At 38.4% G+C, this 72089-nt stretch overlaps 1 protein-coding gene across 1 annotated transcript; it reads left to right on the top strand.

Moving 5' to 3' along the window:
- The first annotated feature begins 31236 nt into the window (after nt 1-31236).
- On the top strand, nt 31237-69019 carry SLC28A3 (solute carrier family 28 member 3). Its single transcript, XM_083884133.1, has 18 exons — nt 31237-31329; nt 38865-38969; nt 42117-42193; nt 44439-44530; nt 46483-46672; nt 48591-48735; nt 50664-50777; nt 52269-52346; nt 56510-56590; nt 57582-57662; nt 58549-58674; nt 58993-59123; nt 59874-60042; nt 61659-61856; nt 64449-64530; nt 65341-65439; nt 67186-67309; nt 68789-69019. The coding sequence occupies exons 1-18, from the start codon at nt 31273-31275 to the stop codon at nt 68886-68888; spliced, it is 2049 nt and encodes a 682-aa protein (XP_083740259.1). The 5' UTR covers nt 31237-31272; the 3' UTR covers nt 68889-69019.
- The last annotated feature ends 3070 nt before the right edge of the window (nt 69020-72089 follow it).

Genomic DNA, 72089 nt, shown 5'->3' with positions numbered 1-72089 from the left:
TAAGCTGTGTATACATCTCTACACAGAATAGAAGCAAAGGAACAACAGGATTAAAAAAAAAAAAAAAAAAAAAAAAAAAAGAAGAAGAATAGGATAAAAGCAAAGGAAGAGGGTTCTGGTTTTGAGTGTATTCTGTGGAGTACAAGAATAAAATTAGCTGGCCTCAGCTGTTTCAATCTAACTTATTTCCATATGGCAAAATAATGCATTGCAGAAATTTCATGATTTCTTTGCCTGACTCATCTCTGTATTTACCCAAAAAGCAATTTCCTATTCAAATGGAAGAATTGTTGAACCAATCTTTCATTGGTTAGGAACAATAACAAACCTTGTCCCTTAGTTTTCCTCCAAGCAAAAAAGACCCCCAAAAACTCACCAACCAAAACCACAAAAAATCAAACTTATGAGGAAATTACAGCTCTGTAATTTTCACACTAATGCAATAGAGGCCCTCATCACCACTCTGTCTAGCTGAGGTTTATAGGCTACTGTTACAAATTTAAAGAAAAACACAGAGAAGACCTTCTTTGGGAGCAGCCATTTAGTGAACAGTCAGTTTTAAAACTAGGTAAATACTCTTTTTTCCCTTCAGCTATAAGAAAAAAAAGCTTTTATTTTCCAATTTTTTGATCTTGAGAGCTAGAAGAGTCGGAGACATTAGGCATACATAGTTCATTCTCTTCTCATTCACACTGGGGTAGTGCAATATTAATAGCAGACAGGCTCTCTGTGCCTGAATACTAACTCCTACTTGTTACAGAAGTGTATAGATTAGGCCCCTAGCTGGTGCAAATCACAGGCTCTATTGGAGATGCATCAATCTGCAGTCATAAAGAATCAAACCATTCTGTTTTCTACGTGGTAAAATTACAAGCCAGTCAAATCCATTTGTTTTCCCATTAACCACATTGGAGAGATATTCTTCCCATGCTTGAGAAATTGACGGGAGTTATTGTGTGGTTTAACCCTAGCTGGAAACTAAACCCCATGCAGCTGCTCGAATCCCTCCAGTCCCTCGGGTGAGAGAGACAAAAGGCAAATATCCCAAGTTAAGACAAAAACAATTTACTGGAAACAGCAATGAGATAAGAAAACACACAGTGACAGCAACAATACTAATAACTATAGTGTATAAAAGAGGGTGAGTATATGAAAAATGCTCACTGAGTCCAACCTGATGTGATGTGACTGCTGTCAGAGCCATCCCACTGCTCCATTAGCTGCTTGTTCCCTAGGAAAAGGAACATGGCAATGACATTCCTGCCTGGCACCTATTCTTTTACAGCTGACACCACAACCCACTTCTTCCCAAAAGCCAGAATCTCCTACTTCTTCCCTAGCAAGGACATGAGGTGATACAGAGTAACAATCCAGACATGCCAACCCAGCACCAGGCATCCGCCCCCTCTCAGCTACTGTGGAAAATTAACTCTGCCCTTGGCTGATACTATGACTCCTATCCAAATCATAAATACTTTTATAATGTGAGAGAATATATTTTACCTTCCATGCATTAGATGTTACTTTGATGTTTTTTGCAAATTAATGTAAGAGAAATTAATATCTGTTTTCAATAATATTCAGTGGGGTTTTTTCCACTGCTATCTAATTGCCTCTTTGTGATGACGTGTTGAATATATGCGGAATGCTTTACAAATTAAGACTGTGCCAAGATAATTATTCACTTAAAACACTAAGATTCTATGTTTTCTTTAAAATGTTTTACTATCCTACCATTTTCCCTATTGATTCAAAAGTAGTAAAAATTAACCAGAGTATGGCTTTGATTTCTAATGTGGTCATTAAGGAAATGCTTTGTTAAAGAGCTTGCATTATGTATTTGAAAGATGAATTAAATCATAATTAATGTACACCTGCAGTACCAGATTAATTCCAAACTCAGAAATCCTCTTATTCTTCCCTCAGATACAAGGACATTTCAGGATCAGTGAGCTGAATGACCAGCATTTGTGCATTAGTAAGTTACCCTTCAACTAATGAAACTGGGCACAGATAAAATTTCAAGAAAAACAGTGCCATGTTGCATGAAACATATCTGCAAACATAATAGCCTTTCACTAACCCCTAGATTTTCATTCATTCCAATCTAAGCATAAGCTTGTATGTTTTCACTAGGTGCAATTCCAGAATATCTTAATATTCAAAGTCCATCTCCTGCTGACCTTTGCCTGTCAGAAGCAATACCATATTCAGGCTATCTTAAAAATCTTCTGAAATCAAAGTACAAAATCTTTGCCAGAGAAGAGGGGAATAAACTGTTTAGCCAGCACCTTATCCTTGCAGAAAATTTGGAGCACTGATGAGCTTCTTTTCTCATTCAATCAAAGTGCATTTAGTTCCCTACCTGATTTGAAGTTCTATGCTGTTTTAAATTAATCTTCTGGTTATGGTGATTGCAGCTAAATCTTTTCTGAATGGATATAACAAGGATGCCACAGATTAAAGTTGCTTTTAAGGAGATACTCAGTATCTCTGATGCTGGGAAAGAGTAAAGACATCAAAATCATTATTTAATTATTTTTCAAATTAACTCTCCCCCTTTCCACTCTATTCTATGATTTACAGTCCTAAGGGATGGGAAGAGAGATCAAGACTTTGTTCTGCAAGTCCAAGAAAGACCATAGGATTGCAAAGTCTAAGTATCTTTACAGCTCAGTTCCATTGGCTGGAAAAGCCTAAGCCATGGTGTTGCAGAAGCTTCCTACATTCCACTCTTCTTGTAAAGACAATCACCACTTCTCAGACAAGCAGCAATAAAATCACTAGAAATTACAGGTCAGTGTAATCAAAGAAATGATACTGAGTTGTGAACTGTAAAGATTCCACAGTGGAAACCATTTCAACTGCTTCAATCCACCCCACTCAAATACTGGACCCTTCGCCTAGTACAGTTTCAAAATACTGTTTTCCCTTGGCTTATTGAAGTATCTTGAAATTAGGTAAGGCGCATTACTTTATTACAAGTGTTTTATCTAGAAGTCTGTGCTCTCCCTGTTTAATGAAGGTATAACAGAATTTTTTACTTTTAAAAGTAAAACATTTAGGATATTTTTGCCCTCATTCATTGAAGCTGTCATTACAAATACAACCATTTCAATGGCATAATAGTTAACATATTGAAATTAAGAATTAAGGCTTCAGTGAGATCTACATGCCAAATCTAGAAACATTTTCTTTCTAAAAAAACAGAAGGAGATTTTTACACAGATGTTCAGTAATGAAGGAAAATGACAACAGCTGGAAGGTTTTGTATAAACATAGGCTAAATTTCTAGCTCTTTCTTCTTTCATTTAATTCAGTTCTCATAAGTCACACAGCAAGGTGTCACCAAGTTTTCAATTCTTTTTACATATAGGCATTTTTACAGTTTGAAATGTTGTGTTCCAGGTATTCTAAGAAGACAGCTACACCTATCCATATTTCATATTAACCTCCTAAATGGAGACGGTTTTGTCATATGTGATTTCTAAAGCATTACATTACGATCTTGCTTTACAGATTACAGGCTATTCATATCCTGTTAGCATTCTCAGATCAAATTAAACTGATATTATGGAATGTAAAGTGATATATCTGCAAAGACACAAGTATAATTTATCTGTACCTTGTGATGATAGACAATTGGGATTTCTATGCAAGCAGAGGCTTGATATTTCTCTCACACAAGTTCTATACTACTAAAATTTCTCCATTTTTAGTAGTTTTTCCTAGTGTTCATTTACAGAAGTAACATGACAGTGAGGGATGTTTTCCCTCTTCAATACATAAGAAAATGGAATACTGTTTCCAAGATGGCAGTATTAAAACAGTCAATTGAGAAATGCCTGAAATTATATCCATAATATCCATTATATTAAAGAGTGCTTGTTCCTATTATGTGATTGTTCATACCTCTTTCACTTTTGAGCTTTTGAACTTCTACAACTGGGGAAAATGAGGGGTAGGAAAATTCACAAAAAAAAATTAAAATCTGAAAATATTTTGCCTCTTTTGGAAAATTTGCCTCATCCTAAATCCAGCATTATTGTCATCCATAGATATATGGTGATAAAAGTTCATTGATGTTGGATTCCTTCAGGAACTTACATGGATTTTGTCAGCTTCACATAAATCCATAAAATATATTGATGCCTCGTATTTATTGATGCCAAGTGACAGCTCTACAGCTATAAGTGGAGTTCAGCACCAGAGATCTTCACAACCCATCATTTCTCATTATAATTACTCTCCCATTTTAGACAGAACAGGCTGGTGCTGGTTTCTTATTAAGCAACTAATTCTCCATGTTTTGTGTTCCACATGGTAAGCATTTGGTCCTCTGTGCTATGGAAGTAATATATAGTCCTTGGTTTGAACTAGTGTGCTTCAAATCTTTTCAGAGGTCCTAAGTAAGTGAAGTGGACCTACCAGTGTTTTGTTGGTTTCTTTGTTTGTTTTAGCACCTAGTTGACTAAGTCCAACTAATAACAGCTAATGAGAACAAACTCAGGACTTTATATGCTTCTGTAAGACTTCAATAGATACCAACATTTCCATTAACTCCCAAGATATACGATCATATAATATACTATGATTGAATATAGAAACCAGAATTTTAAAATTCATTAAGAATATTTTTGAGAATTTCTTTACTCTCATGTTGGCACCCAATTCGTGAGCATGCTTTAGAGGTGGAAGTGTATATGGTGAGCAACAAGCAACGTGATACCTAAAAAATTAATCAGAATTCATCCTACATGGTATCAATAAATTTCATGGATTTGAAAGGAGGCAGACACAAGCCATGTAAGTTCCTGAAGGAATCCAGCATCATCAAAATTTTATCACAACTGAGATATGATCCAGGGGTTAAATAGTCAATTATATGCTTGCAATAGCCCACTGAGCAATTTTCCAGTCAGATATCCAGTCACCATTGCTGAAGCTTGGTGAAATTCGCACCATGTCCACAGAATGCAAAATGACTGCAAGAAATCTCTACATCAAGATGAAAAAAACAGACCATCCGATGAGGATTGCCCTTAGTTTTCTCTGCAAAATCATGTCTTATTTATGTTATCCAAACTTGCAGGTGAATTATTTCTTTGCTTGATGCAAACTCGATATAAACAGTTGGTTTACGAATTAGTGAATGGGACCCTTTGGGAACCTGCCCTTGGGGGTAAAGATGACAAGCAGATAAACAGAGCTGACATCTGTTCAGAACCTTTAAGGACTTTTTCCTTAGAGCAAAAAAAGCACCCTTTCCCATAAGAAAGAAATGCACATGCAGTGGAATCACTGGCATGTGTGCTGAGAGTAATACAGGGATGGTGCCTGGGTGTATACAGATTGGATCACATAAGCACAACTGGAGCTGGATTTGGCAGTGGATATGAAAAGTATTTGGAAGGGCTTCTACAAGTACATTGGCCTGAAAAGGATGATCAAATAAAATATACCTTCCCTAAAAGATAAGACAGGAGAGATGGTGACAACTGACATGAAGGCGGTGCAGGGGACAATTTCTCCTCCATCAGCTACTGGGAGCTTGGAGATTGCCCATGAATGCTCTGTCTAACCCCTAGGGGAGCCAGGCCAGGCATGTAGGGGACTTTACTGCTCCAGTTCTAACACCAGCTCAATGCAGAGGGAAAAAACACTCGCTGTAAATTCAGATGTTTCATATTCAAAAACATTTTTCCCCAGTTTTCAATAGTAATCTCCTTTCTCCCATATCTCAAGCCCCCAAGTCTTTAGACAGAGACTGGGGGGGGTGGGATGAAGTCCTTCCCATTGCTGCAGATCAGACTAAAATCTGAAGTTTTTCAATAACGATGCTTATAAGGAAGACAGAGAGAGGATTTTTACTAAGGCCTGCCTGTAAAGGCAGGACAAGAAGAAATGGCTTTAAGACAGAGGAGGTAGGTTTAGATTAGATATAAGGAAGAAATTTTTTTTAAGATGAGTGTGGTGAGACACTGGAACAGGTTGCCCAGTGTAGTTGTGGATATCTCATCCCTGGAAGAGTTGTAGGTCAAGCTGTATGAGGCTTTGAACAACATGGTTTAGAGAAATATGTTGAGGCTGGACAACATGATCTTTAAAGGTCCCTTCCAACCCAAACCATTCTATGATTCTACATTACTATGAACTATGTAAGCATTACTATCCTTATAGCAACCTTGCATTTTGTACATAGTTAATATGGTACATAGGAACAGTCAATATCCCATTTAGGATGATTATGAAATTATTAGGGGAGGCAAATGAAAAATTAGTTCCCTTGCAGCACAGTTGGTCATTCTGTTGGTCAGCAATGAGGTTGTGTTCTTATGTATTCTCCCAGCTCTTAAACCAGGATTACATATTTTGCTGAAGGGCCTAGAACACCTTAGTTGACTGGTTCGTAAGGATCTTCCGAGCTGATCTCCCAGCCAGCCCTGCTCTTCAGATACCATATAAATGAGTTATTTGGTCCAGATTTCAGACAGAGACGTGTCCTTGGCTTGGAGAAAAGGAGCAGACTCACACTTGGTGGTAATCAGGAAGGTTTATTCAGGCTGATGGCCCCAGTGTCAGAGCAAGTGAGCTGTTCTAGCTCTTACCTGCCCTTAAGTACAGGGGCATTCCCTTTGGAAATGAGGGGGAGTGACTTAGGTACAGGGGGCATTGGTATGGTCATTTTGGGGCAAAAGGGGAGTGGGATACCTGAAGCCTTGGCTGAGTCACCAGCTTCTGCCAGAGCAATTAAGCACTAGGGTGTGTCAATGGATAAGACACAGTGGGCTGGGAGAGGGCTATTGAGGGTGTAAGGAGAGGTATTTGGGAAAAGGGGGTTGATAGGGATGAACTATTACAGAAACTTAATAACAAAAACCATACAGAACTTTGGAAAACTCAAAATGCACTGTAACAGGTTCCCTCCTTCTTTCCCATTCCAGATACCTGCTTAATAGTTTTGTTCCAAGTCTACTCCATGTGATTTTCCAGCACAAGAAACTATGCAGCAAATCAGAGCAAGGAACAAATCTGGTAGAAAAATAGCCTCTTATTTAAATAGATGTGTTTGTTTGTTTGTTTGTTTGTTTGTTTGTTTGTTTGTTTGCCGCACAGCCAGACACAACAAAAAAGGTGGTTATATTTGGCCAGAGAAACACTGAAGTATGCAACATGTCAGTAAGTTCTCAAAAAACTGCTGCAGGCCTTTCAATGGGAGCCTGCATTCTTTGCTGGAAATCCTGACGTTATTACCACAGAAAGCAAAACACTTGATGTAATATTCACACATACTATAAAGGAAGTGCATAATTACTGTGTATTTCTTATCTGTTATGAGTGGAAGCAATCAAAGAGAGCCTGTATTATATAGACCTACATAAAGAAAGGGACAGTTTAGAACATCCGTTATGATTTGCATTAGTATCTTGTGCTCTGCTCAACTATTTCCTAGCTGCCTTCACTGCCATGGGTAACATATATCTTAAAGTCATATTTACAGCAGAACTGGTGTAGTCTCTACTACTCACACAACACCAAGCATTAACAGTGAAAATGCATCTTCATTCCATCTTCTTAGCTACTGATTTACAGAATCATAGGATCATATAGCTTGGAAAAAACCTCTAAGATTATAATCGAACTGTTGTAGTTCTGCCAAATCCACCACTAAACCGTGTCCCTGAGTGCCACATCTACACATATTTTAAATACCTGCAGAAATAGTGTCCCTGGGCAACCTGTTCAAAAACTCAGCTCTTCCCTTGAAGAAATATTTCCTAATATCCAATCTAAACCTCCCCTGGCACATGGCAAGAGATCATTTCCTCTTGTCCTAACTCATCAAAGATTTTACTTGTCCAAAACATGAACAGCTGCTTTCTCCAGAAGAATGCTGCCAAAGGTGTCCTGGTTCTAACCAGGACATGGTTAATTTTTGCAGTAACAAGGAGGGAGGTTATTCTATACTACATCATATCATTGTCAGGGGTGGGGAGAAAAGACACTCTTCTGGGGAGAAGGAATTCCTTCTAGTCTGGAAAACATGGTGGAGGAAGCCATCTGGTAATAGGTTACTATTTCAGGCTTTCTCTGTGAATACTTTCTTTTCTTATGCATTTTGGCATGAATATTGTTGATGTTACTGTTCGTTCTCTTATCCCATTGCTGTTTCCAGTAAATTGCTCTAATCTCAACCCATGATCCCTGCCTTTGGTGCCTTCAGCTGGAGGGGTGGGTGGGAAGGGGAAGCAGTTTTAGCAGGAATACTAAATTGGAGAATACTATTCCCATGACAAGAGGCTTTAATAAAGTTCAGGCAGACAACATCCACAACCTTTTACACATCCACTGAGCTGTCACTTGCCATAAAAGGCAATGAGGTTGGTCAAGCAAGACCTGCCTTTCACAAACCCCTGCTGACTGGGCCTGATTTCCTCATTGGCCTGCATGTGCTATGTGATGGCACTAAGGATGATCAGCTCTGTGACCTTCCCTGGGATGGCTACAGGCCTACAGTTCCCTGGGTTCTCATTCTGCCACTTCTGATAGATGGATGTCACATTTGCTAACTTCCAGTCACCTGAGACCTTCCTCCCTAGCCAGGGCTTCTAGTAAATGATTGAAAGTGGCTTGGTGAGCTCTTCTGATGCCTTCCTTTGCACCCTTGGGTGGATCCCATCTGGCCTCTTAGACCTGTGTGCATCTAAGTAAAGCAGCAGGTCACTGACAATGTCCTCCTGGATTATGGGGAATTCATTCTGCTCCTTGTTTCTATCTTCCATCTCAGAGGGCTGTGTACTCTGAGGTTAACTGATCTGACTATTGAACTCTGATACAAAGAAGACATGAAGACCCCAGTGTTTTCCTCATTCTTTGCTGCAATATTTCCCCCAGTGTCCTATAAAGGACTTAGATTCTCCTTGGTCCTCCTTCCATTCTAATGTGTTTGTAAAAACATCTTTTGTAATCTCTTACAAAAGTAGCCAAATTAATTTCTAGCTGGGCTTTTAACTTCTAACTTGCTTCCTGCGTAACCTAGCAATATCCTTGTGGTTTTCCTGAGTTCCCTGCCCCTTCTTCCAAAGCTAGTAAATCCTCTCTTTCCCCCTGAGTTCCTATGAAAGGTTTCTATATTTTAAACCAGTTTTCTTCTCCACCATCTCGTCTTTCAGCACATGGGGACAAGTGTGCCCTTGTGCCTGTAAGATTTTCTTTTTGAAGAATGTCCAGTCTTCCTGGAACCCTTTGTAATTAAGGACTGCCTCCCAAGGGATTCTTTCAAACACCATCCTGGACAGTGTGCCCTCCGGAAGTCCAAGGCAGTGGCTTTTCTGACCTCTCTCCTGTGGTGGTGTGTTATTGAGTTTTCTGAAGTTCTGTATGGTTTTTGTTACATTTTATATTTGTTTTAGGAATGGTTTATTCCTGGCACCCCTTCCCCTTACCCTCTCATGGTCTCCTCTGTGAGAGACACTGTCAATCACCTTGTTAGATCTGGAAGATTTGGGCCGAAAGCCCTAGGATTCAGTCTGGGTGAGGGGACAACACCTTTTTCTTTTGTTCTGTTAAGTTCCCTGTTCTGGGTCACACCCTCTCTCGCTTGCTATTGGTTTTGGGTTCCCCATTCTGAAGGACTGCCCACCCAGGTAAAAAGGGGGAGACCCAAAGCCAAGAGCTCATCTTCTGCCACGAGATCCAGCCGAACACCAATAAAGCCTGGTAACTCTGGAAGCAAGAGTCCGCTCTCTTTATTCCACGCCTGCTAGCACGCTCCTGCCAGAAATCCAGACCTGCCTAAAACTCCATCATATCACCACAGGGCAAAAGCTGGCCAGTGGGCAGCCGTGAAAGCCATGATACTCTCCTTTTCTGAGAATCAAAAACTATCATTTTGGGTTGCTGGCCTAAGCTGGCCACAGCATCAATCACCAGTCTAGTAACAACAGCAAGTGTAGTGGAGCACCTTACCTGGCTAGCTCCCTCACAAGCTGCATCAGAAAGATATCTTCCACACGCTCCAGGCACCTCCTAGACCACTTCCTCTCTGATCTGTAGTTTCTGTTTCTGACAGCCATCTGGTGAGCTGAAGTCCCTCACAAAGAACAAAGGCCAGCAACTGCAAGACTCCCACATGGTTACAGAATATTTCATCTACTTCTTCATTCTGGTTGCATGGTCTCTAACAGTCTCCACTAGGATATCTGCTTTGTTGTCCTTCCCCCTGATCCTTACCCATAAACATTAGACCTTACTGTTACTATCATTAAGCTCTAGAACATCAAAGCACTCCCAGACAAACAGGGCTACCCTACCAGTTCTCAGTCATTGTCTATCCCTTCTGAAACATTACTGCAGCACTTCAGTCGTGCAAGTTATACTACCCTGTTTCCATGATGGCAACTATGTCAGTGATTTCCAGCTCCTCCTGTTTGTTGTCAGTGCTGTGTCCATTGGTGTAGATGTGCTTCAGTTCAGCTACCAGTTCTGTCACTTTGGAGGAGGGAGAAGCCCTAACTGCTGTGTGAATGTAAAATTAAATCTATGCCATCTTCATCTGATCTTTTTATATCAGCTACTAGGGTACAGCAAAAGAGCACCACAGGAAAAGGCAAAAAAAATTATTTTTCTTAACATTTTATATTTTCATTTTTTCTGGCAGAGCAAAGTTTCTGACACAGTCAGGATTCTCTCAGACACCAGTGATTTGCATGAATCTAGAAATTCAGTCAGTTTCTCAGTTTGGTTAGAAGAATATGATGCTGTGCTCTCCAAGCTTGCAAGTGTTTTTACTTGGATGTTTTATGTTCTGCTCTCTTGAGCCTCCATAAATAAGACTCTAGAAGCCCATTTACTTCATTTGAGACATTTTAACAGAATATTGAACAAAGCATTATCTCCTCACAGAGAACTGCTACATAATATATTTATGGATTTAAAAACTAATACATGCTCTGATTGTATGGACTTATGGGCTTGAGAAAGAAAGACTTAATGGATGTAATTTATAGTAAGTATGTGAGATTGATACCCTTATTTATTGATGGCAATAATCTATTAATATTTGAAATACAGTTCTATTCCTATTATTTATATATAGTTTAGAATATAATTCTCTTTTTTTCTGTGATGATTTATCAGTAACTTCTCCATATTTCTACTAATTACATTTTTACAATAATATATTTTAAGGCTATACCGTATTTGTCTCCCACTTTGAAATACATGGCAACCATTCATTCAAATTCAGAACTTTAATACAGGGTTTTAAATGTTTTTTAAAAGAACAGAGCAGGTATAGGTATGGAAGACTCCAATTCAAAAAAACCAAATAAATATCAAGCAAGGAATCAAAAGATTTTAATGTCAGACTCTTCATGGGGGATGAGTAAAAGAGTATAGTATACATTGTAGCTGCAAATATGTCTTTGGGACAAGATACCTGTACTATTTTTTTCGTCTTGCTCAACTCAAAGTGCATAATACTAATATAAAATCAGAACTCCTTGTTGGGTTATCTGTCTTACAGATTTGCTTAAGCAGGATTTATAACCAGAATCTGGAGTGAATGCATCACATCTGAATTTCCATTCAGATGTGAAAATGAGGCTAGGAAAGGTATATAACTCTCCTGTTTGACCTGAAATTTTGTAAGACATTATCTGTTGTTTCTAAACTTGACCAGGATTGTCTAACTTCTACAAAAGCATACAAGAAAGAATTCTTTGATAAGTCCTGTCCAGTTGAATGTTGCAAGTACATTTCTTACACAGAGACTCTGACCAAAGTTTGTTCACTGCTTTCTCTCAAAATTCAGCCAAAAGAGGCCACCTCATTTTTCGTAATAAGCCAGCAAATAAAGCACTCATATATACAGCAAAGAATCAGTTTATAAGCCTCCTCTGATGGGATTCAAGCCATAAAAACACCCAACCAACTCTGTTATACAGCATCAGAAAAGATAAAGAGAAAACTAGTAATATGAACTGGCATCCCTTTCTCCTACCAGCTTGAACAGTAAGCTACCTCTCTTTGGTCCCAGAAATTTTATACTTTCTACCCAATCATAGGAGGGCACAGGAGAAAATAACTTGTTGAAGACAAACAAAAAGTTGGAGAGCACAGGTTGAATGACTGTACCAGGTAACCTGTCTACACAGAGAAGTGCCTTAAATCAAGGACTGAGGGTGGTCTAATATATTAAGATAGCCTCAACCAAGTCCTCAGCCCTTCTCCAAAAGGATAAAATTTCACCACATCTCTGCTTTTAGGTATTTCCTATTGAGTTGTTCAGGTTACAGATTTTCTGGAGCTCTGCTCTGAAATACAGTGCCATTACATCCTATAAAATGAGATGGGCCTACAGGTCTAGGGTTTATATTTTGGTCCTGCACCACAACTTTGACTTCCAGATGTTAATATTCATTGATTTGAATTCTGAATTTTAAGTGGTATCAGGTCAGCTCTTCATAGTACTCTCACAGAAAATGCCAGAAGAGCACTAAACAGTTCATCCTTCAAGAACAATCTGATGTCCTTTTAACTACAATTACAGTAGTTACCTCCTTTTTTCATACTGATTCAGCGTTTAGCTCACTTGCAATTTGTCTTTAATGAGGTGATAAGTCTTTCAATTAAAGACAAAAACTGCAGAGAGACCTTTGCTTTGCACAGATGTGCTACTTTAAGGTTTCTTTTTCCACGCCCCAGCTGCTAGCAACTACTTTCTTGCTGGAGGTTGCCACCCTTGCAGGGCAGTGTGTGTGAATGATTCTTACTTAGCTGCCAGCAAACCAGCTCCATTAATTTTAACATTTCATGCAATAGTTTGAATTAACTTAGTTTCTTTTGCTGGATCTGAATTAGGAAGTATTCCAAGACCAGTTTAACAAGATACAATAGTGGGAGGTGGAAATTTCAAACCATCCAAGAAAGATACCCAGAGGGAGCAAAAAATAACATCTTCAGCTGATGCTGCTGCACTCAAAAGGGAACATCTGTCCATAAAATAAAATGCAGTTTCAGAGTCAGTAATACTGGAGCTTTAAACTACTGAATTAACAGATATTATGAATTTGATTTGAATCAGGTGTAGATACATAATTGCATTTTTATCAAATTAACCATAACAAACAATCCCATATCCAGTAGAAAGTTATGGCGAATTATGTTTGTTCCGAAATAAAATTTGCCAGCAATACTACAAACAAAATACATTAAAACCACTTTGGGAGGGGAAAGTAAACTTATAGTACTTTAGTATGTTTTATCATAGTAGTGCAGCTTTTTGGATCCATATATAAGTACTGCAAATCAAAATGACATCTCACAAAACCACAGTTTGAGAAAAGCTTGTTCCAGCCTGTTTTGGTTTGGGTTTTTTGGTTTGGTATTTTTGTGTTTTTTCTTACTTATTTTAAGAAGATTCATGCTTCCTAAGTGTTATAAATGCAATGGCAAATATTGGATTAATAAAGAAACAATTTATTAATAACACGATATCGATCACCAACAAAAAAGAGAAAACCACAAAATAGGAAATTAGCAGTACCACGCCGGGTGGATAGGGGTCTGCACGCCAGGGTACAGGACGCCCAAATCCACGCCGTGCAGCTCTCAGTCCACCGTTTTATAGGATTTTTCTGCCCTGAGGCAGTCCAGGTGTCCAGGGTGGGCCAAATAGTCCAAATTTCTTTTTGATGGCCTTCCCGGATCTTGTCAAGTCCCATTGTTCCATTCCGTCTTTTCTTATGCCAATTGTACCAGTCAGTCTTATGTTGATTTCAGTGTGCACATCGTGCCAGGGCGTTGATGAAATCTGCATCATCGTCAAGAAGGAATTCTTCTTGCATTGGAAAGGGTGCGATTCTTATCGGGGCTGGCTAGCGTCTTTGTTCAGTCTGATGGTCCTTGTCCTGTTTCACAACTGGAGCCGTGCAGGCTGGGGATACAGATTGCTACCTACTAGACTTTACATTTTATTAACATCATTCTTATTATACATTAGATTATTATTTTATACACGAATTTTTACACCAAATTTATCACACTAGGTTTTGAGGAGTTGCCCTTACATGGAAGCAAAGGAAATTTCACAAAACAAAATGGGGAGAGATGATCTCTGTGTGTCAATGAAGCTATGAAATCCATAGGAAAGATTAGGGTACCATTTGTAGGAAATTCCTACTAATTGTAGGAAAACTTGCAACAACCTTTTTCATACAAAACATTGCCTTGTTTCTTAGGTAAGCCCATGGCAATTAAACACAGTGAGATCACTGGGACCAGAGTCACAAAGATCAGAGTTAAAAGAATTTCATAACAGGGTAAAGGGCACATTGCTTTGATTTTTATATTCTTTTGACTCAATATTTTAAAAGCTTTCTCCTGAAGTTCAAGCCAAGAGCAAATGCCATTGTTGATGTCTTTATGAGTTTTGTTGTTGATTGCTTACAAGAGTTTCATTGTGATTGGGCACTGTTTCAAGAATTTGTTTTTGAAATTACATTATGAAGACCAAACATATCAACACTTTTATTATCAAAAATTATAATGCTGTATGTGGCAGATGACTGTAGGGAATGATAAAAATGAAATTTAAAATGTTTATCCTGTAATGTAACAGTGAAAAGCCACCTCCGTGGCGCCTTACCCCTCAGACCACCTTAAAAACAAAAAGAACCCGTTCCCTTCAAAGACGCCCGGCACCGCGCCCCCCCCACCCCAGGTCGGAGACGGAGCGGGAGGAACCAGCGGAGCCACCTGCTCTGCCACCGACAGAGCGAGAGAGGAAAAAGCCGGCCGCACCCCCGGTTCGGCGCAGAGAAAAGCCCCGTCCGCCTGCAGCCGTGGAGAAGCCCCTCCCCAGCCCCCAGCCGTTCCCCGTGCCGGAGCCGAGAAGAGCCCCGGCCGCCCCAGCCTGCGGAGCGGCCCGCCCGCAGTCAGCCGCCGCTGCCAGATGGCGTGTCCCCGAGCCTGCCAGACCGCCGAACGTTGCTGCTGCTGTGAAGCAGCGTAAGACCCCGAGACGCCATGGCTGCGACAGAACTACCACACGGCCGCAAGAGCCCCCGATTTCCGCCCGCCCCGGCTGATCCCGCATGCAAATAAAAAACTCCAAGTGCATCTCGGGATGAAGTTTAACACCAAAAAACCCTTATAAAATAAAAACCAAGTAAAATTAAAACGGATAAGAACTAATGCTAAGCCGTGTGGACCCTGAAGAATCAAAAAAGCTAATTTCTCCGGTTTTGCTTACTAGCTGTAAGTTAAAAAGACCAAACCAGAGGTGAGACCACAGGAGAAAACAAAGAACTCTCAGAACCCTGGGGTTGCTCCCAGCGAGGGCAGGTTCTCCAGCTCTGTTGAATTACCTGCAGCAGAGCTGATAAGGCCCTCCTCCTCCACGGCGACCACGGGCAGCCAAAAACCCCTCGGGCAAATATTGAAAGAGCTGATCAATAAAGGCGTTTTAAGGAGATTAATATTTTCTCCGCCCATTTTTATTCATAACAGGGAAGACTTAGATTTACCTTAAATATTGCTTAACTGTTATCATTAAAATATGCAGCTGAGGGTGAGTCGAAATCAAGCAATCAAGCTAATTGCTCTTGATATAGAATGGAAACAAAACCCAGATTAGAATTTGAATGATCACTGTAAAGTTAGAAAAAAAGTCTAGGATGAACATCCCTTGAACTACATGTGGTTTAAAATCCTGGTCAAGTTTCAGATCAATATTTTATCTCAACATTTAGAAGAGACATTTAGACCATTTCAACAAGATTGCAGCTCCTTTAACATCCAAGATTAAGAGAATCTATAAAACTAAATTAACCAGATTACTAAGGGTGCCTTTAGACAAGTGATGTCTGTATATGGAGAAAATCCCTGCCCTTGCCTTTTGTACAGATGTGCTGATGAACAGGTGAGGGGGTGGTTGCAAGCACACAACTCTTCTCTGTTCATCCAAACCAGTTTTTAATTGATAAGGGAGATAAAGCTTTTGGCTTTCTGCTTTCTGGCTGCTGGTTTAGGTCCTTTGTGCAAACTCTAAAGCTAAAAAAAACCCAAAACCAAAACCCAATACTAGAACCCAACACACATAACCCCCAAAACTCAGAACAGAAAACAGCATCACCACCACCACCACCACCACCAATTAAAAAAACCCCACAAAATCATGAAAAACAAAAAAAAAAAAAAAACAAACCACAAAACAAACAAACAAACAAACAAACAAAAACCAAACCAACAAACAAAAAAAACACTCACAAAAATTTGCAACCCAAAGCCAACCCCCTACAATTTCAAATCTGTAGATTGTTTTTTGTTTGTCAAACTGGGAAAGCAAAGATCAGTCCTAGTTCAGGATTGATACTTGCACTGCAGAAATTCTAGCCTTTATTCTCTAAATTGTTTCTGTTTTGGTTGGTTTGTTTGTTTTTTGTTCTATTGTTTGGGCGGTGTGTGTTCAATTATTTATTTCTATTATTATTTCTATATTTCCTAGAAGCACTAAAGAGAATTTGGGTTCGAGTAAATTAAGCTATCCAAGATGTTAAAAAACTTGCAGCCGTTTTTTATGAGTGGGTTTTGCGCTTTTACTTTAAATTACTGGGACCTGCATATAGTGGGACATCTTCTCAAATGAAGTCATTATCATCTGTGTACTCAAGTAAATAATGAGACAGACCCTCCAAACATCCCTTTTACCATAAAATTGCTATGGACTTTTTGTGTTTGGGTAAAGGAGAAAGCTACATACTCTGGATGTCCATCTGCTGGTACCTGACTAATTCTTTATTCACTAGAGCAATTACTTCTTTTTTCCAGTGACCAGCTTTGTATTTTCTGTGATTTGGAATCTTTAGAGGGTGGGAGGATCAGAGCTGAGGGGAGAGGTCTTGTTTTACTAGAAAGTGGAGAAGCTGACTAAATTGAAAAAAAAGACTGTAATTCACAAAAATATTCCTGTCACTCACAGCAAATACATTGCACAGCTATCTCAGTTTTTACAGCTCACTCTTGGAATGCATCAGTACCTTGGAATGCATATCTCAGGACCTGTAAAAACACAAGCAACCCAGGGCAACAGGGGTTTGGCTATACAGACTCACTTGGGAAGACAGCAAGAAAAGATTACATGAGATACCAGGGTATAAATATATAATGGGTCTTAATAAATTATGTGTGTTTGTCTCACAATGGCCATTGTCATTACAGTTCCAGTATGAAGCAATAATGCACTCTCCAGAAGTGGTGCCTTAGGAGACAACAGCAATCACTGTTTCTGTATTGTCCTTCCAGTAGCCCCAATATTGACCTGTCTATGGAAAAGAGTTGGCTAGGAGTGTCCATGGGAAATGGCTTTTCATATATTTTTTAAAACTGTACTCTGTGAAAACTGAAATATTACATGAACAGAGTTCAACAAAACAGGCATGGCTGTATCCTCTCTGGACTCTACCAGCTAGCTCAGGGAAAGTACTGGAACGACCATGGACTGCAGTTGCTGAATGGTATCATACTCCTACTAGCTATCCAGAGCTGGAGAGAGCCTCAACTGTAGGTTTCAGAACAGCTAGCTTCTCCCTAGGAGACTCATAGCCAAGTCATTAAGTTCAGAATGTGTATTCCCAAAGGCAATAGTAAAAGACCTCTACAACTATATCCTAAATAAATAATTTTAATCACTGCTAACTAAAGGTCGCAAAATTCTTCATCCCACTGAAAATGCTAGAAAATTGATTTACTTTTTTTCAAACAGAAGAGAATATTTTTTGAAATTTCCATGGATGGGAATTTCAGTTGCCAAAGTGTTCTGAGCAAGATTACTCAGTGCATTGCTGCCTTCCTAAATCCAGTAATTGCTAGTCATTCCTTTGGGAAATGGAAAACGGGACAAAGCTTTCCTCTCTTTCCAAACACATGCATGTGCGCACGCACACACATATCTTAATATCTCCTGGAGCCATAGTGATTTCAGCAAATGTTTTCAATGGGCGCCATAACTTTTGAATTCTGATTAGTTCAACTCCTAGCTCCCAGCAGTACTGCTTCACTTAGCATAAATTATTAATTTATTACCAAGAATTTCAAGGGGATGGGGAATAATCCAGCTTGATAAAAACAACAACTACCAGAAGGACACTGAACTTCCCATGTAGTAAGAGGAGAAAATTTCTGTTCATTGCTTTTTAAATGAAAACGTATGGAAAGATGACCTAACTGGACATGAAAATCCCCCAGCCTCATCAGTAGAATTATTACTAAGTGGATCAGGTTTGTAAAAGCAAGCAATACTAAATACATACTGCTTTATATCAACTAAAGTCCTCTCTTAGCACTCGAGGGAGACTGAGTTGTTTTCTAGTGTGATTTTTTTTTTAATCCTGATGTAATTTTTTACAACAAAAATCTGGAGTTTTGACCATTGTGAAGAAAGCCATAATATACCATGAATTTACTGCATACTATAAAAACTATCATATGAGACCAACAGATTCTCCCCTGTGAAACAAGCAGGAAAAGAAGAACTGAAACTGGGAGAAGGGGGATCTTAAAATGTATTTTGGTTCTACTTAATAGCAAAAAGCTGACTGCATTAAGGAAAGAAAATATCTACCTAGAACCTTTAATTTCTCAATTTTACTGGAGCATCAGAATGTAGCTTTTACTAGTGGCACCACTTTAATTTGCTCTTCACATAAACAGAAAAAAAACCCCAACAAAACAAACAAACAAACAAAAAAACCCCCACCAAAACCAGACAAAACCAAAACAAAACTGAAACACAAGCATTTACACAAATTTTATTTGATAATAAGGTAGGTTCGATACAAATTTCAGAACACAGAACGGGAATTAGGTATTGGTACATATGTACTAAAGTGGTTTGTGCATTCCTGTTCACCGTAGTCATTGTATTGAGCTGGGGTGCACTTGCAAACTCCTCCCCGGAGGTTTCTTGACACCTCTCTACCTCTGCCTTTTCTGTGCAGCATTATCAGGGGATTGGTTTGGTCATCTGTACAGACTAGCCACTCTCAGATAATCCTTCCAAAAGTACCACTAGTGGTGAATCAGCAGGAATCCGTGTAGGAAGCTGCTCATTACACCTGTTCTCACCTACTCACCTGTTCAGACATATCCTACCAGCACCTTCAAGTTGACAAGTACTCCAGCCACTGCAGAAGAATTGTAGTCCCCTGAAGACAATAATTATTGGAGGCTAATGCTATTATAACAATCCTACCTTCACTTTTAATCAATAGAAACCAGATCAATGTTATTAGCTGCACTGTGATAGATTTCAAATCTGTTCACGTAACTTTTTGTCCTGAGATCGAACAAACAGGATCAGTGAGAGCTCCCAAGGCAGAAAGTCAACTAGGAAAATGAAATAGTTAAAGGAAAATAGTTTTTGACAAATGTGGAATTAGGACTGAAGAGATCAAATAATATTTATTGTCCTTCCACTCCTCTTCTGCGACTCCCTTCCGCCCTGCATCCCCTTCCCAAAATGCCTACAGCTCTCTCGAGACCGCATTAAACAGAGCTAATGGAGCCACCGGTGGAAGAACCCAGAGCAAATACTGCCATCAAGTGTCCAAGAGACCTGTTTGCAGGGCACACTCTCCCGTCTACATCTGCGCATGGAGATGAGCGTGTTAACACACGGCAGCCATTGGTGGTGGATGCTTACATATAATTCTCTCTGGTACAACGTCAAACGGTTAACACATCTAAATGTACAGGTCAATGCATACCCATCCTCCTGGGGACAACAGAGATGCATTAGAGTCTAAAAAGTGTAGCCAGGGTGGGAAATAATTCTTCCCATGTCTGGGCTTCTGTAGCTGTAGAGCCTGTTCCTTTTCCTGGAATGACTCGAAACTGGGTTTATATGTTTTCTCTTGGCTCAGAACTTAGGTGTGCTGACAAGAGCTTCAGGAGAAAGCACACTTAAACATGTGGGATCACTGCTGGCACCCTCATGAACTGCCATTAATGTGGGTGTCTCCGTCAATGCACTGGCCACGGTGCAACAACACCCTGCTACATCCAGAAGGATCTCCCAGCCCACCGGGCACACCAAGGGCAGTGCCTACCCAAAGGCAAGAACCAGCTCCTGGGCCTTATCCCTTCTTTCCTCCTATTGGGAGGCAGCACCACACTGCCTGCCTGGCCCTCTGACTCACTGGCAACAAACTCTTTCCCTCTTTATCTTTTGATCTTATTGCTCAGTTTCCGCAAAATCTAACTGAATGTATGTAGTTTTTGATAATTTGCGATTTCCAGTGAAAAAGAGAAACCCTAGCTGAGTTTTATACTTATTAATTTTGTGAGATGGGTGATTCATAAAAATGGCAGGGAACAGATGACTTCTCATAAAAAATATTTATTTTGAATTTTTCACTGTTTATTATTTTAAACAGGTAATGTACAAAGAGTCCTTTGAAGTAAAATAATAAAAAAAGGAAAAGTGTGTCCTCTGAACATGTTAATTTTCACTGTGTAACTTACTATATGAACAATGTAAATAAAAGTTTTCAGTGAATTGGGTTCAAACAACAACAATTAGTACAAAAAAGCAGGAACAGGAAAGTTTTCTGGTTAAACTGTCTTCAGAGATGCTTGGAGGACACTGATGGTGAACACAAATTGTGCAGCTTCTTTAATCTTAGGAAGTACCAGGGCAGATTGTAGGAACCTGAAAGGCAGAGAAAGAGATTAAAGAAATGGTGAAATCAAAGGATTAGGAAAGCCAACTGAATTTATGAAGAACTTAAAATAAATAAAGCTGTAGATTAAAGCAGAAACATGACTATATGGAACAACCAAGGTAAAAACATAGAAGAGATTAAATAGAATACATAGCTTGAATATTACATATGCCATAAAGGTGAAGACTAAAAGCCTGAATGTGACATCAGAAAATAATCTGTTAATCAATGTCTCTAAATGGAATTCAAGACTCTTAACATGAATATAATTTTATAGGCAGCAGTGGGTTAATAATTCTTGTGTATAGGTTATCAGCATGATAGTAATTAGTACTACTGGCCATAGCTGAGCTTTGGGATCCTTATATTGACAAAGAGAAAATACTTATTTAAGAAGGCTAGATATAAACAAGATAGGAGTTATATAATGTAAGTCTTGAAAAGAGGAAGATTACAGTTAATCCAAGTAGTACAGACACCACAGCACAACAGAATGTGGGATTTCAGTGTCACCAGAGGATGTGGGCAGGGAGTTTGGCTTTTCCTGTGTCTCCACAGAGCATCTGGGACCAAGGATGACCTCTCCATCTGGGAGCTCTCACAAGCAGCAGGGGAATCTAGCACTGTCTTTCAAGTCAAACTTTGACTCTTGGCAAGAAAACCAATATGAATGTGCAATAAAGAATGCATCTATCAGCATGCATGGACCAGATACTTTTTTTCTGTTATTTTGTCAGGAAATAGGGTATACGTATGAATAATCACGTACGAGAAATAGGACAAATAATGCTTACATTCACTATTCAGACATGAAAGACAGTTCAAAAGACCAGTGCTTGCTAACACTGTCACTTTAGGATAAACAGAGACTTCCTGCTCTGACAGTCTCCGGTGTGTGGCCGATCTGGAGAACTTCACACATATATTGTATTTCTGCTACCAACAAATATTACTCCTCTGCTTAAAATTAGATAATTTATTAGAGCTTGTTTCCCCTTTCCAAGAAAGAAAGCGGTCAGGAAGTGCACCTAACCCTTCATAGTTTTACACATCAATCACTACGAGGACTATAATATGATTCCCGCACAGTGTGGTTTGGTGCTGCCTAACAATTAATCTTATATACCTTTGGTGCAAGACAGCTCTGCAAGGCAATTTGCTTGCAGCGGAATTTTCGAATATACTTTAAAGCACTTAAGTGTAAAGCTTTGTAAAATGAATACTCCATCACAAATAATTGGAGCTGTCCTTAGAGAACTTGGTTAATTGGTCAGAAACAGACGTGTCTGTTTATCTTACTGGTTAGGCATGGCCAGAAGAGTCAGCTTTTCTGATAGAGGGTCTGACTTAGACGGTAGTTAGCAGCTCCAGAGGGTGCCAGTGGATAGCCTGTTTAATGTGAAAGAAGTCTGCAAAGGAAGGTGAGAATCGAAAAAGAAGTAGCAAGTACTTTTTCAGTGGTTAAAAGGAGAAGTGACAAGCTATTTACTTTTTCTCCCCATGTGGCATTCACTATTCAACTGGTAATCGTTAGTTTTCTGCAATCTCTTTTCTCTCATTATGCTCTGCGCCCAGTTCCATAATTAACTAGAACATCTTGTCCTCAGGTTCCAATTCCTTCCTGCCTTTAAGCTAATTATGTTCTTTTTAGTCCAATGGTAAACAAATTCTTTTCCCCTTCACTACTTTTAAGCTAAGTTTGACTCCTCAGACACTGAATATGCCTGACTCACTCTACTATGTTGTATTTGGGTACAAAACAAAGGTTTGGAAATGGATCCTGGAAGGATTAGAGTTTTACTTTCTTCATGGTACACTCTCACCTACTTCTTATAAAGCTCTCATTTATTCACCAGGAACATTTAAGGATCCCATAGACCTATACAGAATGAAACACGTGGAATTTAAAGACATGTAGAGAAATTGCAAGCTGTATGAGGTTTGCCAGAATTCAAAGGAACTACATGGGGAATAAGAAGACTGAAGTGTATGCAGAAGATTTGTGCATATGTATCACCAAATTTCAAAAGTGTTTTTAGTTCAAACTAGATAAACAAGAATAGCTAAAAAGTAGTAGGTGAAAAAGATTAGCCAATTCTTCTGCAACAACATTGTTGTGTGTATCAATTTTTGGATCTAGGTCACATAAATCTGCTAGAGAGAACTCTGTTGAAAAAGCTAAAAGAAAAATTACATTAGTGATAAGGTGAAGTGAGATAGATTACTTCTTTTCTGTCAGTAACATAATAAAAATGTCTTTAGGTTATGTTGTGTCAGTTTTATGAACAGATTACTCTAACAAGCAGTGTATTTAAAAAAAAAATCTAAAGGTCATTGGGTCAGGAAATATTTAGCTGAAAATGTACTGCAAATATAAATTTCCCACGAACAGATTAGTTGCGCAAACAGAGAATCCACTGGCAAAAAGAGGAATAATTTGTGGTGCTGGTTGTCCAAATCCACTTATGCCCTGTTAAGCCCTTTGCCTTGACAGACAGGACGCAGTTTTCCGTCTGTTGCACCTTAAATGAATATCCCAAATTTCTTAGTGAGGAGTGGGAGATTCCAACTCCTTATACTAAACTGTGCTTAGAACACATACTCTTAGGCATAATTCCAGGCTGGCTATCTTGCAAGATGAGCTTGACCGATTCCTAGACAAAGCAAACAGCGCAGGGGATGGGTGAAATGGTCCTGCTGGGATGAGGAAGGGCACAAACACCTCCAGACTCCAACACTAAGTAGATTTCACCTGGAAGAACTGGTCTGGACAACTCTGCTGTGACGCTGAGGCAACTCAGAGGTCTGCTTATTGTTCTCTAAGCCAGGTCCTCCCCGAAAGCTATCGGGATGATAACAGCTTTGGCTGTGTTAACAGCGGTATGTTAAGAGTGACATTTAGCCACTGTTGACCTCTTCCCTTAACACTTCTCAGCTGCTGCAAAAGCTTGAACTTCTAACTGTGCATTAAAAATTCAAAAGATCATTTCAAATCGTGCTTCTCCCTCCCCTGGAGTCAGCAATTTTGAAAAATGCCGTGGAGTTCAAACTGAGTAGACACGTTGGTTGGTGTAGTATTTCAGAACCCAGAAAATCTATTTTCTATTCTGAAGCATATTTTACTTCGATTTATGCATCTGGTCAATAAATGCAAAATACACAGATACAAAAAATATTTAAAGGGTGCTTAATTATATTTAAGTATTTCAACGAACCAACTTCTTGATATTCAGAGGATAGGATTCTTTCTTGTAAAAGGTTTTCATGCTTCTATTTCTTTCAAATTGCATTCAGCACTCGAGAAATGACCTTTAATAGAGTCATGCTGGGTGTTCCCATTGCATCAAGCAGAGATACTGTATCATCTCTAGTGCACCTAGGGAACCAGTATGAAGGAGAGATTTAGCACAGTAACTTAGAATTCAACCTCATTTGTCTTCTAGACTTTATCCTCCATACTGGTCTCATTTTGGAAGATTTGTTCTTGCTGTAGACCTGTGGAATATTAATTCAAAATCTCAGTGTGTGCTTACCCTGCTTCCAAGCCATCTATTCTACCCAAATTTATGTATGTAATTAAAGTAGTATTGTTTAGTGGAAGGGTATGAGTAGTGTAGTTGCCATTCTCTCAGAGGAAGCATCAGCACCACACAAGCAAAAAGCCAAAATAAAACTCAATCAAAACGAACAGACAGACAAATGAAAAGTAAAAGTTAACGAGTAAAAAATTTTCCCCAAAAGAACTTGTATTATACAGAGTTTCATGTCCTTGGATAGGCCTTGTTATCTGTCCTAGATAAAAAGTACTTCTAGTTCTAGTACACTAAATTAAAGATACTCAGAGTAGCATGCATCCTCCACCTCCTACGACTTTTTTTGTGTTTTTAAGGAGCCCCTGACGCTAGAGGTGCTGTAAATTGCAGCATAACCCTTAGCTAAGTTACTCCAAAAATAGAAACTTGATGAACTGCCAGTGTGACCAGGTGAAGGTTTTAAAAAGAGAAAACATAGGACCATTTGCTGGCAGTTAAGACGGTCTTACAGAGATTTCAAGGTTAAATCTCTCAACAGTGCTGCTGTTTTTCAAATCTAAGTAACTTGGACTGCAGGTGAGGGTACAGTTCTGTGTAAAAATGCTCAACGCCACTGCGATGGTTCCACTCTATAAACTGTGCTGGTTGCCATTTTTACAGCTGAGAATCTTTGTTGTCTGCATGAGTGTCTCCAGGAAACCACACTGAGCACTGTATATTCACAGTAAATTACCTCGGATCCCAATAAAAACGAGTTATCACTAAATGTAAGGAATGTAGGTACAGAATTTTTTGTGACTTTCTCTTCATTTCCCAGCTAGTGAGGATTCCCACTGACTGGTTTAAGCTCCTGCTTATCATCGTCCTCTTGCAGTTCCAAAAACTATTAAGTGTGCAAAGAAAGCAATAATCACACAGAAGAATAAGTTTTGTGTTATGAGTATAGCTTTTCTTGTAGAGAGACATCTAAACACTTTCAAAACTTGCTCAGGTTTTTTAGATTTCTGATGTGTCCTCTTTTTAGTACTTTTGAAATTCTTTATCATGAGTTAATTTGTGCTGCTAGAGTTTGAAAATCGGTACTATTCAAGCTGATACAGCACTGGCAGGATATCTCTATTTACTTACGTAAAAAAATAGTTAAAGAAGTAGGTAAGGAGCACTGTTTGGACTGTAACAGCAACAAACAAATACACGACAAGCACTGAAAAACAAAAACAAAAACAAACAAACAAACAAACAAAAAAAAAAAAAAAAAAAAAAAAAAAAAACCAAAAAAAAAACCACCCAAACTTATCAGATTCGTACCTCACTTTTAAACAAGTAGTAATAAATTATGTTGGTTTATACCTTTACATGATCTTGAAGGTCTTTTCCAACCTGGTGATTCTGTGATTATACCAGATTGTTTTGCTTTAGGAAGAATATTCTGACCTGTACACACATTCACAAACTGAGTGCTAGTTAAAAAAAATGTTTTCCTCTCATCTTTTGCATTGATAAAATAATGCTTTTGTGGAGAACCAAATATCTCAATCAGGACTGTCAGTCACTAGGTAGATGGTAACAGGACTCCCATTGCAAGGGTTGCAATGGCATTTTCACTGGATTAGATCAGACTCCTGTATAGTGTAATTGAGATAAATTTTTACAAGCCTAGTTCTCCTGCTAGTACTCGAGTTCTATAAGCAGGATAACTACCCTAATAACGGCATAATAAATTGCTATGGGCTAATTTTAAGTACCTACGAAACACATTCTAATTATCTTGGCAGTGGTCAAAAGACTTCTATCTTACTATTCCTACATATGCAGGAACAGTTTCTAGTCGTTATTCAAATTCTCTTATCTGTGCACATCTTAGCCCGGAGGAGCTCCCAGGATTACTCAATTTCTCCACCCTGGATAACCATTGACACATCACAATGTGCACGTAACACCTGTCTCAGCTTCCCGTGGGGGCTGCATAACATCTGGCACCTCTGAGAATCCAGCATTTGGGGACATCCAGTGTCAACCAGGCAGCTGCTTTGAGACAAAGCAAGTTAGGAATTCAGTGAAGTCATTTGTCACAAATTGTCACAGATTTCTCATCTGTACAGAAACAAGCTGGGAAATTCCCGTGAAGCACTGCAGGTAGGCCCAGAGACACACCTTTGTATACACGGTCCTTGCAAATGCCAGCTGGACTACAACTAGAATTACAGAAAGAATTTGAATTTCTTCCTTATATCACTATTACTTCCTTAAATCACTATTAATTACCCAACAATGTTGGTCACATCTGCCTTTGCAGGAACTGCAACAAGTAATGGTACATGCAATTCACTTTCCAGTTCAGAGGTCTAGTTTTCACAACAAGAGTGATTGGCCCTCTTGCTGACTCGCTGTAGCATTTCATCCCACTGAACAGGAATTTTTCAGAAAGGCAAAATTATTACAAAGTAAAAATAAACACGTGCCCAGGATTTTTTTTTTTTTTTAAATTTTACACACGTATTTGCTACAAGTTAAAACACAACAGCCCTCAAGGCCCTCGACTTTCCTCTGAGAACTCTTTCTCCCGTAACTCATTGCTTTTGTTAAACATGCACTTCTTTTGTAGTGTTTCCATCCTGTGAAGGGCCAATTTTAGTTCAACTGGGAAGTATGAAATGTTTCATTTCTACTGTCACAGAAAAACGAGGAAGTGAACAAAACAAGAGAAACAAGGAAGAGAATAAGTCTGCTCAAATTCATACTGATTTCAAAAGATCTCAGAGGGAGAGCTGCAAGCCACAGTAAGAGCTGGAGGTTTACTGGGCAAGAGTATATGACTAGCAAGAAACAAAAAGTGAACTCAGAGCAGAACCGGGGAGAAATGAAGGCAGCACCTGGCCGCTCAGCTACCTCATTTACAGTCACTTTGTATGAACATAAAAGGTTTTTAAAAACGGAGATCTGGGGGTTTGTGTCCACATCTCATCAAATTTGACATAATTCTGATTTTTTAAAAGGAGCTTTTCACTGTCTGCTTTTACGTTAAAAATATAAGAGCAATACCTGAGAATTTGGAGGGGAAATTCCCTTTTGATAAAAAAAGTCCCAAAGTCACAGTTTCCAAGAAAAGTGTGTGTTGAGGAATAATTTTACACTCATAAAAAATTATGTATCTTTTCCCCAAGACAGTACTTTCTTCCCTTCACCCTTTATTCTGAAGATGATGTGGAGGGTTATAGCCTATCTTTGACATCGGTATGAAAATATTTCTAAAAACTGAATCGGCAATACTGCAAACACCTGAAGCTTGTAGGCTATAGACATGAACAAAAAATACATTTTTGGCCCATCTCTTTTCAAATATGGAAGGCATCTTTCACTCAGAGAAGTCAGAAGAGGGATAAGCAGGACTGGCTACATAAATGTTAGGATATATAGCAATCTTCTACTTGCCAACCATTTGTCAATGGTAATCATGGGGTTTTTTTAATTCATCTTTCCTCTGAGGCACAGTTTATGCAGGGCATGTATGAAATGAAAAGTTGAGATTTGATTATCTCAATACTTTTGAAAATTTTAACTGAAATGTTCACGACATCACAGCTGAGTAATATTAACAAAGCTATGCATAATTAATAGGATCAATTAAGAATGTAAAAATTTTGAATATTTGGACTTTACAGGTTCTAACTATGAAGTTCTTTCTCGCAGTTCAACAATTAAGAAAAAAAAAACAACAAACAGAATGACTTAACTCTTTTTTAGATCCTTACTCATTTCTTCATACTCCTGCTCATCTTCTCTATGCACCTAGCAAATTATTAAGAATCACATTGTTATATATTTGTCTTCTGTGTTTACAGTAAGCTGTGCTGTTGGTTAATATTTTTATATTACCCAAAACCTTTCTAGCTTTCACCAGTCTGTGTACCAATTTCAGAGCAAATTGAGCATTGCTGTTCCGTTACTTGAGAAACAAAGAGGTTCTGAATGCTTTACCATGTGACTAGGATTTCATGGCAGAGTTATATAGCAATGGGAAGGTTTAATTTGCTAACAAAATATTTTATTTACTTGACACAGCATTCAGTTTCTTTGCCACGCAGATCTCTAAGCAAAAAGCTCAGCTGAAAGCCTCTTCTACTAACAAAAATTCTTGTTTCCTTCATCTGCATTAGAATACAAGGAAAAACACCCTGGGGGTGTAATAACATTCTTCTTCCTTTAAAAATTTCTGGGGAATGACTAAAACCACCTCTCACATGTTTTGAGGAAAGGATTCAAGAAAATAGTTGGTTGTACTTCAAACGTTTTAAAAAACATTAATTAGAAGTTTATTCATTTTCTACATTTTAGTCATAGGTACAATGAAAAAACAGTTCACTGTGTCAGCTCTACATAATATTGTAAAAATTCCCAACACATTAACATTAAATATTCCTTAGTCTGTATATGAAAAGTAGTTTCTGCTTTTCCAGATTGTTGTTTCAATACAATAAAATGCTTTTCTTCCTTAATTTCTCAGGCCTGCCAACTGAAAAAGCAGCATTCTTTCAAAAATTCATAAACTTCTACCATTAAAAATGGAAGTGAGAAGCACCCAGGCAAATTATTCCTTCAAATGAAAATAAACTTTCTCCATGTATTATTCACATGGAAAAATGTACATCTCATTTATATGTGAAATTCAGTAAGATGATTAGGCCTTTTGATTGGTCCTCTAACTAAAACAATGATATTCCAGAGTTTATGCAGAAATTGTGAAATGGAACATAAAGTTTCTTATCACTATTCTTTGGGAACAACTCTTAGGATTATTGTAAATTTTTTTTCTGCTATTAGTCAGCAGAATTTTGGCAAAACATATTTGTTTCAGCTTAGCAATTAATCTGTTGTTGTAAAAACACCTTAAAATTTAAGAATCTGTGTCTTTAATGCTTTCTCCTCACAGCCTAAGGAATCATATAAGAGGAAAACAGATATCCAGGCTTGTTATCAGTTGAAATGATGGGATGCAATATTCCTCAGACACATAATATGTCTTGATATAAAATAATATATCTTCAAGTAGTATTTAACCAGAAAGAGGAAGAGTTTGCTGTAAATCAAACATTAAATATAATTCTGACTGATCATGTAAAAAAATACCAGTGAGTTACCTAATTTTCTTTAAATATATGATCCTCTGTCCAGCAAGAAATGGCAATATTACATGGTTTTAATAGTGAGTTCAGGATTTTTCTTGGATGTGTGGGTATTTTTCTTTTAAACATCCTGTGAATTTTCTAAGATAAAATATAATTCAAAGGAGGAAACCACACTGAAATTATTGAGTCAGTGTTATTCTGAGTTTTTTTTTTTTTTTTTTTAATGAGAAAAACAGTTTTAAAAATTATCTAATGAGTTGCCAGAAGACAAGGAACAATAGCAGAAAATACTTGTGCCTTGTAATTGTTAGGAGGGTGCGACCTTATTCCAACCATGCAAATGTAGACTACAGATTTTAAGATTGCAAGGACTGGATTTGAAAATGATTCATTGCCTTGTTTCCTCTACATTCTTGTAGTAAAAGCATGTTCAAAAATGGAAGGGGGGGGAGAAGGAAGAAAGGAAGGGAAAGCAGCAAAAATCAGCAGGCACTTTTATAAAAACTTGTTAAAGATATTTGCAGCTATTTCTTGATGAAGATAACTGTTCCAAGAGAAGTAATTAGCCAGAAAATTTCCTCTACTCACAGGACAAATACAATTATCAAAAAACAAGTTGATTTCAAAACCTGGGTCACCAAAAATATTCTGAATAATGCAAACATAAAAATCATTAAAAACCCTGCACTGCTTATAAAAAAAAAAAAAAAAACCAACAAAAAACCCCCAAAAAAACCCAACAAACCCAGAAAACTTAGCTAGTCCTTCTTTTTGAGCAATAGTTATAATATTCAGAAAGCACATATTGCAACAGTATGATTTATAATACTAGTAAAACAGTTGGAAAGTCACTCAGAAAGATGCATCATCTTATTTTTCATGTAATTGTTCATGATTTCAAATAATATATTCAGTCATGCCAATCTATTCTGCTTTTATATGTAAAACAGGGCATAGTTTTTTTGCTTTTCACAGGATGAGGCATAACTCATGACATTTTCCATCTGCATGTAAGAAGTTATGAAGGTAGGCAGCTAATGAATTCATACATATACTCTGCTGAATTTCCAAGAAATAGAACACTGTTACTTTTGCTGTTCTTAATGGCAAAATTTATATTCACACAAATCCTGTCTGACATTGGTGTCTGTAATAGTGCTATTTTCAGGACTTATACAGAACAAGCTATATACATAAAGTCCATAGTCAACAATAAACACGGGTAAGAGACCCAACTGATAGTTTTAAAAACATCTATTTGCAATACTGCAAGTAGCAAGTCTAAAGAGTATCATAAAAACTCTTCACTTTAGGTGAATAATCTGTGGAGAGAGAACTAAAAGACTCTGTACCATGAAATACAGGATGCCAGCTGAAAGTGGCTTAATGAGCACTTGTGAGAGTTTTAAGAGTTGTTCACATTCCCTTTTTTTTCCTTTTTTTCCTGCTAAGTCCCCAACCACTATGAAAATAAAGCTACAATATTACCACAAAAATAATGACTTGAGAATACCCGTAAAAAAAGGACAAAAAAATGTGTCGGCCTCTCGAAATCTGGACATGAAAGATTTTCTCCTAAGCAAGTGAAGACAGACAGAAATTTCATAAGTACACACACTTGCCTTTAGAACCACCCAGAGATATACTGGGGAAAATCTGTTTCTTGGGCCTGCAGGTATCCCCCATTCTTTCTCTGAAGGCAGTTTGTCATGCTGGCCAAAAAGGGCTGTGCCAGCAAAGTGAGAAGGTGGAGCTAAGTGGGAGTGAGAGTAACATGAGAAGGCCTCCAGCTAACTTGACTTCAAGTGATACCAGTCCTGTGGATGGATTAACCAGGTCCTGGCTGAAGTAGCCTTCAACATTTGCCCTAAACTCCGTACCAGGTATATGGAGCTGATGGAGGCCAACCGTGATCGCTCAGGAGTGCACAATTTGGCCTTCCAGGTAAGCATGGTTTCCTTTGCTTTCTGGGAAAGGGGAAGGATTTAAAAACTGAACAATGTTGAATTTAGACGCTGAAGAAAAAGCATTTTCTGCTCTCTGCCTTCAGGTATTTTACAACGTTCAACATGCTGATACCCTGCCAAAGTACACGGGTCTTGTAAAAAAAAGCTGAGCACAATTCACTAATTATCCAGAAGTACAGCCAGCTTTGAAAAGTGTTCTGACTTGGTAATATTTCATAGGCTGATGGATGTCGAAACTGACTCCCATTTGCTGTATCAGTTTCTGTTTTTTCCTGAAGATAGGTCATTTAAAGTTCTGTTAAAGAGAAGGTCAGCATTATGCAGCAGACATATAACTCATCAAAACAATATATTTCAATAATATGAGAAAAATAACAATGTAATAATGTAATCGTAGTGGGGCATAACATTCTTCCATGTATAAAGCAAGTGCAATTGTCTTTTGTTCTCGAGAAGAAGGCAGAGAGAAGATAAGGAGTCCACCCAGAAGGTTTTGCATTTTCCAGGCATGAAGTAATAACAACTGGAGATTTCACAAGCGGAAGCACGAACACCACCACCCCCCCACCACCACCACCCCCCCAAACAAACAAAGAAACACCAAAAAAAGGGCAGAAAAAGAAATTAAAAAAACTCAAAAGTAGTTAGTTAATTTTTTCTCAGTGCCCAGCATCACTGTGCTTCCATTGGAATTAGAGCAGACAAACTTGCGAACCCGCAGCCGGGCTGGCTCACTGTACTTGTTGCTGGAAGTAGAATAGGTCGAGAAGAGACAATAGCTGTGAAATGCTCTGAAAAGAGCTGTTAACAAAGCAGTCCTTGCTCGCCTTCGCAGCCCCCGATCCTTAGGCTGCCTCTGATGCCAGCTAGCAGGAAGTGGGTAGCGGATATCTGCCGACACTATCCAAATAACACAGAAGGGTCTTTGTAGATGCTAAGCTTGTGGACTATTACATAACATCAGCGACATTCAACCTCTCTGTATATTTATTCATTGTGCTATACGGACAGACAAGCCCGTCAGAGAATATTTGCGGAATGTAGGCAGGAGTGGTAACTTAAAACATGATAGCCCGGTGGTTAGGACTTTCTCCTGAGTAATCAGAGCACCCTCAACGCATCTATGCTTCGGAGCAGAGACATAAATGATCTGAACGTCAGTCTTCCTCGGTTCAAATGAGCGACTTAAGAGGTTTTATCCTGTCTGTTTTCATGCAAAATGTGCCTAAACTAGTGCCATCAGCTTCCTAAGTCTGTGCTTACAAATTCAAAGAGGAGAGGAGTCTCTAGTTGCAAACGCTCGGTGTTGACCTCTGTAAAATGGTATAAGCTGAAAATCACTTTTTCCTCAGAGATCCATAGAGCACAGTAGAGTGACCTGGGTTAACCCTCTGCCTTACGCAGCTAGCTTACCTGGGCCGTTTATTTACTTTTACACTGTCTATCTCTGTTTCAATATGTAAGTCACTCCCTAGAGAAAATAAGACACAGAAGGAAATAGGTAAAATTCTCTATATAAGCAAATAAATCACTTCACAGTAAAAACCACTGAAAAGTAAACAATCTCATAATTTCTCATAATTTCATATGTTTAAAGGTTTTTTTTACACAAAGAGTGAACATTTTAATTCCTCCAAAATAAATGTGTCTTTATGTATTAAGCAATGAGTATCCTACCTCAACCACAAAATATAAAAGTGTTCCGGAAAAGGTGTAATTTAAACCATTTTAAGTGTCCATTTAGGTATCATTTTAAGTATCCATAGGTGCCTTCAGATGCACCTGGACCACTTGATTAATGTACATGAGGATAAAGTAAGACAGTGACAAAGTAAATACGAGTTAGGCAGTTTGTTTTATAAAGTACCTAAGTTAGTAAAACAGCTCTCAATGTAATACAAAGCAGCTCGAGGCTAACAAGTGATGGATGAAGGATCATATCAGATCTTTATTAAGTCAAGAATGAATAGCATTGTGCTTTCTGTTGTGAAGGGACTCTTAACAGGATTAAGAAATTGTAATATAGACAAGTCAGCTTTTTGATTTGTCACAGGAATAGTCAAAGGGAGATAACTAGAGCTCTTCTCAATTTCTCAGTTGCTATTGATATGTAAACATCCATCTGTACTGTGATAGGATTTTCATTGCATCACAGAAGCGTTTCACTGCATCACCATTTTCAATGACACCTGTAGTACACCCTCAGTTTAACCTATATTAACTTTCAGATAGGACATGCATCCATGTAGCACAAAATTATATTAATACCATTAATTGTATTTTTAAAAATGCCTGTTTCTCCAAAATATCAGCTACTTCTTTTGTACACTATGCAGTATCCACTTGAGCATAGCATTGAAATTGCAAGTGCTGCAGTATTATTGCCTTGTGATAATGCCCATAGTGCAAGACACAGAAGCAACTTTTCCTCTGATTAACAGCTCAAAATGGTCTCAAAAGAAAACAGACAATAAACCCCAAATGTACACCTCTGCTGTTTCTCTCTTTTTCTCCCTCTTTTTGATATTAGGAACATCTCAATTACTAACAGCCATTCGGCTATTACGATGAGTGAGGTTTTTCTGTTGGTTTTAAAATACATAGCTTTCTTTACCCATACTGCCAGTCTTCCCTACCATGCCCCTACACTTCAGTTATAAAGTATTTACCTTAAAAAAACTCAATGCTGTTCTTAAGACCTACATGCTGAAGTTACCTGCTTTGGATGCTGCCTCATAGCTAGAACCAACAGATTGCTGCACTGTTTATAATGAGACATTCAGATTGTTAATTCTTTTTCATCTTAAAAATGTCATGTAATTTAAGGAACTTAAATCATTATCCTCAATTCAGAAAATGGTTTCTGCTAAGTGTCTGTGTACCAGCATAACAGATTGTGTATCTATAGCTACAATAATGTCATACGTAATGTGTAGAAACACTACTGTGTCTCTTGCCTTCAAGGTGCTTCAGTTAACTTCTTATACATGACCCTGGCTGGTTGGAGGACTACTACATTTGCCCACAGTTTCTGGCTCAGAAACAGTGTATTACTAACAATTACCCTTAAACTGAGATTGGCTTTACCTAGCTTAAGCGCCTTTAGCCTTTATTAAAGAGGCAAAAATTTATCTAATCAGTTCTAATGATTCAGATCTCTGATAACATTAAACATCAAGTCACAGCTACTCCATAAGGAATGATAACAGCTGCAGCTTAAAAAGGAATGGTAGATGGGATGAATAAGCTGCCCTACATTTAAAAGCAACACAGAAGCAAACATAAAATAAATACAGTGCAAAGGGGATGTAACAGCTAATAAATATATATTGTTCGCTGGCCTCCCATTCCTAGTGTAATGATGTATTAAACAACATGTTACTGCCTCTGTAGCAGAGCACACCATGCTCTTAAGAAGCTGACTTGAGGAAGGATGCCCTTTAAAATTCTGCCCTTTACTCACAGTGCATAGGACATCGGTATTGCTGTAATGCCTGCAGTATTTGTACTCTGTTTCATTCAAACAAGTTCAAAACGTATCCTAAAAAATGCCATTTTTATTTGTTGCTATTTTGCACAGCTTCCTAGATACTCTTGTCTGGTTGGTTAGTTAAGACTATAGATGCTATTAAGAATTTATATTTCACAAACATCACTGTTATGTTTACCCTTGGAAATGGAAGTGGTGTTGCACTGCATTACTTAACCAGATCCAAACAGGAAATTGTACAATCTTTTCCCACATTTTCAAAACTTGCTTTCCAAAGCCATACTTGGGGTTTTTAAATAAAACCCCCTATGTTTCAGGATACTATCCAACTATCCTACCCTTACAACCTAATTTTTTTTAAGAAAAAACAATGTACTCAGAGGCTGGGAGTGTTATTTACAGTCCTTTTCAAAACAGCCCATGAAGACATAGCCTGCTAAATTTAAATCTTGCAGAACCTGTTTGTTTCTACAGCTCACTTACTCTAGTTTAGTACATGGATGATGAACATTCTTCCTTCCTGCCTTGTACATTGAGTTTCATAATTTGACAGGTATTTATGAGTGCTGTGATTATTAATTTAAAGAAATTCTTCCTCAATATTTAAAATGCATTTAAACTCCTTCAGCATCATGGCACTGGCTAGCAAAAGGTTGTGGATGAGGGAAAACCTAGATGAATGGTGTTCAGGTGCACTGAATATTTAAAGAAAAGCAAGTTTTGAACTGGAAATTAGATGGCTTCACTTCTGCTGGGCAAATACAGTTAAAAATCTAATGAGATGCAACAAAATCCGACGTTCTAACTTGAACTATTTGCTTTTGAAGCATCTGTTTTCTACTAAGTTCCTTGAGAGTCCTGATTCTAATCTCCAACATAATGTAAGGACCCACCCTTAAAGCATAAACAGTTTAAGCAGATGCCTGGATGCAATGTTGGCCAGCTCCCTAACTAGCATGAGTGTAACACGTTCTACTCCAGAGTGTCTGCTGTTGTTAAAACCACAATAGAAGTCATTAGCTCTTTGCAAAATCCATCCTCCTTCAAAATCAAGGAGGAGATGGCAGGGAAGGTCAATGAATGTAGTTCTGCAACAATACTTGGCGACTTAACTGTCAAGAGGGAACTAAACAAATATTGAAAGAGCATTTCACTTACACCGTTGATACAGCTAGGGGAATTACAATTGGTTAAAGTAAAGCAGTTTGTGAAAGCAGAAGCACAACTTCCAAACACTTTTCATATAACAAGCATTCAAAATAGATGGACCAAATCTGTAATCTTTAAGTGTGCACTAAAGCAAAGGGAATTTTCCCATCTAAACTTCTCTGCAATTTTCCTGCTCTCTCATGTCACCTGGAGGTCGAGTAGGTTCAGAAGTGACTTTACATATTGCTGGACTGGCCTGTGCTCATAACAGGACTGTGCTAACTGTAGTCTCTAAGGTTTAAACTTCCATTTTCTCCTGCACAGTTCTGTTCTCCAGACATTTACAGGGTACTGGAAAAGGATATTGAATTAATGAGGAAGTTTCCTGCTTGTGCTGAGTTCCTTACATAGCAATCAGTAACAGTAATTGATAAGCACAGACTGACATTGTATTGAGGAGCTCCTTCACACCTCAGACACTAAGTAAGGAGGAAAAGGAAATGGACAGTTTTATTTGTCACTTCAATATTTCTGTTCTTATTAGAAATTAAAAATAGCTTTTTTTCCTCAAGTGGTAGGGTTAAATAATGTGTTTTCACAAAACAAGCAAAAAAAATCTATAAAGGGCAGCATGAACAGACAATACTTAAAAATCAGCTATGAAATAAGAAAATCACTCAGCTTCATGGCAATCATTCAAAGACTGTTCTAGTCAACAGAAGTCTTACTAAAGTAAATTTGATATCGACAGTAATTAACCAGTTTCTACTGAATCAGTAATAATCCAGAAATGTGATATGATCAGTTGAAATGACTAGTTTTTATTTATAGAGAAGGATACAAATGTATCAATGCAGCATGGACTACTGAGTTCCAGTAATTATGTGATGCTCTTACTGGTTTTGTTACATTACTCATACATTCATATATTTTAATTACTGGATAAATGAAAATCTTATGCAATTATTGACTTGTATTGCCAAAGTGACTTCTAGAGGTTTCTTCCAAAACAGATTATTCTTTACTTGTGTATTTCATGGACAGCAACTTGCAAGCTTATTGTTTTTCACACATTTACTGACAAAAGTTCTAGGAAAACTCTGCTTTTTCTTCCTCAGCAACAAGTACAGAAATCTTCAAAGACACCATTCTCAAAAGTGTGTGGACGTGTGTGTATGTGAATTACAGAACTATACTATGACTTCACTATGCTGCCCTTTGTAGTATTTTTAATATATTATATCTCAATGCTACAATTAATATCTGCTTTTTATATATATATACTTTTTTTTTTTTTTTTTTTTTGGATGGAGTGTTCAGTAGTTGCATTTGTTGCTGACTGCAGGGGCAGCTACAGCAAACATCTATGATGGCATGGTTAGAAGGCAAACAAGTGACAAGTGTTTCTGAAAAAGAACTACCTCTCTTAAGAGAAAGAAGATATACTCTTAGCTTAGAAGAAAGAAAACTGATGTATCAAGGCCACAGCACTTGGATAAACAGCTTCTTGTGACTCCTCTTGCTCTCCCAGACACACAGAGTTACAGAAATACTTTGAAACTGTTTGTGAAGTTCAGAGGCAAAGTATCTTTAAGGAAAAATGTTACTGAACATTGTTCTAGTTGCTTCTAAGGTCATGTTTCTGCTAAAAGGCAAAATTCAATTTATTTCTAGTAGTACTGCTTATTCCTGTCTTTATCATAATTTGATATGATTCAGCTTATTTTGTATTATTCATGTGAAAGTGATTGTTTTCATTGTAAATACTAATTTACTGGGTTTATTAACATGTAAATAATGAGATATTTCATGCAATAAAACCCAGTGAAATGACCATACTGTAACTGATGCTGTAAGAAACCACTGAAATACAAAACATTCACGGATGTAACATTCAATTGCAGATATAAGTTATCTGAATTTTTTTTAATCAGCTTTCTTACAAGACTAAGAACCAGATATTCTAGGGCCATTAAAAAGTGATAACTTCTCCTTCAGAACATTAAGAAACAAGAAAAGAAAGATTTCAAGATTTACTAAAAAAAAAATTCGAAATAGTTGGGCTGGTTATGGCTGTCTTTATCTCTCTGATGAGAGGTACACCTCAGAGGATCAATGTGGTAAAGCTAACTCCTCTCTTCAAAGATAACCTGAGTGTTTTATTCTAAGAGCAATACGAGTACATATTTACATTTACTTTATGTGTGTAAGGAGCACAAATACTGGAGCAAAGGTCTTAACAATTGGGGAAGGCCCCAAGTAGTCCATTTTGCCCTTGGTGAGAAGAAGACCTGGATTTTTATAAATTTTTTGAACCAGTCCTGAGACAACAAGCAGTACAATTCACCATGGGACGGATGCGAGTTTAGTCAAGAAAACAGCGGACTCACATTAGTTGAGCACCATCCATGACCAAAGCACCTTTGTCCTGTAGTGCAGGGACTTGAACAGCCAAGCTTTGCACGCCAAGTTTTGGGCTCCCTGTTCTAGCAAAGTTACACAGAGAAATGTAGAATCATTTAGATAGTAAAAGACCTGTAAGATCATTGAGTCCAACCATTAATCTCACACCACCATATTCACCAATTAACCATGTCCCCAGAGTGCCACTTCTACAGGTTTTTGGAACACTTCAGGCATGGTGATTCTATCACTTCCCCAGGCAGCCTATTGCAATGCCTGACCACCCTTTCAGCAAAGAATTTTTTCCCAATATCTAATCTAATCCTCTCATGGTGCAACTTGATGTCATTTCCTGTCACTCATTCAGTTGCTTCCATGGTAGCCCAGGCACCTGATTATAAATCAGTTCTTACTGTACATGAGAATGGCTTTCAGCTTCTGATTTGAACCAATGTAATTTCTGGTCCTAGAATGATGGTGATAATGGAGTGGATGATACGAATCTGAAAGGCCTTGGAGACAATTTGCAGAGAATCAAGAATTCACAAAACAAGAAAACAGTGCATACTAATCAGGTATGGTTTGTTTCTTTTCTTTATTATTTTTTTTTTCTTCTAAATACCTTTATGAAAATTAGTAAACCTCAAAGTTAATGTCAGCAACGTAATAGTATATCTAAAACAGATATTCTAACAAAATCTGAATATAGTTTAAAATGTATAAATGGACTGGGAAGTGAGTTCTGTTCTCAAAAATACATGAAAGAAAAACCAGAATTACACATGTAGGGTTCAGAAAAAATGTACTCCAATGTCATAATGGCTTCATACAAGATACAAAATAGGCACCAGAAATGGCAAGAAAGAGGGAAGATTGTGGATGAAGTGTTGACATAGAAGTGTTTTCTCTCATATGAAGGTGAAAAAAGAGGCTCTGTAATCATTAGTTTTAGAGATACGATCTTTCAGTCAGACAAAGGATTCATATTACTAAATATCTAAAAATTAATTAATATTTAATTATTAAATAAACACCTAAATAGGAAAAATTTCAGACAAACGCGAACTTGAGACAACACATCCTGTGTAAACTGACCATAGAAGAGAGCATAATACAGATCTTTGTAATAATAAACACATTCATTTTGACTTCTTTTTGACTATATGTTTGTTTAAGCCCACACAGTGAGTATCCCACTATGAAAAGATGCGAGTCAGGTTAAAAAAATCCATAGGTATTTTACCATTGTCAGGTATTAATATTTTCACAGCCTCACTCCAGAAGTTACTTGCTACTCTAAAAATTCTGTTGTAATCATATCTACTTGCCAAATCTGGTAATGGTACTCAAAGCAGCATATGAGAAATACTTGATGCAGTGGGTACTCATTTCTGTTTTCTATTGTTTTCTTGGATATGATCAGAGGCAGCAAAGGCGTGCCGCAAAGTAATGTTTCTGCTCTCAAAGCTGAATTAATTCTAGGTATACAGTGATGGAAAGGATCACTTAGACTGCTCTGATAACTCCTGGATACTGGATTGGAATCTGAGATCTTAGGAGACAAAGGTGGTAGATGGTGCCTATACCTTCATCTTCAAAAAAGCTATCAAAAAGGAAATTGTTAAAAAAAAACAAAAAGGGCTTTCAGAACTGATTGAAACTGTACAAAACTGGAGAAAAGTAGTGGCATCTATGAAAGCTTGATTTTTACCAGAGAAACCAATTTCCCACTGAAAAGGTTAATCTGAAAACGTTCTGGCACTACTTGGTGCAAGAATATCAGAGGTGTCTGTATTCACACCAAGGGTTTCTCAGGCACACTGTGACTGAGGCATAAGAATTTGTATTGAGGGTCTTTACAGTATGGAGTTAGCAGTGTCTCCCTTTGCTGGCAGAAGTCCATATGTCCACACAGCCCTTAGGTAACTCTCAGCAAGGGCCAACACTCCCCACGAGCCAGACCTAGTGTCATGTTTGGCCGTGAAAAAAAAAGCAAAAGACATTTGCATCCATTCTCCAATTTCCTTTTGTATCTGCAGCCTTCACACAAAGTTGTCTTTGATTTCAGATTTTCTCACCTTTTAATGGCATTGTAGGAAAGCATTTGTGACGGTGAAAGAGTGACATAGTAATATTCTGAGCATATTTAAATACATTGTATACAATGTGAAAATATGTAGGTTGCTGCTTTTGTAATTTAAATACTCAAAAGCAAAAATAGGCTTTATTCTCAAGACAAACCATATGTTTCAAAAATTCAGAGAGCCAGAGTTCAGGCTGTGGGTAATCCAGGCATAGGGAGTATGTTGTGCCATGGGGAAAAGAGATAGGAAGAGCAACTTTTTATAGGGGCATGTAGTCATAGGACAAGGTAAGGGGAAAAAGGGTAGGTTTAGATCAGATTTTTTTACTCTGAGGGTGATGAGACCTGGAATAATTTGCCCAGAGAAGTTGTGGATGCCCCACCCCTGCAGGTATTCAAAGCCAAGCTGCAATGAGGCTTTGAGAAACTTGGTTTAGTGGGAGGTGTCCCTGCCATTAAATGATCTTTAATGATCTTTAAGGCCCCTTCTAACCCAAGCTATTCTTATGAGTCTGTGGTTCAAGTCTCTCCCTGGCAACTAACTCAGAGCTTTCCAGGACTTATGGTACCACCTGCAGCAGGACAGACAGACAGAATTCACAGGCAGGATGAATGGAAGGCCTGTGGTAGGCCTTGCTTTCCACAGCAGACTGGGGAATCGACTCAGCATAAACGAAAGTGACAGAATAACAAAAGGTAAACATACCTGCAGATTGTCACTGCTCCAAAAGTGGCTGAGGACTGTGGGCTGCTCTTCTGAAGAGGATAGGACATGTCCACTGGGCCAGGCAAGAACTGTCTGTCTTTGCGCTGGTGATGCCAGCGGGCGCAGTGCCCTGGCACGGTGCCTGGAGGGAGAGGCGTGCGGGCCACACGCAGGTGCCCTGCTGTCCCTGAGCACGAGGGGCCTGCCCTGGGCCCTGGCCACTCTGCAGGCCCCACCGGGAGCATGGAGGTAAGTAGCCGTGGGACAAGCTCCTTCCTTGTGGAAAGTGGAGGAGCGTGGGCATGACAGCCCCCACGGGTGTGTGAGCAGCTTCCAGGGGCTGTGCCCCTCCTGGCAGCCTCACGGCAGTCCTCGGACAGGGCGCAGGGCGGTCATACCAAAACTTTAACAGTGCCATGCTTATGTGGACTCAGGGAACAATTTTTCTTATGAATAAAATTACTGGCTTAGTTAAATTTTTAAAACACTGAGCCTCAGCCAGTTTAACCTGTTTCCATATATGAAAGTTCTATCATATTTAAGTTCTGCAAAGAGAAAAGCAACAAAACCAGGGGGTGTCTACAAGAGGTGGTGGACAAGTTGGCTAATTCACTGCTTCCCTTTTTCAACTGTGTGCAGTAGTACTATCTGTGAGCCCTGCCCTCTTCAGCTCTGGGTAACACTGCTACTTTCCCCCCCTTTATTTCCCTTTTGAAAATGGTGTGGATGGCTTGGGAAACTCCTCAGCTGATCTAAACACTCCTCACAGAGTTGGTGGCAGACAGGAGAGCTGGAGCCATGCGCGCAGTGCACACAGGAATGTCTAGAGGCTGCTTCAGCCATCTGCCAGTGGGGATGCTTTTTTGCACCTTACTTGAGAAGTGCCTTACTTAAGAACCCCCCTAACAACCTCTGCACTGATCTGTTTTCCAGGGAGATGAATACATCAATATTGAGAGTGATCTGCCTGAAAACAAACGTGACTCTGTAGAGGAACCACACTTGAAAGGGTAATGTGTTTTTGCAAGAGTAAATCTTCCTCTCACTTCATCCTGGCCTAGGCAAAAAGCTGCCGGTGTTTATGCTTCTGGAGTGACAGCTCTAAATTTCACTGCTGTGCCCCTATACTACATAAACTTTCGTACTGCCTAGCAATTTTTGTAATATAGAAACACAACGTGTTTAAAATTATTATAATTTATGAATGACATCTGTGATTGTCTAACTGTCATTTTAAAGCCTTGCAAATTAAAGGACCAATTTTTTTTAATTGTACAATAACTTCCAATATTTCTAGAGCAGTGTTTTTCAGATACAAGTCTTAAAAGAATTGTCTCTTTCAGGAAATTGAAGATTCACTAGTGTCTTTCAGTTCACATAGCCATTTGCTCCAGCACAAAGAACAGAATAGCTGTGAAAAGCCGTTTTAATGGAGCAAAAGTTTTACATTGTGTTTGCTCTACTTCCAGATGATCACAGAGTGAAAACACACATCCACATTTTACTTGAGGATTAGGTATTTTTGTGAAAATGACAAACCCTGTTTAAGGCATTAAAAAAATTAAGACGCAATACTTAATCATACTAAATGTTCATATGTGTCACTGATTTCTTTCAACAGATAGTACTAAACAGCCTGCAGTCCAAGACACAGCCCTTTTGAAAGATCAGTCTGTTGATAACATAGATTCACTACAGTGCAAAGTTTTAACATTCCCTTCTGGAGTACATGCACAAGACAAAATTGATTTCTGAGTTACAAAATGCAAACAAGAATAGTTTTGACATATATAAATATTTCGCATTAATGTGCTTAGGCAAGACCAGTTTTATCAACATCTTTAGCTTTCAAGGTTATAGGATTGGCTTTTAGAGAAGAATGTTTCCTTAGTAAATTAACCATATTTCATAAGGAACATTTTTTTTCTGCCACTTTTCAGAATGGAGCTGCATATTTGTGATGTATATGGTTAAATATTTAAGATACTCTGGTACCAGTCATAATAATCTAAATTAATAAAATAAAAAGGAGAGAGAGATGTTAGATAAAAGAAGAAATTACAAGAAATTGTAACCTATAAGTAACAATTTAAAATCCCAAAGGACTCATAAATAGCAATAACAGATAGTAGATAGTATTTTTTCCTTTTCTTGGGTGATGGATGAGCCATAAATTTGATAAGGTAACTGCCTTTTTCATCTATTTGTCTCTCATTTCTCCTTTTTTGTTTTCTTGTTGTATCTAATCTTTCTGCTGAGATTGGGTAGATCAGCTAATGTTCTTACAAGTTGGAAAAAAGAGTGCTATAATTTGTGAAGCAACAGGAATTCCCAGAACTGAAATTGAAGTATCAAAGCAATCAAGATTTCTCTGAGAACCTATTACTCTTTGTATTTACAAAGGAGTGTGTTCCTGCTCTGTTCTGTGTACTGACATAATTTAAAATAATATTTCGTGTTTCTCTCAAATTTATTTTAAATTAATTGAATTTTCTTTGAGTGCAGAAAAGAAGGGTATTCGTGCTGGATTTCAGTGTGCATCTAACTCCAGCTGCATTTAGTTTCCAAACAAGTACAGTCTGGATAATTAACATCACTAAATATAACATTGCCTTTATAGACTGGGAATGTGAGGCACTGCTTCAGAGACATGCCTCTCTAAAGTAGCGCCTCTGAGATGACAAAGGCATAGCTGTAGGGTTTTTTCCCCAGCTTGCACAATATGAAGGGGTTTCTTAAGCCACTGCTTCAGTAATTTCCATGGATAAACATCCATTTTACCTCTATATTTAACATTTGAAATCTGAGTTGAATTAATTCCCTTAACTGCTATTTCCCTAAATTTTGACCTCCCTCATGAAGTCATGCTCTTGCATTTAGTGAGGAAAACAAAGGAAGTGAAATATGTTACAACTGGAAGAACTGATACTAGAGCATGACATTCAAACATAACAAATAATTTTAACTTCCATGGGAGGATGGAAAAGTTAGTGGAATAACAACCAAATTTTAAAAAGTCCAGAAACATCTATGCACAGTGTAATAAGGTTTTAGATGGGTATTAGTTATTACACACACACCCACATGCATCAACCCAAAGAAGTCTCTCTCAAAAGGCACTTTTTATTTATCACTTCAGATCCAATTTAATCCTTTCCAAATTAGTGAATTTCAGTGGAGAAATTTTGACAATTTAACACAATTTTCTTCTGTAAAAGCTTACATTTCTATTCTCTGTTAATTTCTTTTTCCTAGACATTTAGAAAAAAAATATGATGAAGTCTGTGAATTTTGCAAGAAACATAAAGTCAGAATTCATTATGTCATCTATGGAATTTTAATAACAGGTACAGTATATTTTACACTCAGGATTGTTGAAGTCTTATTTATTTACCTGTACGAGATTATAGGCTGTGCTATGTCCTTATCTGACATAAAAACTCTTGACTGTCTTTAATGATGTATTTCAAAGTAGTTAAGAATTTAGTCTCAGAAAAAATTCCAGCTAGCAAAACCTCCACTCATTTCCAAACATAACAAAAGCACAAATCTACTAAACTGCTTCTCCAGGATGTTTAAAGTCTGACTAGCAATTACACTTGGAATAACAGTGTAGTTCAGACTTTGCGTCTACACCATTACCAGCTGACTCCAAAATTACAGTTTAAGTAACTTGTTTAAGACCATGAAATCACTTAAAAAACTGTCAGGCACCAAATATGACTGAACTTAGAGCATGTACTTATGACAGTATGCACTGCAAAATCATTCAGATAGATATTCTTCTTTCTCCCTTTCCTAATTTGCCAGTAGGTAGTTTGTTTCCTTCTACTTCACCAAGTTTGTTTTTGAACAAATTACTACTTGAACACTGGGATCCTGGAGACTTGAAATATCTTTGAGACAGGCATCAGCACACCAAGAGATGGTTATAAAAGTGTTGCTTGCATGCTAAATATCTTGCTCTCGTAACATCATCTTATCTTGCTTTATCATAGCACAGACATATTCTGGCTCAGGAGGGTGAGTGAGTTCTAAGAATATTTCAGGATTTCATACATTAATTCCATGAAAACCAATTTGCATTACAAAAATCAATAGTCCTTCTTTATTTGCCATAGATGAAATCAAGAACTTTACAAGAACTGAATATGTTTTTTGCTAGCATTTTATCAGCAGTGAACCTGTCAAATAAATAATTACATAGCTACTTCATAAAATAAATTACTTTTAAGCTTCACAATTACTTGAGGTCATCAAGTCAGTCAATTGACATATGTTTATAAGAGTTTGTTTTTAGTTTTATTGGATAAATTCATCCTCTTTTGAAAAAAGGAACAAGACTCATTATGAAGTTCTTGTAGATATGTTAAATTTTTCTGAGTGATTAACATGTTTCATATAAACTCACCTTGGCAAAAGCATATGATCTGCTTTGACAGAATGAAAGCCACCTTTCTTATCAATGAGCATATCATAAGTAACAACACTATCTAAAAAAGCAAATTTTTTCAGTATTTAGGTTGAGAGTCAGAAAAACACTGAAAAGATAAACACAGGCCTGACTTTGATCACCACCGATTGTCGGAGCATCTGTGGACAGCAGGGAGAAGGAACTCTGCAGATCTGAGATATTCTAGAAACACGTGGTTTTATTGCAAGGGTTGTGGGTAAAGAGGGCCTGCCTTCAGCCACCAGCCTGGGCTGAAGTGAAGCCCCAAGAGAGAGGGAAAGAGAGAGACGGGAAGGTAAAGGAGATAGCAGGGGTAAGGGAGGTAAAAGAGCTAAGAGAGCTAAGAGGGGTAAGAGAGCTGGGGCAGGTAAGAGAGAGAGTGCGAGGACCTTGTTACAATACATTATATCTCCTTTTGTGTTGAATATTCTAATTTACCAACCGGCGCGAGATACAAAACTTACAAACTTTGCATGCAGACTATGAGAACTATGGTATTACCGTATCATCTTATATTCTAAACTCTAAAGACTACTTTTCTTGTCTACTTTTTCCCTGATGCCTTGGCAGGGTGGAGAGGGGCTACATTCTTGGGTCCTTTTGTTTTCTATCCCTCAACCTAACTCCAGCTAACCACTGTCTTCCTGCCTGCCATGATCACATCTCAAAGCTGGCCTTCATTTCTATTTCACTCACAGGTTTTACACCTCCAATATTTCTTGCCAGGCAATCATACCCGCAAGCCCTTCCTGTTCCATCTTTCCCAACAACTTATAAGTTTAAAATTTAATTCTGTTTTTAAACATAGCAACTTAACTGACATATATATTCTTGTTTCTGTGACAGCATACTTGGCAGTAGTTATTGCAGCCTGCAGTTTGAATTTTCAGAGAGCTTTGCCACTCTTTGTTGTCACTGTCATAGCCGTCTTCTTCATCTGCTGGGATTTTTTAATAGCTAAGTATGAAGACAGAATTGCTGCATTCTTTTCCCATGGAGACCGATATCTGAAAAAACAGTGGTTTTGGCTAAAATGGTAAATATTAATTACTTTCTATTTATGTAGAAGTGCAATGCACTAGTCCAGTTACCCCTATGATTTTATTTCAACTTCCCCATAAGAACAGAGAGATGGGCAAATCATACATATCTCAATAAAATCACAGAATAATTCAGTATTTACCAGTTTATAGATACCAGAAACACATTCAGGATTTCAATGCAGTAGCTAGGGATCAAAAGTCTTGCCAGAAAGCTTAGAAAAATACCACAAATTGAGATGGGAAAATTTTGTTGTTGAAAGAGAATATTTTCACAAAAGTTCATGTGTGTTGCAGCCTTTTGCATTCATTCTGCAAACCAGAAAGTGCTTTACTGTTGACAGAGCTATTAGGTTCATAAATACCATAACTCTTAACATTTGGAAACTGCTAAAGCTTGGAGTGTATTATCTAGACACTGCTTTTCCACATATCCCCCTAGCAATTTTAACTTGACCTTCAGGATCCAAAACATGCCAGCCAGATTTAATGTCATAATAAGGTTGTATGACCTTAATTTGGGATGGTAGACATTCGTCTGGTAGATAAATGGTAGATGATTAGACCTGTCTGGTACTTATTTCAAGTATTCCTGAGCAGTGATAGGGGTTATTGAAGTTATCCCCGGCAAAATGAGGAGAAAAAAGAGCCTTTTAGACTAAAGGAAAAACAATTGAAATCTCATTAAAAAGGAAAACAAAATTGGCCAGCTACTTTCTGTTTCAGCTAGGTCACCTACTAGCTGAGAGAGAAAGAGTTTTAAGGAGGAGTCATTCTCAGTTCAGGAAAATGTCCCAGATTATTCTTAAAGTTTAGAAATGGCTTTGCTAAGAAAAGGGATATGAAGATTGTGGTCCTGCTCAGAAGCCACATTAGAGAGCAGTCACACAGAGGCATTTCCATTAGATGATCTGACAGCCTCTCTGAGAGAAGGAGCAAAAAGAGCAGGAGAGCTCTGAGGAGCAGATGGAACAAGTGTCAGGGGCAGTAAGTGCTATATTACCTGGGCTGCAATCCCTAAATTGTACATATCACAGATTAGGTGCTGAACTGTTTTCTTCCAAGAGACAGAAAGACTCTCTGGTGTAGAAAGGGTTACTCAGCATTGCAATGGTGAAGTCATTTTGTGGAGTTTGCCTGCAATGTTTTTAATCCCCATCTAAAGATGGAATTTATGTATCTAGGTACCACTGAAATCAGTGAAAGCTTACTGTTAGACAAGACTAGCATTAAAGACTTGGGACTGTGTTTGTTTCCTCTCTGTACATGGTGTACATTTTGTTGTCTTCCAGTCTGTTGTTGCAATAATTACATTCAATAAACAAGCTTAACATGATTCTCATAGTGGGGACCATAGAAACACTGAAATACAGATGTATACATTTCAGGTCATTGTTTCTGAGATAGCTGAACAGACTACAAAAGGTTACAGGAAAATGAGCAGTTTATAGCCTGCTCTTCAGTCATGTGCTCCACAGGTCCACCAGCTAAACAGCACAGTACAAGGGATAAATGCCACAGCCTTTCTTGCCCAGAACTAAAGAAAAGATTCAATAAAGGAAGGAAGGGAAGGAAAAGAAGGATGGAGCAAGAAAAGAAGATACCGCACTTCGTTTAGTAGAAATGGCACCCAGACAAGAGTCACTCTTGCTTGCTTTTTTTTTTTTTTGTTTTTTTGTGTTCCCCCCCATACTCTGGCTTGGAGGACATTTCTTCCAGATGCCAACAAGGGGTGTTGCCAGAAGTGCATCAGCAAAAGCAGGTTCCTGCTTTTGTAGAGCCACAAGTTTTACAGCGCAATATATTGTACAAAGAATTTATTCACAGACAGAGATATTAATGTTATGGGTATGGGAAGGGAAAGGAATATCCCAAACATCTTTTTCAGGATGTCTGATGCTTTTTATTTCCTAGGGTGTTGTGTGCAACTCTTATTATAACAATCATTTGCTGGCTCATCCTTGACACAACAAAACGAGGATCCCGTCAGCTAATCTCTTTTGGTGGGCTTGTGATGTATGTTCTCCTGATGCTTATCTTTTCCAAATATCCAACCAGAGTGAGTATTTATTCCATGATGAATCTTTTGGGATTTTTTTAATTCTGTGTCTTAAAAGCTATTCCCCAACCCTAGCACCAAGTCTAGTAAGAGTAAAAAAATGTGAGAAAGTAAGAATATAGGCTTGGCTGAGACCAAGCACTGTATTTAATTTCTGAGGAAAATAATTTTGCTGTTTGGGACCATGTATGGGGCTGTACACCTGTCTCTCACTGTTTGGGAAGCTGCTGCCCATCTTCTGTTCCAGCCCTGATACAGTTCAAGCTGAGATAGGCAGGCCTTCTCCATGATTTCACCCACAGGAGCCTCACTATGGTGAGCCCATCATAGTCACTTATTTGAGGACACTGTCATCACATTAATACAAATTGCCTGGAATCAGAGATATGATAGACTTGTGTAGCTCTTAACCCCTCACAAGTTTGTTTCTTACCGGAAATTCAGCAGCCAAATGCAGTGGTTTGGCTTTTCCAATGGGTGCAGCTCCGGCCAGCCCTGCCGCCACTACAACCAGGGGGCCACTTTGCCAGAGGCGTGGGCAAACCCGACCACGGTGCGGATAGTGCGCAGAATAGAAAGGCGGGACTCTCAGGATGTGCAACCAAGGGGTGCGTGGTCCCCAAGGCAGCGCTCCGAGGAGAGAGACGCTGACCTCGGAATGCCACGGCTCTTTATTGAGTGGGTTACAGGGGTGGGATTGCGTGGGACCAATCACAACCTTTTGCCAACGTATAATGAGGGAATGCACAACTTTTGAACCAATAATAAGTAACTTGGGGAGGAGGAATACATGATGAGGGGGTGGGGAAATTATATAACTTAAAGATTGACACTTAACAGAAAAGTGGTAAACAACTATTATGGGATAGGGTTACCAGGACAACCAAGGTTTTGGCGGGAAAGTCTGGGGGAAGGAGAGAAGGGGAGAAGGAGAGGGAAGGAGAGGCCATCTTAAACAATAGTAATAATTACAAAATTATAAAACACAAATTATAAAACCAAACTGGAGCAGTAAAAACCCAATTGGAATTGAATTTAATCACCACCACAGCCAAAGCTGAGCTGTCCTCACCTTTTGCTCACCCACTCCTGCTCAATGCTCTCAAATGCCATTTATTTTAATTTTCCATCAGAAATATCCACTCTGTTTTGCTGTGGTATTGCAAAGGGCTTAGTTCAGCCACCACAATTACTACTTTAGCTTTTACTCCTGTTTGCATGTCTCACATATCTCAGCATGCTTTCATTAATCAAACATCCATTGTCCAGGTCACCAAGTTTTCCCAGTACTTTTCGTATCTTCCATCAGTGCTGAGACTTTCTTAATAGGTGAAGTCCTTTCAGCAAGGACTAATGAACTTGCATTAGCCTTTGTGACTGCTGCTGTCTCCAACTGAGGTGAAAATTCATACTCCAAATACTTTGTGCTCTCCCATGAGCCCTCATTTCACTTAAATGGTTTGTGTTATTACATTATGATCTGATCAAATTAGAATGCCATCTCAGCTCTTTGTTTTGTAAGTGATTTGATCCAATTTTCACAAAACAAAGATGTTTTCTGAGGCAGAATAACAGGAATCATTAGTGTAGGGAAGAGGAACTCATCATAGGCAGGCCATACTTTCTCCTATGACTGCCTTTATATGACGAACCACAGTATAAAACTGAGTAGTTCTCAAGTATCAAAAGTCTTTGAAGCTAGGGGACAGAAACAGAGTTGAAATTACCCAAGGACAAACCCTGTAGCAAAATCTCCTTATCCTCTCTCCAGATATGTGAAGATCGAAGTCCCCTACAACCTGTTCTGGCATCTGCTCCTACCCTGCAGTATAGTCAGACAATCTCCTTACATTATTTAAACAAACATCCAAAGTAAACTATTATTTATTTAAATAACAAGTAGTTTCTTTATTTTTCTGTCTACCTAGGTTGCTTGGAGACCAGTATTTTCAGGAATAGGAATGCAGTTTATTCTTGGGATTCTTATTCTGAGGACCAAAGTGGGTTTTGATGTATTTAACTGGTTAGGCATTCAGATCCAGGTAAGCTATTGAGCAAAATCCTTACTTGTTTAATATAATTTTCTTTCTTGAGAGCCTTACATTATATAAACAGGCTGTTCAAGGATCCATTTGTGCCTTGATTTTTTTCTCTTGAAGAAAACAGGATTCTCAGAAAGGTAATTGACTTCCTGAGTTCAACCTTCTTCTCATTTATTTTTTGTTCAGTTAATACAGTGGCCAGAGTAATACCATTTATTAATGGCTTTACCATCATTGGGCTGAAGTTATAAATTGACATTCTTGAAACACAAATTACTGTTGTGCCAGGGCACTCATAAGAACTCTTAGAAATGGCTCAACTCCAAATCATCCTTGCAATAAACACGATATGCAGCAAAGCCTTGGTATTTGGGGCACAGCCCTAATTATCTTCAGAGCAGCAACATTCCTGGCATCAGGGACATTTCATAGTCTTCATAACATATAAGGAAATTAATTCAGCTGCATACAGGTGGCAAAATCCAGATCTGCATGCTGGAAGGGATCTCTAGAAAGTGGACAGGATCTGTACACAGGTGTCCCTGCAGACACAAAGTTTTTTAAAAAGTCCATTACTGTAAAGTAATGAATAAGTAATATCCAAAATATAGATCAGAGAGTACCCACTGAAGGACATTCAGACTTTTCACCTCAGGGATACTATTCTCACAGCTGTTCTTCACAGGTAATGAAGCACAGGTAAAACCAGACAGTGCAGAATGTACTGTCTTTGTGCAGGACCAAAGTCACAGATCTGTCGTCTATCTAATCTGCAGACAGTGAGAGTCATCTGGGTTTTGTCACCAGGTTCTCAGTCTCTGACTGAAGTAGGTCTGGTGCTCCCTTTTGTTAGCTTCATATTTTCATGTCTTACTGTCTATCCTGTCAGAACTAGCTACCATAGCTATTATAAACTGTATTTTAACTCCATTTAAAACTGTATCAGTAATGCATACATTTGCATCAGAAGTATAAAAATGCACTGGATCAAAATTTAAAAGTAGAAGATTCCCTCAAGTTAGCTCTTAGCTGCACCTTTCAAAACTCATTACTTCAGCCACCAAATCTCAATTTTAAGCTGTATAAGTAATATTATACAAAATAAAAAAACAAAGCAGCATTATATTAACTTGTTGAACAGCACAACAATATTGGTTAATTGCTTAATTGCACTCTGTCCTTTCAGTGAAAGGTTCTGATCATCAAAATAGAAATGCACCACAGTATTTAGAGTAAAAAGTAAATTTTTTTTCAGTGTAGCTTATGGCCTCTGTTGCGTCTGGTACTCAACAGAGCACAGCAGAGACCCTCAGTTCAACCAAATACAGTTAGCAGTGAGGCTTGGACCCCTGCAAATCAGAGCCCAAGCTTCTTGGACATCTTGCAGACATGTCTTGCAGACATATGTCTACAAGACAACTACCCATATTTTGTTGGGTTTTGGCAGGTACCCAGAGCTTATGGCTAATTTACTTTGCTTTCTATCCCTAGACTTTTCTGGAGTACTCTGATACAGGTGCCAAGTTTGTGTTTGGTGACAAATACACAGATCATTTCTTTGCTTTTAAGGTAAGATGGTTGTCATATGCTGTATGTGGCAGATAAACAATGCTAAGAGGAGCAGTATAGCTGGAAAATAAATTGTCTGTCTTGTCATACCTATGTAGTCACCAGAGAAATCGGCAGGTAAACTATTCCTTATTATGTGATATTCTGAATAGAAAATTTGGGAACACTTCCATTCACTGCTATACACTGAGTTAGACTGCACTTAGTTCAATTGTAACAACATGTATTGCATGTAGACAGAACTTTGGAATATCTTTCTACAAGGAATAGGTTAAAAGGCCACCGACAGAAATATTACCTCCTGCCTATTTCCCCAACCCCTCCATGAATAAAGGTGCTCTGCCATGCTATGCTATTATACCCTTAAGTCTGTATAGACCACTGCTTCACAGACTTTCCCCCTGAAGAAGTGGAGAGCCTAGATGTGTATTTATTCATGCCTGGGAGAGGAGCTAGAAGCTGCATAAGCAGAAAGAATTACATTATATTGTATTACTATGACATTTTTAAGATCACAGGGAGATTTTCCATCTTTTTCTTAAGAGACCTTTTTGGGAAACAGCTAGAATACCGTTTATCTGCTCTGTGCTCTCCAATCTGTACCAGCATCCTTCCTGGTTTTCTTTTGAGAAGTAGTTCATGCCACAATGCCTGCTTAGGCTGGAATCAAGAACATACAAAAGAAACACCAAACCCCAAACCAACCCAAATAACAAATAAATAAACCCCAAACAAATATTAGAAATGTATCATAATTTACTTGGAGACATTTTTTTTTTCATATTTCAGATATGTGACCATGGGCTTATATGCCTTTTATCTTATTTTTTTCTTAAGGTGATATTCCAAACTATATATTCTGCAAACTTAGCTCTTTCATTACTTGAGAGAGAAGGTGCTGTCTGTAAAATAGCCAGCTACTGGGAACAGTCAGAACATCTTAGAAGGGGGAAAAAAAATGAGTGTTTCATCAATAAATATGAATTGTATTTTAAGAGCAGTTCTTTTGAACCTTTTGTTTCACTTTCCAGGCTCCTCCTACCTTTAATCTACTGAGCACTCAAATAACAATTCTGATTGCAAGTACATATTTTAGGGATGAAATTATTTAATCCACTCCCCTCCCAACGATGCAAAATATTTTGCCTACAAAAGACGTAACTAGGGATTAGACAGCCAAAAGTTTGCTTCTGTGTAGGAAGACAGCCATCAGTCCTATCCTGTGGTTCAAGCCAGCAAAACTATGGAATTTCTAGAAGATGATAACAGGAACAAGTAGATTATTCTCACCTTGAAAAACAAGAAAACAAGTTGGTTTTCAGGGCTGCATATATATGGGAATATATACATATATATGATAAATGGAGTGGCAGGCAAGTGTATAGCAATATCAAAACATGCTCCATCTGCAGGGAATTCCATCTTCCAACAACAGTGAGTGACAGCCAGCCTGTTCTCTTTTGAAACACTTGTCATTTATTTAAACATTAAGCTGGTCCAAAGTGCTTTTTTGTGTCTTTCAGATATTTTATGAGGTTTGCATGTTGTGATAAGCTCTCAAAATCTTACCCCAAGGCATTTCAAAGCATCCTCCAAAAGACAGCGCTTACCTCCTGAGAGATTTGACAAGGGACAGAATATGTCTGCAGAAAACTGTCACAGTCCAGTTGTATCTATACTGCATCGTTAGCAATATGCAGGGACACATCACTTTTCTTCCAGATGAAGTGGACATGTTACCAGAGCAGACACATCCCATATGTGCATATGCACACTTGTAGATGTTCTGACCAGTTCCACCAGTCCCCCAGTGCCTTTGAGCACACAGCTCTGGAAGCAGAAATCCATCAAAAATGAACACATTTAAATGCATAAACTGATTTATTTAAAATGTGTATTTGTGTAAGCAGATGTGGAGTTTCAGAGTTGTGAAAAAACCCAATCACCCACATAAATAAGCACTTCCAAGTACTTAAGTGGATGGAAAAGACCTTTTAGTAATAAGACTTCTGTCCTGGTGACTATGAAAGACAAAGTTTGCTTTGACCAAGGAAGAAATTGGACTTGTGTTAAATCAGTAGCTTTAGTACACCAGGAGAATTAATGGTTCCCTGAGAAAGGCTTTGCTTTGAAGGTCAAGCTTTAGGAGTGTGTGAAAAACAGGATGTTTCTTAAACATCAATAGCAACTTCTTTAGAGGAAAATAGGGAAAAAGTTAAAAAGTAAATAGGAGGGGAGCTGAGAGCAGCCAACAATTTTAACTTCCTGCACTATATGGTAATGACAAAAGAAAAGGCAGGGGAGAAAGATATTAATTGTACTGAATTTAACTGTCTGCTGTTACTGCATGGCAAACTATCCCTACAGAATTGCAAAAAGGATCAAGGAACCAAACTAGAGAAAGCAGCATTATATTAACTTGTCGAACAGCACAACAATATTGGTTAATTGTACTCTGTCCTTTCAGTGAAAGGTTCTGATCATCAAAATTGGGTTTCTAAATGTTTATCAAAATTGTTGAAAGCACCAACTCTCCTCTAGAAAGGCATAGAGTCTATGTACTGAAAAGATCTGAACTAACGAAGTGATTCATTGTTTTTCATTCTGTTACTTGATTTTATTTATAATGCATTATGTAATTATTGAATACATATGAAAGCTTCCTAGTCTTAGAGGTTGTGGGAAAATGACTGCGGATCCTTTGGACTGGTAACTGGGGATACACTTAGAAGAAACGGAATGGTTATATTCGCATTTTAACAGGAGTTATAATACAGGGTAAATCACAAGTGCTGCTTTCTGGATGGAATATGGTTGGTGCATGACTTGAAACTGCTTCCATGATGATTCCCAATCACCTGTTAAGGGGGATGGAATGGAGGATGGAGTGGAGTGGAGGCAACCACTGCCACGCTCTGTGGAAATCCTTGCAGGGAAGAGAACTTGGTGGTACTTTGTAGCTGATAAACCATATACCAACTGTCAACTCAGAAAAGAGGGGAAGATGTCCCACTGGTGAGACAGCAACAGTGGCAAAATCCCTCTCCTTAGAAAAAATTGCTTCATAAAAGCCTAATAATAACGTTAATGTACACATATATACATATGTAACTTTACATATTAGAGTAAAGTTACCCGCTTCTGATGTATGACCACTCCTCACTGGAATGCACTCTACCTTCTTTTTGACTGTATCTTTAAAAGCAAGTGGAGAGAATTTTACACTAATCAGTAACAAAGGTATTTATGACTAGAGTAACTCAAACTCTGCTTAAAGAGAAAGAAATAGTACATAAGTAAGTTGAGTATGGGGGGAAGTTAGGGAAGACTCCATCTTAACTGCTTGGATCAGTCAATGAGCTGAACCTTTCTTCCACCCCATAGGATCGCCTGTTAGGTAAGAACCAAACTCTGTGTGCCCTGAATACTTTTACTGGGGGTTAGAGCTTGTCTATGTATTCCTTCAAGTATATTTTTCAGTCAGATACAATCGGGAACAATCTTCGAACCCTAACTTGTAACAATTTTATATTAATAAGAATGTTATTCCTTAAATTATTAGTGTGAATCCTTTGTGGACACTGGCAGCTGGCAGCAGGTAACACACTAATAAAGGGCAAGACCTGCTGAGAGGTCTCCATTATGTTGGTAGTGTATTTCTGTAAGACAGTCAAACCACCCTCCAAACCAGCAGGACTGTTCAGTTAAGGGTGCCTCTAAACAGATGCTGGCAGATTGGTCAGGCACAAGGGTCTTGGCTTTCCTGGGACACTGACAGACAAGTTAAACACTAAGGGGCAAATAAGTCTCTCTTTCCATGCTAAAGGTCAAGGAAGCCTCCTCTTTTCACATGACAGTGGTACTGTTTTAGCTGTAACTAATCTGTCTGACTAATTTTGGACCTTTGGGTGGGGGAGGATTTTTCTTTGTTGTATGCTAGCATAGAAGTAGTGCTGTTGTATACTTCACATACTTGAGAATCAAGTTATATTTGTTTTATTCAGCATGAAAATCCAAAAGTGTAAACTTAATGGTAAGTTTTCAATACCTGCAAGGACAACTCAACTCTCTTTTTCAAAGTGACTCTCTTTTTCAAAGAATAAATAGCCTGAAGGACAGGAAACCACTCTAGAAGTTTTAATGATTTTGTGTCTTCAAATCAGGTACTGCCAATTGTGATTTTCTTCAGTACGGTTATGTCTATGCTTTATCACATTGGATTCATGCAGTGGCTTATTGGAAAGGTATGCATTTTTGCCAATTGGGTGCCCATTTGGCTAGTGTGGGGAATGTTTTGGACATGTGCAGAGGAACTGTAGCTTGGAAATATTCCAAATGTTACTGTTACATAGTAGCTGTGCAAAATCTTAATTGACATCACATAGCACGCTTTCCTTCTCTCAGTCTGGTTTCCTTGCGTATGTTATATTAATTGTTAGATTTGCCTGGCTAGCTTTAGCATTCCTTGGATGCCATACTTGCTTAAATCTTCTTTTCTGCCTGCCCTTCTCCCAGCCCTTAAAGTGCAGGATGGAGATTAAACTACAGACAGTTGATTTCTGCTAAGCATTTCAGTAGCAATTTCATATACCTTCCTATCACAGATACCCAGATAAGATCAAAGTAGGTTCCTCACTTCACTCTCTAAGTGTTCATTTCTGTCAGCATCTATGTCTGCTAAGATAAGATCAAGTCCATTTTCTGTCATCTCTGTCCAACAAACTTATCATATGAAGGAAAAGATCTTCCTCTATGGTGGTAGTTAAACCTAATTTGAAGATATACTTAAATTAAAAGTACTTTGCCCTTCACATTCACAGGATTGTTATATAGGCACCATGAACATCACCTAGCACACATTAGTGTGCTAAAATTGCAATGAGACATTTTTAGCCTTAATCTAAATTTCACATTTTTCCCTCCATATGATCCAAGTCTTTCTGGGCAAGATGATAAGTAGTAAGAACACATCAAAATATCTGCTTTGTTTAATTTAGTTTTAACATTTCTATGCCCAGAAGGAGCCTGGAGTACTTTCAGTTTTGTTAAATTACTCCTTCTCTGTCTTATTTTAGCATGTAACAATTACCTGAATGTACTATACCTTTAAGCTGAAATCATTAACTCAGGAAGTACTGTAACATGTCTCTGAACTCTTTGATTGATATGATTAACTCAAGAAAGGCATGAAACAGGTAGAACCAATTTTTGTTTCTTTTATTTGAATCATTTTAGGTTGGTTGGGTAATGTATGCCTTCATGGGGACGACTCCTGTGGAGTCCCTGGTAGCTGCAGGTAACATATTTGTGGGACAGGTGAGTTGGAGCACAGAAAAATGTGCTAACATGTAACAATATTATAGAATATAGGGAAACAATGCTGCTCATTGAGCATTTGTGTATTAAAAGAATAATCTCTTATAAAGCTAGAATTCCACCCCAGCAAGTCTGATAATTGATTTCCAAAACTGCAGTATGTTCATCTGTTGGCTATGAAGAAACAGCAGTTTCAGGGTTCTTTTTGAGTTGAAAAGGCAACTGGTATGAAAAGATGGCATGCAAAGCAGGCAAAGGCAGGAGAGACAATGAAGAAAACCAAGATCCAGGGCTAGCAGTATAAGCTCTTATACACAAAAAGAGTGGAAAACATCTAACTTCCCATTTTAATGGGAAATGCGTTAAACCCATATCTACAATTATGTCTGTCCCAAGCTCAAAAGCAATGTAGAAAGATCAACAATTAGCATCCAAGCCCGAATGCACTACCAGCATGATATTTAGCAGCGTTGCATCACTACATCACAATGCTTCAAGATTTAGAGTATGCCTTTGCATGGCACTGCCTCCAGGATATGCTCACACACATGCCAGAGGGGCGTGTTTCACTCAACCAGCAGCCTTGTCTGTTGCTCAGACCTGTGGCTGTCCCTCAGTCACTCAGAATTGGAATAGAATTTTTTGGCAGTTTCATTGTGCTTTCAGGGAGACAGCAAACCAGCCACAATTGTCTTCGGACATTCTCTTTCTTGGGATAAAAAAGCCTCAATCTATTGAAATTTGAGCACTTGTTAGCATTAGGATTAACTAGTCAAAGATACCTAAGAGGGTATGATGCAGACACTAATTTTTCTGCCCTTAATAAAAGAAATCTTTGGGCTTTTGTTAAGGATTTCCTAATTTGGTGCTTGTTTTTCACTTCCAGACAGAGTCTCCTCTCCTGGTACGGCCCTACTTACCATACATCACCAAATCGGAACTCCACGCAGTCATGACAGCAGGATTCTCAACTATTGCTGGAAGTGTCTTAGGAGCATATATTTCTTTTGGGGTAAGGCAGGGGAAGAGAACTAGAAAATATATGGTTTAACTAAAATCTTTCAAGTATTTGGCCCAGCTAAAACATATTGAAAGTATCCCTCAAACATTCCCACTGTTTTTTGGTGTTTTTTGTTTTTGTCTCTGAAGGAATTAGCCACAAAAATCCCTGGTCTTCTGACAGCTCATTCTCTTCCTCATGAACAATACGAGCTTTTAATGACTCCCTGTAGAAAAAATCATCCAAACAACTAGAAAAAATAATTTTATTCCCACATGTTTGTGCATAATATGGTTATCATGGAGTATTTTCTGTCACCTGGAATTCTAGGTTTCCCCCTCCCACCTACTGACTGCTTCTGTCATGTCAGCACCAGCATCATTAGCTGCCTCCAAATTATTTTGGCCTGAAACTGAAAAGCCTCTGGTAACTCTGAGGAGTGGCATAAAAATGGCAAAAAGGTAAGTTGATCTAGACACTAGTTAATACTACTGCAAAAATGAGATCTGGAAAAATAACACCACATATAAATTTTAGGGGGATTACACAGTAGATGTGCAAGCAATAAATTAATTACAGACTAAATACTAAAAATCGTTAATTTATGGATTCGGGTAAATGTGCCCAGTTACAATCAAACATATGCCAAGGACCTAGGTGAAACTGTAAACTCCAAAAAAAGAGGGAAATGCCTACCTGAGGTGACCTGCCAGAAGGCTTTCACATTTGTAATGAATCTGTAAATGGAAACACATAAAAAGCAAAGGCAAAGCAGTCATTTCAACAACAGCAGCAAATTTTTTGCCCAACTGTAGGGAGACTTATCTTAAGAATGACAGGCAAAGAAAGAGGCTTGTAAATATCTGATCCTGCATGGCCCAGGCATTTCTGCAAGGGCTGCATGGAAGAAGAGCAGTGACCACTGCCTAATCCTAGCAATGATAGTTTTGAGATCTGATCCATGTCTTGACCAACTCTGAATGTACCAGAATACATCCTCAGGGCACCACAGGCATATGCTTCAAGTATCTGCCATGAGGACTGACAGGAAAAGTCCAGTTCACTTCCTCATTCCTCCTCATTATTTTCTCTATGAGTGTACAGAGAGCTTCAGTACTAGAATTCTAATCAAGTGCATGTACCTTTTAGTTCTGTTATTTGTTCTTGAATTTAAAGATGTTCACACTCTGGTTTTCTCTTCATTGGAAAAGTGAATCAAAGAATCTGCTGGAAGCAGCCAGTCAGGGTGCCTCTACCTCCATTGGACTGGTAGCAAACATCGCCGTGAATGTGATCTCCTTCCTTTCCCTGCTCAGCTTCCTTGACTCAGCCCTTTCTTGGGTGGGCAACTTGTTTGACTATCCACAGCTAACCTTTGAGGTATGGTCTCCAGGTTCTTCATGCAACTGACATACATGCATAATATGTCTTTCTCAAATTTAGGTGCTTGTGTGGTTTGTTTGTAGTTGGTTCTTTTTGTTCTCATTTTGTGTTTTAACGTGATCCAAACCCATATTTTATTTGCATGTTCTGAAAAATTTCTTAACAAAGTAAAATTTTTGTCATGTAAGTATTTCTATATCTATTAGTTTCCCTTGTGGTGTTCTTGCTAACCCTCAGTGTATGTTTATACAGAGTAGGCTAGAGTCTGCCTTCTCTGATTTGGCGGTGCAGCACACCTGTCAGTTACACACACTAACATCTCCTTCAGCTAAACACAAAAGCGGCTTTAGCTTCAGGAGGTCCCATCAAGCCCTTAATGCTCACTAGGTTCACTTAGATGGGGATACTGGAGAAAGGTTGGGCTTGTCTGAAACCAGACTTACCTGATATCATAAGTTTGCACTGCAATTACAATGTAAAATTCTACCCAAATCACACAACAAAGCAAATGGGTTTCAAACAGGACTTCTGTTTGAACCTAGGTCAATATGTCATTTTTGACCCAATGCAATCACCTAGTTTCAGTGGGTTTTGCAAGACCCTAAAAAACCCCTATGAGAAACATGGATATTACTTGTGTTAAAGGTGCTGCAGAAGTAAATGGCTAGTCATAACAGATATGGCTTCAGCAATACTAAGTTATTACCCTGCTGAGCTTTCACAGGTATCTCACTGCACACCAGACACCCATAGCTGAGGAAGGGCACAAGTATGCATGCCTTGGGCATACTCATGCAAGGGCTGGTATTTTCGTAACTACTGTGTGGTGTAAGATTTGGGCAGGTAGATAGTCCACAAGTTATTGAGACACACAGACACGATGCATGCAGCTAATCTTCACTTAGGAGAGACACTTAACATGCAACCTTTTGTTAGCAGAGAAACCAGCCGGGAATAAAATCTGCTTAAAGACCTCTGTTGCAATCCCTAAGGACAATCTGACCAAATCCTTTCACAGTCGGAGCTATTTTCTCTCATATAGAAACAAGCTATACTCTGATATGGGATTTCTTTTTTATTTGCATAAATCTTATAATGCCGGGAAAAAATGGGTCCAGCTTTAATTGTGTCAGATATACAGCTTTTACACAGAGACAATTCTTTTGTTTACAACAGTTGGAGTCCAATAACCTGATAATTAAGTGCGTTCAATAACACATTTGATTTAATCAGCAGAAGAATTAGAATCCTCAGTTCTCTTATCAGCTTTTTAGTTCAATCTTCGATCTTCCTTCTTTTCCTCAAACACTGTGTGTTATTTGAAGTCATTATTGAGGGAAAAGAAGGCACAGAAACTTTTGTTTTATTTTAGATAAAAAATTAGTGACATATATCAATATTTTCGTATATCTAGAGTCTGGAATAATGTTTTAAAAATTACTCAAGCATGCCTGACAATTAAAAACTCTCGTGGAGTTCATGGCAGCAAAAATTCAAGACCAAGTTTTCTCTGCTAAAATAAAACTATCCTTATTTTAAGTTTAGAAAACTTACTGCCTGCTATTGTTCTTTGACTATGTCTTTTAACCTGCTTTTTGTTATACATTCTGCAGAACATTTGTGCTTACATCTTCATGCCATTCTCCTTCATGATGGGAGTAGACTGGGAAGACAGTTTTATTGTTGGTGGACTACTAGGTTACAAAACTTTCTTCAATGAATTTTTGGCTTATGAGCGCCTTTCAAAACTGATTCAAAACCGAGAAAATGGTGGAAGCATGTACATTAATGGTGTGAAACAGTATATGACAGTAAGTAACATTTTCTGTTCTACAGATTTATTTTATCAAATACTTCAATGTTGAAATTCAACTTATTTTTTAATATGGGCACAAAATGGTTGCATATTACTCTTAAGATGTGTCTTTGAGCAACAGAATTCAATTATGAAAGTGCAGCATTGCTCGGTGTGGTGCTGTGACTGTCATTGCTGTCTTGAACAAGCATAGAAAGAGAATGGTGTGGGTTTGAGAAACATTCAGTGTCCCACAGGACACCACAGTTAAGACAGAGGCTGTCTTTAAGGCAAGTTTCTTCTTACCTGATTCTCAGCACTTCTCTATGAGCTACTCTCCCAAGAAAATCCTGAGGAAGAACTTGTGATCCTCCTGCCCCCAGAGGTTTGTCCAAGCATTAAACTTGAAGAGAGGCATCCAGCAAGCTCTAGCAGGTGGCATTATTGGCACACTTTTGGTATAGGCTATTGTTCCATCTGCAGAGGGCAGTAATAAAAGACATATAGTACATAGCACACATATCCCTTGCCACAGTGAGTCCAACCTGTCTGTCTCAATCAAGCTTTGACAATTTACCCAACAAAAGTGTAGCTCCTACTACAGTGCCCTAAGGAAGGCAATGCTCAAGTCATCTTGCATGTGTACATGGGGCCAAAGGTCATTCAGTGATCAAAGCTGACGTTTGTGGATGTGACTACTCCACTATCTGACATTCACATGCACAGCACATGCTGAATTCGTCTTGAGCACAGGCAATGAAAATCATGATATCCAACTTTATACCTCCATGATCCTTCTTTCTCAAATCAAGACAGATTGTCACTGTAGAGAAACCCTGAATTAAAAAGTATTTTGTACTTTTTAATAAGGAGTAAGTAAAACTCTTACTTACTCCTTTGAATCAGGTGGGATGCTGTGAATACCTCTTATATTAAAAACCAAAACCAAATTCCTGACCACTTGCATTCCTGATTAAGAGAACATATTTCACATGTGGAGCTAGGATGCCAGATGGTCTGATCAAGTATTCACATCCTTGCCTGAGCACCTACTACCGGTGCTCCTGAAATTCCTGGCAATAAAACCATGGGCTAGAATGCTCTTTGATGTGCCCTGCTGTAACCGTGCTTCCTTCTACTATGTGAATATGACACTGAATTCCTGCATGAGTGAATAAGGGTTTTTTAGTATAGAATACAGCCTTAAAACACAGATCCTAGGAACTTTATTTCACTCTTTTTTTTCCCCCAATAAGATGCCATATAGAACTTTCATATTCACTTCTAATACCTATAAAGAGCTGTATTACCTTTCGTGGTGAAAAGCTCTAAGAAACATAAACAATTTTGATTCATAATGCTGGTAAAAATTGGCTGGTAACCATTATAATTACAGCACAACAGTTCAGGTGAGGGTGTGCTTGGCTTCCATTTTTAATTTCTCTTCAGCTCCAGAGCTCTCTAATTCATCCACACACAGCTATTCACTCAGACTGAGCAAACAAGTGTCTTCACCTGAGTCATTAATTATGTGGCTTCCTGTTTTCAGAGTTAGGAAAGTGCAAATGAAAGCAGGGAAATCAGAGTACATAGAGCTTTTTCTAGGAAAAGCTAGTAAAGTGGGTACTTGAAAAACATTTTCCTGAATTTGTACAGATTGATTGAAAGTACCTACAAATTGATGTTCATAAAAGAGGAATTAAACCAGAGGAACTTCTAATAAACAGGAAACCTGCTAGAACACTCACTCATTTTCAGCTTGAACCTAAACCACAGTAAACAGAAATTCAGAGCTTCCAGGAGGACAAAAATCTATTTGCTGAGATACGTTGCCTCCTTTCTCAAAATGTTTGCATTATATTTGTCTGAAGACTTGCAAAGTTTGTAGCCTGAATTCACCTAAAGTAATTTTGTGTCCTGTTAGGTGCCCTTCGTGGAGGCAAAGGCCAACTGTGTCTCTGCTCTGAGGTCCAGGCTTAGTTGGTGTTACCCAAAGGCAGAAGTCAGTATGGAAATAAGCTGTTAATGGGGATTCCAAAATCATAATGCCCCTCTCTGCCTGTCAACATATCAATGTACCCGGTTCCTAGGAGAACAATTTGCCTTCTTTGCCCAGGGTGGAGCATGCACAAAGCATCTTTGTATATAGAGTCCTCTGCTTCTTCAAGGACAAAGAAGTCAGGGATGCATACTGAAACCTGAGGTTTCAAAAGAGTTCTATAGAGGCATCCAGCTGTGAAAAACAAATTGAGTTACAGCTCTCTGACTCATACTTTCATAAAACAGCAGTTAAATTGCCACTAGTAAAGTAAGATTTTTTTTTTTTTTGTATTTAATTACCAGTACTCACTTCAGAAAGGCACAACAATATACATGAGATATAAAGATAAAACCATCACATAGTTTGTGAGTCCTAATATGGGCAGTGGGTGTAAAAGCCTATGACTTCCCACCTAGGAGCAAATCTGCCTTTCTGAAAGCTACACCTTGGGCAGCAACCAAGCAAAACAGTTATTTTTGTGCTCAGAGCCACAATGCCATGTTTTCAGACCTGTAAAACACAATGAGCTGTTTCAAACCACTCAGAGGGTGTGTCCTTGCTTTTCAGGTTCGCTCTGAAGTCATCGCCACCTATGCTCTCTGTGGGTTTGCCAACTTCGGCTCCCTGGGACTGGTAATAGGAGGCCTGTGTAAGAACCACTCTCACTGACTGTCAGCAAATCCCAAAGAAAGCACCCAAAGGAACAGGCTGGGGATGAAGCTTAGCAGCATTAGAAGCTGAGCAGCTGGTCTGCCAAGGCCTAGCACTCAACTGAGAATGGAAGGGCACCCAGAGGGGTTACAGGGTTTGGTGTGGAGGTAGTGGGAGAGGTGCTGAAGGCAAGGGGAAGGAACCAAGCCCTTCTGATAGCTTTCCCTGTTTAGCCCTCAAACATGAGCCTGTGCTACTACTATCCATGAGCTTCAGGAGGAGCAGATCAGCTCCATAGCATGCTGGTTTGAAAGATGAATAAGGCTATTTTCCATAAAAATATATATATATGCAGTAGGCTTAGAGGGAAAGAATAAAAAAACAGTTTTCAGATCTCAGTGGAAAAGAAAAATTGAAAAATCATCTGAGTTCCTTACCAGGCAGCCAGAATTGCTGGCAGTCCTCTTTACCCCAAAGCCACAGTGGGCTCTGCGGTGCTGGCAGTGGGGAGCTAGACCCAGCCATGGGGACAGACTCTTCTGAAGGGCACAGTCATCCAGCACAGACTTGCAAACTGCCAAAGCAAACAAAAGTTACCATTTTGTATATGAGGCACCTACTTACCAGAGAGAGCCAACACTTGCCACTTGGTCTTCAAATAACACACTAAAAAATGTCCCATTTTCCCTCCATGTTTCCCTTAGTTTAAACTGCAGGGTGGGAATTTATTCCTGTGGGGGAGAAAGCTGGCAGATTCACCTTCCTCATATGTATTTCTGTATGACATACACTTTGTTTTTCTTCCTAGCAAGCATTGCTCCCTCAAAAAAGAAGGAAATAGCTGACAGTGCTTTCAGAGCCATGATTGCGGGGACTGCGGCCTGTTTCATGACAGCGTGTGTGGCAGGTACAGTGCCTGGGTTTGGTGTCCCCTGCGTGCAGTGACCACCATGTGGCAGTGCACCAACCCCTACCATATCCTCCTGGGCTGCCCGTCTCACTTAGACAGGAGTATTTGTGTGCTTGGCAGGATTAAAAGTTCATACAAGACAAAAGGTTATGGAAAACTAGAATATGAAGGGATGTAAAAATTTTAGTTCTTCCATTATTACATTGTGTTTGGGAGGGGGGTGTGGTTGTTTTTAATGGGGGAGATTTTTGTTGGGGTTTTTTCAGTTAGTTTATTGGCCTGTGCAGAACAAATGACTCATAAACAAAGCAAGTTGTAGGTGAATTATAATTCCTCCCTTTTCTTTGGAGAAGAAACGGAAAAGTGAAATGAAAGATTGAAAAAGAGAAAGAGTGAGGGAGAAGCTGAACAACTCTTTATCATAATGTTAATATGTCAATATCATATCGTGAGTGGATATTATTTCCACAGAGCACTTAGGCTCATAAATGGTCCTAAAATGGGACTCCACAGCTGATCCTCATTTTTAAAATTTCAGCTTCAATCTGAGTGAAGAATCACAATGCAAGGATCATTTTAGGGAGTAAATTAAAAAGAACAAATTAATTATTCAAAAGAGTAATTAATTGATATGTTTCAGTAGGTAAAATTTATCCCAGTATTTCACAATCCCTTTTCCAGCTCTTTCTTGAGCATGTGATACACAGAATTGTATGACAAAGGTTAAAGCACTCCTATTTCAACAGTAAAAAAAGACCTTGTTGCTTTATGTAGCTAAAACCACTATGTCTGTTTCCACATAACCACATGAACCTTTGTGTTCATGGCAGCAACAGAAAGATGCACATTTTAAGGATAAGTCCACAGTATTTTCTGAACGCTACAGAACCAGCACACTTAAAGCATTAGTCTCACAACCATCCATAATATTTTAATACATGACACTACTCTGCATAACTGAGGAACCAGAAAACTCTACTAAAAGGTGTCATTTCACAATACTGATCTTAAGAATAATATTGTGAATGGCCACTGGGAAAATCTCTCCAAAATAATAGAATTTGCTTTGGAAAGAAAATTGCATTCCACCAACTCCTGCCATGCTGAATGCTTTCCTTACATTCAGGAGAAAGTAGAAAAGCCAAGCTATTTCTGTTACCCCAGTTAAGATAAGACCATATTAAAAATGTGTCCAAGTTCCACAACATTACGTATAGAAGGAGCTATCACTTTTGTACTTTTGTGTCTCCATTACTCCAGTGAATGATGATATTAGTATTTGTAGGAAATTTTAGAGAATATCTAGCAAAGCAAACTCAATTTAAGACAAAATAAGCAGTTCTGTATTTACTTGCACTTCTATAAATGCAGCATAGTTTTCATTTTAGTTAATGAAAACACACTGACCCAGGAATGGGAAAGGCATTACTAGACAATATTAATATCATTAAAAGGAGCAGAAAACCAAAATGATCTAAGTGTAACAGGTTGCTGTAGTTAAATTTCTACATATAAAAAGTAAATAGTTATGGTTGCTCCTTAATTCAGTTCTTTAAAATTATTCAGATTAGAAGTCCCACAGTTCAAAGGTTTTAGCCTTGTATCTTTACATAACCACCTTAAATGGTGATTTTGCGTCAGCCAGGATGGTTCCTGGCATTTGATCATGACCCCATGACTCATATTCTTAAGTCTTATCTTCCTCTTCATTACTCATTAAGGAAACTGTAACTTACTTCACAGGAATGCTGACTGTCCCTGGTATGGAAGTTCCTTGCCACATCTTATTAGGAAATGCTTCCAACTCCACAGATTTCCCTGCCAACAGCACAGAGCTACTTAAATGCTGCCAGCATCTCTTCGCCAGGTAACCCTTTATTGAGAACCCTTTATCCTCTAAGGGTAAAATTTAGGGAGCTCATATCTTCTCTGAAAACTTAATTTTTTATTTATTTATTTATTTTAATTTTTTTTATTTGGCTTTTTATTTAGGTATCTGCTTTCAGTGAACTAGCATCTTTTAGAGGAATGACTGTTTTAGTGCTGTTGAACTGTTTTCCCCTTCTTGGGGCATTTTTCTGTTGCATGAAAAACACCTACAGAACTAACAGACAATTCAAAATATCTTTGCTGAAACCTCCTCATGAGAGGAGGGTCAAGCACCAATCTCTCCTCAGCCATGACCAGTGAATAAAATTGAGGGAAAGACCTGAAGTTCTGTCAGGAGAGATTTGGGTTGAATATTAGAAAGAGGTTTTTTCCCCCAGACGGTGGTTGAGCACTGGAACAGGCTCCCCAGGGAAGTGGCCACAGCACCAGCCCAACAGAATTCAAGAAGCATTAGGACAATGTTCTCAGGCGTATGGTGTGACTCTTGGGTGCTGTGCAGGGCCAGGAATTGGACTTAATGGTTCTTGGTTTATCTCAAATTCTAAGAAAAAATTAAATCAAATATTTGAACTAATATAATGTTAACATGGTATTTGAGGATAGCAATAGTTTAAAAAAGTCAGGAGCTCTTCTATACTTTCCCTCTTTTGCCTGTAATGTGACTGAAGATAATAGTAATCAGGCCTGTTTACACTGAAAACTTTACATGCATTTAAAGTAGAAAAATATTTCAAGATAAATTGTATTTCACAGCTCTCTATCCAAGGCAGAGAAGAAAGAAATACTGATATTAAATAGGGAATCTCTTCCGATGTACTTAACACTATCTCACAAAGAATCCAATGTCTATGTATTTAGGTTATGGCAAGAACCTTTCAAATTTGTCCTAATATGCTGCTGCTTTTTTCTATTTTCACAGCTAATTACTTTAGAAATAAATACTCTTAATTCATCCTTTTTCCTTGCTGTTGAAAATAGAAGAACTTACACAACAAAAATAATCTCTGGGTGCATTCAATCATTCTTATTTCTTCATTACTCCAACTTTTGCTCATCACGCTAATTTCAACTCTACCAGGTTGCTACAAAGATAAGAACCTGCTCTATTTTCAGCAGCATCAATGTTAAGCAGATGCTTTGAAAATGTAAAAATATTGAATAGAGAAGTGAAATCCTCAATCATTTTGATTATCTAGGGAGATATACCAGAAAACCAGAAATTATCCTGATGAAAAAGAAGAACATCTGGATATGACACTTAGCTGGTGTTTGGAAAGTCTTTCTCTTATTCTTATGAAAATTTTAACACATCTAAAGTTGTTTTGGAGAAAGTATGTGTTCCCATGTGCATGTGTGTGTATATATTCACATACTGCAGAGAGAGATTCCCATGATAAAATTCTGTGATTCTGTGAAAAGGAGTTTTATCTGATTTCTCCTTTATTTCTTTCCCCAGTTCAAATCATTCAGAGATCTTTCCTGGAGGAAACTACAGTCTGAATTCCTGGAAAGTGTGTTGCCGAATACTGGGTCAACCTGCTTTTCATTGCACTTAGGTTAAATTTTAAATTTTTTTGACAGGATAGATCACGAATAAGAACTGTGTTCCTTGGAAGAAAGAAAAATAAATTCCTTTGCTACGAGTGTGTATTTCCCCCATGCAATCTTTATTTTTCATCTCTTACCAGCCCAATTCCTGTGACTTGCTTGAAATTATTTATAAATTAAAGAGGGATAAATGGAAGACACTTCTTGCTGGAGAAGTCTTCTCCCACTACAAATCAGAATAAAGAACCTTTCTAAGCCTGATTCTCTGCTTTTATTTCTACCCTGAAACTGGCTAATTTGCCAGATTAAACTGCTATGGGCATGAAGAAAATCAGATTCAGAAGATTTGGCTGCCACTTACAGAAAGCTATGAACTAGAAAAAATATTCCAAGTTGCCATCAATTTCTAATAGCATTTCTGCCCTTTTTGATGGCAAAGAAGTCTTTACTGCATGAAGGGAAATGACTCTTCTCAGAAATCTCCATTTCCTGCAGAGATAACTATATATATGTATATATACATATATATATATATATATATTCCTACCTATACCTAGGTAGCTGCACATGAACTGAGCTGCAGACCCGTTCTACCTCATCAGCTTTGCCACTGAAGCACCCAAACTGAGGCTAGCCACTCTATGTCACAGTCCTCCTTCTTCTACCAACAGGAGAATGCAGGAAGTTGGTCCCTGTTTAGAGTGAACTCATGAAAGGAAAAGTCCAGACTCCAAGTAAAGTTTCCTGTATTAATTCTTGTAAATCTATGCTTTTTAATCATTGTGAAAACTGATCCTGGAGTCACCAACCAGGAACATCTACACACATTTGGCCGTCAAATGCAGGAAAAATCAGGTCCATACCATGAGTATTCCCTGTCAAGCAAGCTTAATGTAGGAGACTACAGGATCCCCTTGAAGAATAAAGTATGTTATGGTTTTAAGCTTCAGAACTTTTATGGACTCGAAAACTGACAAGTTTTGTGCAGAGAGAGGGAGAGAGAGCGGTTACTATCCTATGACATCGTTAATACTAAAGGCTAGGGAAAAAAGGTCAGAACTAAGGTACAGGAACGTCAGAAAATTCTGACACATTCTGCAAATAAAAATTGTGCAGATGGTCTATTCAGGTAAAGCAATTACTAACTTTTCAATCTTCCATTAATTGCTGCAGAATCTTTTCCAGGAAATCCAAGTTCATTAATGTAGACAGCTGCCAGTACAGCTATTTCCAGAGGGTATTTATTTGAACTTACTGTGAAAGTGGTAGTTTTCTGTAAAGCTCAGTTTATTAATTTAATCCCCAGAAAAGTTATGAGTGTCAGTATTGCTACTACTTGTGATTTTTTTGTCTCTGGTTTTATATTATTAGGTGTTTTTCTTTGGCCTCATCCACCTAGGTTTAGGAGACTGCATGTCATCCTCAATTCTCAGTGGTTTTAAAGGACGTTGATAATCTTGATTAGGAAAGTTATATGTTATGTATTTAATGTGAACCCATCCCAAAGAAAATACATGGATTGCATCGGTGATTTTTATCCAGCATGCTGGTTATAGCAGAATTTAGATATCAAATAAGTTTAGAGTCTGAAATAGACTAATATATTATTTCAAGGAAAATTAATCAGAAACATTAATTCTCGCTGTCAAGAAGAGTACACCCCACATACTCTGTTTACAAATCATCCTGGGCACTCTCTCTCTTTGTTACTCCCTATCATGCTCTATTTAATATCAGTCTTTTGAAATGGCTGCTCTTTCCATCCACAGTTTTATGGTGGGTAAAAGGGCTACTTGGGTTAGTAAATACAATCATGCTAAGGCTAAAAAAGCCTTTCATATAGCTGAAGGTGGCAGCCTGCAGAAGAGATGTGGTGTGTTTCTTTTCCTTTTTAAGACTCCTCTATAGCTGGATTAGATGGAAGGCAATTTTCGCAGATTATATATAGTATTTCTCTACACCTGCTCAAAGAGATTGCCCAGCTGGTTTGATGATGGCTTAATCAAATGTCCTGGGTTGCAGTGTAGGATGTACACAAAGTATTTATTCTATCACCATCTTCATGAACTGTTGAAACCAGGTGGGCTAGTGTTTTCCCAAGCCCCTGCCTCTTCTGCTAATGGCCTTTGGAGTGTCTTCTGCTAATGGCCCATTAATGCCTGGCCCATGACTCACAGGTAACTCCCTCCAGGAGTTATCTCTGTTTAATGGGCCATCAAGGACCCACTTCACACTCCTCATCCTATAGTGAGATGCTCTGCCCAGGGGGAGGAGCCAAGCATTCTCACCTGGATATAAGCTGGTATGTGGGACAGCACAAGCAGCCCTTACCCACTGGATTCCCAGAGGACCAGAGCTACCAGACCTTTCTACAGGATCACTGCTTCAGGAAGAGCACCTCACCTGGACTGCTTCCACCATCCTGCTCAGGTTGTATTCTGACCCTGTCAGTGATCCTTTGTGTTACTGCATTTATTTTATTTTATTTTTACCTTTTTACCTTTCTTCTTATTAAATTGTATTTCTGACTTGGAGCCTCTCATTCGTTTTGCTTTCAAACCTCAACATCAAAAGACAATATATGTGGGACATTACATCTTAAGTGTAGTAAAAAGAGCAGTGTCAGCATGAGGGGATTGCTACCAAGTACCATCATGTGTTTTGGTGACTATTTTCCCACTGTTCTTGTGATGGTACTAGAAGTCCAGTGTAGACCTCTTTGTGTTTCTCTCAATACAAAAGTGGAATAGTGCATTTCACCAGCTCGGAGCTACCCTGGCAGCTTGGACCCTGAACTATCAGTGCCTAAGACCACATTTCTGACAATCTCAGCAGCAACAAATCTGCATCACAGACCTCAAAAGAAATACTTGATTTAATCAAATGCTCGCTAGCATGAGTGAGGGGTTGACCTTGTGGTGGGATGGATGCCAGGTGCCACCAAAGTTTCTCTGTCCTTCTCTGCTGTACGGACAAGAGGAAAAGGAAGATTTATGGCTTGAGACATAAATATATAAACATAAAGATTTATGGTTTGACAGGGAGAGATCACTCACCAAGTACTGTCATAGGCAAAACTGACTCAGCTTGGGGAAGATTAATTTAATTTATTGCTGACCAGTTCAGAGTAAGACACAGAAACAAAACCAAATCTTAAAAATACTCTCCCTTCACCTCCCTCTGCCTTGTGATCAGTTTTACCCATGATT

Source organism: Zosterops lateralis, assembly GCF_965231275.1.
Source record: "Zosterops lateralis genome assembly, chromosome: Z".
NCBI lineage: Eukaryota > Metazoa > Chordata > Aves > Passeriformes > Zosteropidae > Zosterops > Zosterops lateralis.
This window is presented reverse-complemented; position numbering and strand designations above follow the sequence as displayed.

Excerpts from the sequence above, each read along its gene's own strand:
- SLC28A3 (XM_083884133.1), top strand. The coding sequence starts at position 31,273 with ATGGAGCTGATGGAGGCCAACCGTGATCGCTCAGGAGTGCACAATTTG. Across the intron at positions 42,194-44,438 it reads GAGGAACCACACTTGAAAGG|ACATTTAGAAAAAAAATATG; the intron begins GTAATGTGTTTT and ends TCTTTTTCCTAG. Across the intron at positions 44,531-46,482 it reads CTATGGAATTTTAATAACAG|CATACTTGGCAGTAGTTATT; the intron begins GTACAGTATATT and ends TTTCTGTGACAG.